At 38.1% G+C, this 55,968-nt stretch overlaps 1 protein-coding gene across 1 annotated transcript; it reads right to left on the reverse strand.

The window, feature by feature from the left end:
* Positions 1 to 1,370: 1,370 nt before the first annotated feature.
* Positions 1,371 to 45,245, reverse strand: LOC139150895 (F-box/LRR-repeat protein 16-like). The gene is made up of 3 exons (XM_070723342.1): positions 43,276 to 45,245; positions 3,833 to 3,981; positions 1,371 to 1,742 (listed from the first exon to the last, which is right to left on the reverse strand). Exons 1-3 carry the CDS (start codon positions 44,472 to 44,474, stop codon positions 1,594 to 1,596), a joined length of 1,497 nt encoding a protein of 498 aa, XP_070579443.1. The 5' UTR covers positions 44,475 to 45,245; the 3' UTR covers positions 1,371 to 1,593.
* Positions 45,246 to 55,968: the final 10,723 nt, after the last annotated feature.

Here is a 55,968-nt window from a genome sequence, read left to right on the forward strand (position 1 = left end):
GAAACTATTCCCTGCTGCTGAACAACAATGTCCATGACGTTATGTGACTAAGGTCATAGCAGACAATGAAAAATCTCTGAATCAAATATGAACTTCCCTTCTTGAAAGATCAAACACAGCGAAATAAATAGGGATAAGTCATACAGATAGATTCAATACGTAATTACATGCTATAAAAATCTTATGACGCATACATTAACACAGTTTCCTTTCCCAGGGAAAAACGGCGAACGTCTAAATTGTGTAATAAACAACCTATCAATTTCCACGTAAGTCGGTTTACTTACAACATTTCAGAATTTTCTACAATCATTTTGAAAAAATTAAATCGTCACATAAAAACGTCTCTATGAAAGATGCTCATCCACTCATAGCAGATAGGGTAGGATTTAGCCAAAGCAGATAGGGTAGGATTTAGCCAAAGCAGATAGGGTAGGATGTAGCCAAAGCAGATAGGGTAGGATGTAGCCAAAGCAGATAGGGTAGGATGTAGCCAAAGCAGATAGGGTAGGATGTAGCCAAGGCAGATAGGGTAGGATGTAGCCAAGGCAGATAGGGTAGGATGTAGCCAAAGCAGATAGGGTAGGATGTAGCCAAAGCAGATAGGGTAGGATGTAGCCAAGGCAGATAGGGTAGGATGTAGTCAAGGTAGATAGGGTAGGATGTAGCCAAGGCAGATAGGGTAGGATGTAGTCAAGGTAGATAGGGTAGGATGTAGCCGAGGCAGATAGGGTAGGATGTTGCCAAGGCAGATAGGGTAGGATGTAGCCAAAGCAGATAGGGTAGGATGTAGTCAAGGCAGATAGGGTAGGATGTAGCTAAAGCATAAATTTTTAAGAAAAAATTTTGTTGCCTCTGAACGTTAGGCATCAGTTTGTTTTAAAGCTTTTGTGCGACAGCACTCAACGTTTGTGTTCACAAAGACGATACACTTCAGGACTACGTGAGTTACCCATAACATGACACGACACAAGGCAGGGTCCCATATTTATAGAGGACTTCCTCAGACAGATTCAATATTTACAGAGTAATTTCTTTAAAGATTTTCTTCGACGATTTTAAGCCCGTTCTAAATAATATTATATATTGTCTTACTTTTTTCGATTCAAATGTTTCTTTTAGGTATGTTTACATTCCTTTCAAAGTGCGTAATCACTGACCAGAGACACAACATGAATGGGTCCTTGGTGACCTAATACTCGACGGAGGACGTATCAGTTTGTGGAGAACCCGTGTAATTTCAGTTCCAAATCTATTTGTCCGTTGTCCTGTATTCAAAGAGTACATTTGAAGCATTCTTCTGTGGAATTCTTGTTCAATGAAATCCCTGCATCACTTTTACGAATTCTATGGATGAGTTTCTTGTTTTTGATACGTGGCAGAGTATCTTGGAGGGCCCTTAATTTCCTATGAAAGTATAATTGTACACCGTGTCCACATGGCCATCATATGCTCCACTTGTTCCATAGAATGCAGGCACCCGATTGAAATTGTCTATTGTAGGGTCATATTGAAATTCTTCCTTATTCCTTTGTAAGCTGTTGTTCTGAAGCAGTGATTTCAAATGGAAGTTTATCAGCCTCGTTCTACGTCCTACTGTATAACCACACACTTTGATAGATGTACCGCGAAGTACTGTATCAGTTCAGGGGACGAGCCTGGGCAGTTGGTCAGCTCGAGTTCTTCTAGATTTCGAAGCTGCACAAGACCAGACAACCCTGCCGAGGTCAGCAACGGACAACCTGGAACAACAAAAAAGCGTCCAATTTAACACATGTGTAAAATGCACCAAACGTCCCTGAATGGTGTTTCAAAGTAACACCATCTGACATCCGTGCTGTGTCGACCTAAGGCCGACTGACTGCTCATACTGGCTGCGTTATGATTGAATGTATTAATCACAAAAGAAGACACTAAATTGGATTGTTTGATAATGTATCATAATCTATGTTTTACAGTGTCTATCTGTTAATTCTTAGGCAATCATAATATTGTTTTGCCGGGTTTAAACCATCTGGACAGGAGCGAAGAGCAAACCATTGGACTGAAAAAAATATGTGTAGTACATGTAATATATAAACGTCACGTTGTATTGTAAGCAGTGCTCATTGCGAGATGCGTATTTTGTTCACGTACTGATTTCGATGTGTACTAAATTAAATAAGACCATGCTTCAAACAGTGCTTTGAAATCCTTTAATGGGTAAGGAAACGCTAAGCTTGAATGAGCTCTCGTATTCAACTACTTTGCGACCTTGTGAAGTTATATTGTATTTTGTTCAAATTATAGATACACTGCCATCATGCCAGAGTTATTTTAATCATGCCTGGGTTATTTCAATATATCGTGAAAATTGATAACGATATTCTCAGGGAAACCTTTCCTTCATTTCATCGGTCTTGTGAGATGGGAGAATTGAAAGGATCAAAGCTTGCATTTGTATACAAACTGATTTTCATTTTTATCGATTAAAATGAAACAAATGGAATATCTATTTATGGATTAAAGGCATAAGAAGTCAAAGACAAAACCGACAAAAGCAAGTCCTGTTCGACCTTGCTGGTGTAATTGTTATTCTAGAAAGGATGTCTGTGGCATTGTAATCCAATTCATTTATTGTGCTACTCAATAGGATTTGGCTTCAGCTAAAACACCTGCTCCTAGCTAGATCCTGAACTATGCAGCCTTGTCGTGACGTCTATCAACCTTAATCATCATCGTCAAAGGAATAAGATTTAGTTTCCCGGTAGATTGGGTTCGGTGAAACCTTGTTCAGAGTTAGAGGTCAGGACATCTTAATGTCTATGGCGTTCAGTTCAGACACATGTACGAGAATGACCGGCCTATCATTTTGAAATTCGCCTTCATGTTTGATGTCTACTTATCATGTGTGTGGATGTATCTGTTTGTGAAAGATAGTTCAATAGATAAATGGATAAATAGATAGATAGATAGATAGATAGATAGATAGATAGATAGATAGATAGATAGATAGATAGATAGATAGACAGACCGCAGACAGACAGATAGACAGACAGATAGATAGATAGATAGATATAGATAGATAGATAGATAGATAGATAGATAGATAGATAGATAGATAGATAGACAGACAGACGGACAGATAGATAGACATAGATAGATAGATAGATAGATAGTAGATAGATAGATAGATAGATAGATAGATAGATAGATAGATAGATAGATAGATAGATAGATAGATAGATAGATAGATAGACAGACAGACGGACAGATAGATAGACATAGATAGATAGATAGATAGATAGATAGATAGATAGATAGATAGATAGATAGATAGATAGATAGATTATAAGCCTCGATTATAGCTATGTCATAAACATACATCATGTTCTTTCCGTGACCACACACAAATGGCGACAGTTGAAAATGTATCTAGCGTAATGATTCAAGCGCTCCCAGCGCTGAAAATATATTGACAAACCAATATTGCAGTTTCGCTAGTTTGTGGACAGACTGTGGACATAAACCATTGTTAAAAGACATTGAACTCAAGAAAGGCGAAATTTCAAATTTAAAAACATTAGCGGCCATTTTTCAAATGCAAGTAACATGAAAACAGACTAAGAGTGTTACACCGAAGGACATTTGTATATAACATAAAATACTGTATTAGCTACTGTCTCCATTAAAGTTATCTGATACAGAAAAGTTTGGCAAAAACCCCCTTATATTGTAACATAGATATATGATGTTCCCATCTCCCGTGTGCTATAATTCGGTCCTCTAATCTCCTGTGAATAAAATATGATCAACTAATTTCAGTCTTTGGCGGATAGTAAGTTCAACTCACCGGCTAGTGACAGTACTTGCAGTGTCCTCATACTGTATAGATGTTGAAGACCAAAGTCTTGAACCTGGCAACACCACCGTAGATACAGCGTCTTCATACAGCTCATTGTTGATAGGAAGCCCATGCCGGTGTCCGTAATACGAACACATCTACCGTAAGGAAAAGAAAGATGGAAATCTGAAGTTTAGAGCTACTTATTGACTCCCGTCACGAGACTTACACCCAGCATCAAAAGTGAAGACAGATCCATTATGCAAACAGTGTTCAAAACTGTTATGTATGTCCCCGTGGTGCGAAGTCGTCTTCTCTTGTGTTCAGAGCATCTTCGTCAACGGGAATCTGTGATCTTTAGCATATATGTTGGCATTGTACTTCCATATTTTATCGGTTCACTTCAGATACGATCGAATAATTAGGTAACGTTAATTCCCTCGAAGAAAAACGAAAATGACGCAATCGAATGACGGCCATTTTGAATTTCAAATATCGGTAAATGTTGGGTAATTTGCTTCTCCAATTCCAAACTGTGCACGGATCCCAGATATTTATTCATGATTTGGTAAGACAATGATTGAACGTTTCATTGAGGAAATATTACCAAAAGTTTAAGTCTTTCACTTTACTTGTAAATAGTTGTCTGTCTGTCTGTCTGTCTAACAGGTACTTTGTCGACATCAAATGACGAGAAACAGAGAATATTGTAAAGGTCAACTGAAACTGCCGCCAAGGTTGGATAGGAGAGAAATTTACTGCCGCGAGTCATTTGTATGGCATGTGTCTCGTTTACAATTAAATTATGGAAGAAATTGCAATATTAGTTCTCATACATGTTTTAACAATGAACTGCAGAGTAATTGAGATGGCCACGTGGACACTAACATGCACAGAATAGTGATCTACAGACAAAGTTGTCTTGCACTGTGCGTTAAGCCCAATTCATTGTACTATATTTTTCTGCAAGCATTAAATTGCTGTGACATGAAGCATATGAGTTAGCAACTGTACTAGCTTAAAACAACACTAACAATAAAACATCTCAACATTCAGATTTGATGTTTATAGATATCGCTTGGTGCCCTGTTTGATGACGCGAAGTACATTTTTACAAATGTCTCTGATATAATATTTTGTGATTTGTTTTACACTCTTAAAGTACTGTGAACTAAGCCTTTCTGCGGAGGCGTACGTTATGTTTTACTTCATGGGTCAGTTGTGCTGATATGCAGTCCAATATTGGACATGACCGTAAATATCTGCTAACAACCGCTGACATAACTTAATATTCATAGAAGATTCTTGTCTTAATATTAAAGACAGCGATGCAATCTTGCTTATCCGTCAATAGGGAAAAGTGTCTGCGGAGACTGTTATTTTTATGGCGTTATCTGATAAAAACGTTGAAGGGTAACAGTAATTAAAATGTCACATCTCAGTAAGTGGCCATAAACAACGCACAAGATGCTCTACATTCAGCTAGCTCTAAAACCCCCTTTAAAATATTATCATTGAAATTCAGGACTTGAATTATGGATGAAATCAGTTTTATAGACAATAATGTTTGCATACATCGAACGATCGAAGTGCTTCGGGCCATTTCGGCTGGCGACACAACTTTCATCTGAATTTCTGTCGCGAAGACGTGCAGGTCTTGATTGGTTACTCATCGCCGGGCCAACAGCCTCATGCACTTCAATTTCAGCGCCAATATAGTTTGTAGTCTGTCATAGATGACGAGCTATCACCAAAGCTTGGTGGAAACGAGTCTATTAAGACGAAAATGGTGTTACGTTTCTAATAGTGGGGCGCTTTCCAGACACGATGTCTCGCGTTCGGAACGGCTCCTGAAAGCAGGTCGACGTCGCATTCTAAAGTTTTAATATTTTTCTGTTTTCATCTGTCTAGTTTTGCTACGCAGCCTCAGGGTAAAACCCTTTCAGATCAGGGGGATGTCGTGCGGAAAATACTTGAGGGTATATTGAGAAAAAAACGAAAGTGATTCTCAGTGGACAAGTAACATATGAAGTCACCTCAGATCCGTATGGCATCAGATTTCGAGTGATAAGCCATTTTCATTCGACAAACGAATCTCAAGGTAAAGCAAAGTTGTTATGTTGGTAATGTTCAATTTACACAAAGAAAAAACTTACAGGTAGTTAAATGGAAGAAAGATTTCTTCATGTGCAATTGTATTTGATTTTAAAACGACCGGGAACTCAAATTTCATCGTCATAGGCAGCAAAACCAGTGACGTCAGTTGGTGGATGAGTCTGATTACGATTCGTGTACATTCTAAAGGGGGGGGGGGGTCAGTGCGCGACATTTCATCACAAAACACCGTAACAAACATCTTTCCATAGCTATGTGCCTCTCGGTTATGAGTCTCTATGAAGTAACACACGCAGTGACTGTCAAAGAAGAAAGTTGTTCAAAAGTATCCCTATTTGGCGTGAAAGATGTTTCCCTAACGGGATTTTAAGGAAACCCAGTCTCAGAAAAATACCTTGCGCAACGCAACAAACGAATTGTAATTGTGAAAAAGTGTCTTTACAGCAAGAAGCGAAGCAGCTACTTATTAAAATGGCGCGATCCGTTGTTCAATTATTCATAAACTTTTCCGTTCTGAACTGTGACTCTATAGTTTTAGCTATCATGTTTGCGCGTGGGCGATGATGTCGTAGCGGTGTCTATGTTTATATATGTCTAGAAGTGTTTTTCTGTTTATTGGCATAATATCTACACAACGGTTGACTGGATTAACATTAGATTTCATTAAAACATGGACTGTGGTAATGGACATGATGGTTAGAACCTGTCAGATATTGATATCTGTGATTTACGTGATAATGAACTTGTTGGAAGTGGAATGTTTGATAATAGTATCCTGTGGAGCAGATTTGTTATCTATGCATTGATTAATTGAACCAGACGTATACGGTCATATGTGGCGTATTCTAGTTATGTGTACCCTGTTATGAAAATATCCAATATGACCATCAGGCCGCCACTTTGTTTCAATCTTTTAGATCAAAAGTCATCATTCAGACTTGCCGTTACCGATTTCACAAGGCCAACGATACAATCCAGTGTTACGTGCAGAGGATACGAACAAAAGGGTGAACTCAGCAGTTTACGTTTAAACAAAATTTATTACAAAAATAAACTAATTGCTAAGTCAGGGATAAAATACAAGCTTTAAAAGTGTACAGACTACTTATCTCAGCTGGGACGGCAAAGCTCCAGTCTCAGAGTTGTAACAGTCAGTCGGATGAATGAACAGTCCTTTGGCTTGCAGGCTTGAAGCTGCACAAAGTCCACAGTATAAATCCAGCGTTGACAGTGAAGGTCTTGAAAAGTCTTGAGAATGACTACTGCTGGAGTTTAGTAACACACAAGAGACACGATCCCAAAAGTCTGACTGGAAGCTGTGCACGTCCCTTTTATAAAGGCATGTAAGAACAATCTAGAACTTTTATTGACATGCTAATTACTGTTCTAAAATTATCTCTCTTGCACAACTAATTAACTTTCCAGAACATTCCAAACATGACTAATTGAATTCAAGGTTGTGAGGTCATCAAGGGCAGTGACCTTGAGAATGTTCTAGACTAATTGAACTCAGGTCATGATGAGTGTGGGGGAAATGACCTACATAACACACCCCCTCTTCAAAAAAAGAAATGTAATCTTAAAAGTGTGAACAACAATAAACTCTAAATACGAGAGAGACAGTCTGCAATTAAGTTGTCTCTGCCTTTGAAATGTCTAATGTCAAGATTAAACTCCTGTAACATTAAACTCCATCTTAGCAATCTCTGATTTTTGCCTTTTAACAAATTTCTGCAGAAAAACAAGAGGGTTGTGATCAATATAAACAACTATTGGCTGATTTGAGGAAGTAACATAAACTTCAAAATGCTGTAAAGCTAATATCAAAGATAAACACTCTTTTTCAATTGTAGAGTAGTTTCTCTGGGATTTGTTAAATTTGTGTGAAAAGTAGCAAACAGGATGTCCCATGACTATCTTCCTGCAATTTGTTGTTGGAAAACTTGAAATGGCACTGAATTTGGCATAAAGTATGCACGGCAAGTCCGGTTATTTTTACTGAGTTCGATAAAGTCATTGTTCGGCAAATACTTGGCTTCCTCCTGGAGATATTCCGCTTCGCAGGATTCAGTCCGTCTGGATGTTGTTCCACTGGATTACTGTCGCAGACATCTTCGTTGTGGTGGATGATGTTTGTCCTCGTTGGAACATCTTGAAACAAATGTTCATGGATTGGTTTCTTTCAGCTGTTGTTGGTGTTCTGGCTGGAGGTGTGCCAACTTTGTAGACTCCAGCTTCTCCAGGATTTCTGAGTTCTGAAGCTTGACCGAGCCCAGCTTTGAGTTTAGAGTATTTTCACTCAAGTCAGTTTCAGTATCACTATCTTCATAATGGTTTGAACTGACTGCACTGACAGGCTGAGTTTATAGTAGGATTATCCCTATCCAAATATGGCTTAAGCATATTTATGTGACATAGCTGTTTTTGTTTTCGCCTGTCAGGTGTTATTATGATGTAATTTAAATCACTTAATTTCTTATCAATTAGATATGGCCCAAAGTAACGAGCATGGAGTGGTTTGCCAGGAATTGGAAGTAGAACAAGAACTTTTTGACCTGGTTCAAACTTCCGTTTTGAGGTGCTTTTATCATATTTGGTTTTCATTGACTGCTGAGATGACTCAAGATTTTCTCTGGCTAATTCACATGCTTTAGAGAGTTTTGTACGAAAATCTGACACATATTGCAAAATATTCAGACAATCATCATCGTCTGATAGGAATTTCTCTTTAACGAGCTTAAGTGGGCCACGGACTGTATGTCCAAATACAAGCTCAAATGGGCTAAAACCAAGAGACTCCTGAATTGACTCTCTAACAGCAAAGAGCAAAAAATGAATTCCTTCATCCCACTGCTTCTCTGTGTCAAAACAGTAGGTCCTAATCATGTTTTTCAAAGTTTGATGAAATCGCTCAAGAGCACCCTGACTTTCTGGATGATAGGCGGATGACCTATACTGTTTAATGCCTAGCTGATCCATTACTTGTTGAAAAATACCAGACATAAAGTTGGAGCCTTGATCGGACTGGACACATTTAGGGAGGCCAAATAAAGTGAAAAATTTGACTAAAGCTCTCACTATAGTCTTTGTCTTTATGTTTCTCAGTGGTATGGCTTCTGGGAACCGAGTTGATGTACACATAATTGTCAACATGTACTCATTTCCTGATCTTGTTTTTGGTAGGGGCCCAACACAGTCTATTAGTATCTACTAAATGGTTCTTGAAATGCAGGAATTGGCTGTAAAGGGGCCTTTGGAATGGTCTGATTTGGCTTTCCTACCATTTGACATGTGTGACAAGTTTTACAGAAATGTGCTACATCCTGCCTGAGATTAGGCCAATAAAAGTGACTGAGAATTTTATGATAAGTTTTCCTTACTCCCAAATGACCAGCCCAGGGCGTTTCATGGGCCAGGCGCAATATTTCAGCACGATAGGGCTTTGGAACCACAATTTGATGTTTTATAGCCCAATCGTCATCAACCAAAACGTCTGGAGGTCTCCATTTACGCATGAGAATACCAGATTTTGTATAATAGGAAACAGAGCTATCTGAAGTTTTACCTTCATCATCTACCCTGTCAAACAAAGACAAAATATCTGGGTCTTTGTGTTGTTCTGCAATGAGATTTGATCTAGAAAATGTCTGACTTTGGTCAGCAGTTTTACTGGAAGTTTCAAATCCACGAGGGATAACGGAATGATCCGTGTCAAACACCTGACTGAGAAAGGTGTCATTTAAGTCAACATCTGTGACATTATTCTTGAGAGTATTTGATTCTCGGAAGTTTTCTTTGACATGGCTCGAGTAATTGCACACGAAGGAAATAAATCGGGTATCTCTTGTTCAATTGGCTCTGGATCCTGATCTAAACTAGGATTATCAGTCACAAGTGGATTAGTAATGACCTTGTCCCAGCAAGGTCGTTTCCAAGAAGAAGGTGAATCCCTTCAAAAGGCAAAAAAGGCCTAATACCTAAAGTCACAGGTCCAGAAACAAAGTCCGAAGACAAATAGACATTATGGAGAGGAACAGGAATGTAGTCATTACAATCTACCCCCTTAATAAGAACTTTAGAACCTGAAAATGACTTTTCAGAAAACGGCAGGGTATCTGCCAACAAAAGAGACTGGGAAGCCCCGGTATCTCTTAAATTTTGACAGGGGTAGCGGAAGAAAAATCACTAGAAAGTGATATAAAACCATCGTGAATAAATGGTTCGAAAATACCCATAATGCTATCTTGAGAAGAATTGACCTTGACCTCATTAATTGGGGATAAGAGGGGTTTAACCTCAGAAAATGTGTTACACACATTATTAGACTCTAATTGAGTTGATGAAGAAATAAAGCCGGTGGGCTTAGATCCACTTTGACCACTTTGACCTTCACGTTTTCTTTTCAACTTGAAACACTCTGACATTAAATGGCCGTCTTTCTTGCAATAATTACAAGAACGTGTACCGAACTGTTTGTCAGAAGGAGATTGAGACTTGGGATCTGATGATGTGGAAGTGTTACTTGAATTTGTGAACTGTTGTCATTTGATTTCCTACTGTCCTTTGAAAAATTCTTGGATGAAAAGGAGGAGTTAAATTTACCTGCATTGTTTCTGTATGAAAAGGACTGGGATGGTTTGCTGAGAAATGAAGATTTGTGGGTCAATGAATAATCATCGGCCAAACGTGCAGCAACCTCCAATGTATCTGCCTTTGTTCATTGATAAATGTCTTGATGTCACTCCGAATGCACCTCTTAAATTCCTCAATCAAAACAAGCTGTCGTAATTTGTCATAATTCTGACTGACCTTTTCAGAAGAACACCAACGATCAAACAGTTGTTCTTTTGTTCGAGCAAATTCAACATAAGTTTGATCCTTCACCTTCTCACAATCCCTAAATTTCTGACGGTAAGCTTCAGGCACAACTCATAGCCCTTGAGAATTAATTCCTTCACAGAATCATAATTTGAAGCCTGCTCTACTGACAACTGAATGTAAATTTCTCTGGCTTTACCCACCAAAGCACTCTGCAAAAGCATAGACCAGGACTCCTTAGGCCAGTTCAGACTCTGAGCAATTTTCTCAAAATGAAGGAAATATTTATCAACATCCTTTTCTTGGAAAGGGGGAACTAACCTGAAATGCTTAGTGATGTCAAACTTGTCTGAAGGGAAGAATTTTCCTGACTGTCCAAGCTCTAAACGTCTCATTTCTAACTGCAGTCGGTGTTCTGCTAATTCTCTTTCCTTTTCTTTTTCCTCTCTTTCTTTCTCCTTTGTCTTTCTTCCATTTGCAATTCTTTTTCTTTCATTTCCAATTCCCTCTCTTTCTGTCTTTCTTCCATTTCTAACTGCATTTGTATTTTTTCTTTTCTAATGCCTGTCTCTCCTTTTCCATTTGTAATTCTTTTTCTTTCATTTGTAATTCTTTTTCTTTTTCTAATGCCAATTTTTTAGCTCGAAATCTGCCTGTATTTCTAATTCCAATTTTTTGAGTTCGAAGGAAGACTCAGGCTCATAATCTTTTAAGGCAGACTCCTCAAAATGGCCAGAATTAACTAAATGTTTTGCAATCTTGAACTGTATTTCTCGCTTGCGCATAGATCTTTTGACATCTACTTTAAGGAAATTGGCCAGTGCTATGAGGTTGTCTTTTCTGAGGGAATTAAATGTGTCCTGATCAAGGTCATCCATAAATTCGTCTGGCTTGAATTCCGCCATGATTGAATTTCGCTGAGTTCACAGTATACAGTAGTTTTGAAAAGGTAGGCAAAATGTTGTCAAACGGCTCAAAATATTCGTCTCCCGGACGAGCCCCCAATTTTGTTACGTGCAGAGGATACGAACAAAAGGGTGAACTCAGCAGTTTACGTTTAAACAAAATTTATTACAAAAATAAAACTAATTGCTAAGTCAGGGATAAAATACAAGCTTTAAAAGTGTACAGACTACTTATCTCAGCTGGGACGGCAAAGCTCCAGTCTCAGAGTTGTAACAGTCAGTCGGATGAATGAACAGTCCTTTGGCTTGCAGGCTTGAAGCTGCACAAAGTCCACAGTATAAATCCAGCGTTGACAGTGAAGGTCTTGAAAAGTCTTGAGAATGACTACTGCTGGAGTTTAGTAACACACAAGAGACACGATCCCAAAAGTCTGACTGGAAGCTGTGCACGTCCCTTTTATAAAGGCATGTAAGAACAATCTAGAACTTTTATTGACATGCTAATTACTGTTCTAAAATTATCTCCCTTACACAACTAATCAACTTTCCAGAACATTCCAAACATGACTAATTGAATTCAAGGTTGTGAGGTCATCAAGGGCAGTGACCTTGAGAATGTTCTAGACTAATTGAACTCAGGTCATGATGAGTGTGGGGTAAATGACCTACATAACACCAGGTAGGCATGTTGTTACAATTATGTTCACTTTTGTTGCAATTACTGTGACATGCTTCATCAAAGTGTTTCATGCTCTGACAAAAACCTGTTAAATATGAAATACTCTTGAATATCAATGTTCTTGATGGTACGACTTTAATTCTGAGAGAGGTAATTATAAGATATGTGTCCACAGTTGATACAATGACAATGCACCAGAATAATGACAAACTTACGCCATATTATTCACGTCAATTTGTTTTTCGATATGATCCAATAAGGCTGCTGAGTGGTCATTTGGTTAATGTGTTATCAAGTCTTGAGCCATCATGAAATATACTTCAACAAATTAATTCAAATTGGCTTAAAGTCAGTATACTGCGACATATGATGGAAAACTGAAGATAGTGATGAATCCGGTTCATTTTCCTCCGACATCAAACATGCTTGCATATCCGGCTTTTTTAAATGGCTTCGTTTGTACTAAGTGTCGAACAGAATGTTTCACCGATAAAACTCCACAATAACCACGTTACTGCCGCTACTATTCAAGGTCAATGTATCACCACAGAAATGCGTACGACTGCGAGATTCGTGATGATCATAATTAGCACTAACTATTGAAAGTTTTCAATTTTCGTTAATCTGCTTCTATCAGACCAATATTTATTGCAGCATTATGCAGTAGGCATAAAAACCGCCACGTTCATTTTATTTGAAGCAACGTCTTAGGCATGGTCGATTGTAAATATCAGCGAGAGGGTAATTAAATTCTAGGGAACAAAAAATGGGCAGACATCGAGATTGCATGGTGATCGCCTAGCAACTAGATGTAAACACAGTTAAGCTGGATCAACCTGCACAGACGTATTACTATTACCAGTAAGTGTAAGTAGTTAGAGTTTCTGGGAGTAAAGGGGCCTGATACCAAATGGGGAAATGCTTGAAAGTATTATAATGTCAAAATTCTCACTGTAAGTTAAGTTGAACGTCACTGAAATACCTGATTTATGCTCATCAATTCTGGATTTTACCATTCGAATCGAATGAAAAGTGAATTGAAAAGTGCTGAGTCACTTAACTTTAAGACTACGAGCGTAGCATATTGCTTCTGTTCAGACGACAAAAATGACCTGAACATAGAAATTGAAAAAAGTTACCCTTCACTCTGTTTATGACAGTATTAATTAAATACGATTTGAAAGATTTTTTGTTTACTCCAGATTCGACACAGAATTCTGCTATCTATAAAGTTTTTCGGGAGATAATTAAGAATCGTCACTTGCAAGTTTATAATGAGACGATCGTTAAAACAATTTTCCTTAAAGGAAGTCTAGGTCGTCTGTAACTTTTAACTTGATGTCCTTGGTACATGGTGGCAATTATGGAAAAAGGAAATTTAAGGCTCTCCGCCCTTGGTTTAGGCCAACTAAAAGGGGATACATTAACCCTATCAAGACACTGGTAGGATAGAATGGCATGATCTATAAACGGAAACATCTTTGGCTCTATGGATCACGCTTTAAATGCAAAACACAGTTTTATCATTCTGAGATGGCGTGTTACTTATATTTAAACGCTTTCACTGGGAGTTCTAGGATGGCAAGTGCGTGCGTAGAGTAATGAAGTTTTTGCCGTTACTCCTTTGTTTAATTTCTGAGACAATTTCTTCAGTTTTGAAAATATTCTTTCCTTATAAAGCCCACATCATTATTCAAACTCTATCAGTGTTTTCAACCCTTCAATTTTATGAAGATTTTCTTTTGCATTACGAATGTTCATTATAAACTGATATATTTTCTACCTATGGTATCCCAGATTGCGAACTCCATCGTATAGCATATCCAGCGTGTGTTGGAACAAAGGCTTTGCTTCTGTTTGCGTGCAAGGCAACTTGTTTCACCAAAGAACACCGAACGCGTGTGAAATCATTAAAGACCGATCTAAATCCGAACTCGAATTAGTAGGATTATTTACCCTGATAGAAGGGCATTGCCAAATTAAAGGTTCAGATATGTAAGCTGTAGCACGAGCGATATTCAGATAATATTATGTGTTAACTATAGAAGGCGAAGAGATGAAGAAAGATGACGTCAGAGAGACAAGAGAGAAATAAAGGTATGGGATTAATCGGTTTCTGACTGGTTTCAAAAAAAAATCCGTGACGATTTTCGCACTGCCTTGGCTTTTTGATTACCAGGCATTAACAAAAACGGCGAAAATCTTGAATGGTTTCAGACAAGGAATCAGAAAGACAAAATAAAGAGTAATTTCTAGAAGGAACATCAGCACTAAGAAATCACGTAGAGATAACACACTGGGCATACGTGTTTGTTCTCACTAGCCGACTTTGATGATCCGGTTAAACATATTAGGGAGCGTTCATTTATTACGGCCGGGGGTAGGCTGGTAAAATCCAGGGGGTCATCCTGAATTTGAAAACTGCAAAGGAGATGTTATGTATTTTTTTATAGCACAGAGGGTCGGGGAGGAGGGTCACTTGATTTGCATAAGTATCCATCCCGTTCAAAATACAGATAGTGACAGTGACATATCGGATTCAGAGCTTTTCGACTAGGAAGAGGATGATGATGTTGAAATCAATGAAAGTGGCAGTAGCCCTTGTGATGAATAAGATTTTGAAGCTTCCGAGACACAATATACAGTGTATACAAGTTCTGGAAGAAGAGCAAGATCTTGGAAAAATCTCTTTTTTACTGATGTTTTTTACCTATGCACCGGTAATGGCCAGTGATATCATTCAAAATTGGATCAATACTTACTCAAGCAATGGGGGTGGGTGGGTCATGAAATTCTTGTCATCTTAAAAGTGGGGGTTGGGTCACCAATTTTGGGCGTAAAGAGTACGGGGGGTTCACTTAATATTTTGATTGATGCACAGGTAGAATTTCCCGGTCCATCCCCGTCCACAATAACTGAACGCTCCCTTAGCCTAATCAGCTGACGTCGTCGTGTGATGTGACGTACCATTCGTCGCTATGGTTACCGGAAAATGTAGCCCTAAATTTCGCATCTTTTGTTTTTTACGTTTCACTGATTTTAATCCGAATCGCCAGGTTTGCGTGGCGTGTGCGAATCTTAAGATGGCAAGGTGTCAGGCTTCCGATGCAACCCGATTCCTTTCTTTGACAGCGCATGCTCTATTAGACTGTTTTCTATCCCATACATAACCTCCCCCGCAGTACTCAGGCATTTTCGTTGTTAATTGGTTTAGGCTTCCGCCAGTGCATCATTCATCCATACACTCTTACATAGTCGTGACAATAATCCCTTTAAACAGTCATATTTTTGAGTTAGCAACTCCCAAAATAGTTTGAGAATGTTTACTACGTAAACTGTAGTTTGTAGATTAACTTCATGTTGCCGTGTGGCATTTATCATTCAACGCATAAAGTAGTCGTTCCTTATACGTGTATCGTATAAGGTTTGGTTACTTGCACATGATGCTCATCGCGCCATTTCCGTGTTTTGCCTGACCTGCACATATTTCATCACATAATACCTTGGCCATCTGTCTTAAAATCCGCGAACTTATAAAACACTTTCGGAAGAAAAGAAACTCGTCCGACACCTTGGACATCTTGGTGAGGATGAAAATAATGCCGTCACGAAAACAAATTCTATCTCATGAACGTGACCTAGGAACCTGAATAAATATAGCAACTGGCAACTGCACACAATCTCCGTGCCGCCTGGGCGAATTACCTTATGCTTTGAGGACAGACACATCGGCTGTCTGATACATTTCAGGTTACTTTGCTAGTGAGCATGTAATCACCTCTCAACCTGTTCCATTATGCAATGGGATTTTTATTTGAACGTGCCGTACCCTGACCTCATTTGAAAATTCATTTTCAATAAATCATCACCTATCTACCCTCTGTGAGCAACATTACTAAGTCAACGACTCCATAAATTTGAAGAGATCAGCAAAACGGCCCGTAGTTTTCAGATATTGAAAAAAAAATGTGCTGTTCTAGGGTCATATTTTCTGACCTAAAACGACGCCCTCGGGCACCCTAAGATATAGCTTGCCGATTTATTTGTTATGTACTGCCTGAAAGCGACACTATGACCAAGGATTTAGGCGCAGGTGATAATATGAATTGTGGATGGAATTTGAAACAGCTACAAGATTCACAAGGTATGCGAAGAATATGCTTCAGAGCCTGGGGTATCATTTACTTCAAAGTTTGGGGTGTTAAGTGCTTCAAAGCCTGGGGTATTATGCGCTTCAAAGTCTGGGGTATGATGTGCTTCAACCAGGGGTATTATGTGCATCAAGGCCAGGGGTATTATGTGCATCAAAATCTGGGATATTATATGCTTCAAGGCCAGGTGTTATGTGCTTCAAAACCTCTTCAAAGCCTGGGGTATCATTTACTTCAAAGTTTGGGGTGTTAAGTGCTTCAAAGCCTGGGGTATTATGCGCTTCAAAGTCTGGGGTATTATGTGCTTCAAAGCCAGGGGTATTATGTGCTTCAAAGCCTGGGGTATTATGTGCTTCACAGCCCGGGGTATTATGTGCATCAAAGCCTGGGATATTATGTGCTTCAAAGTCCGGGGCAATATGTGCATCAAAATATGAGATATTATGTGCTTCTAGGCTTGGTGTTATGTGCTTGAAAACCTGGGGTATTATGTGCTTGAAAACCTGGGGTATTATGTGCTTCATAGCCTGGAGTGTTATGAGCTTAAAAACCCGGGATATTACAACTGTAGTTATTAGAATGTGGGCTCAAGCAATTAGAACTATGCCAACGTCTGAAACAACATAACGTTAACGGAAGAAGTCATTCAGATGTTTTAAGATAAATTGAGTAGCGTTATCAACCATTATCGATATCCGCCATTCGATAATTAACAAGTCTTATGACAGTTATTTTTCGACCGAATATTCGAGCAATTGCGAATTACGGAAGTTGGTTGCATGATAATAAGGCTGTCTATAAGGACGGAGAATCTCGTATTAGGGAAATATTCCCTTGTAGAATATGCTGACGAAGCTGCCTTTCTAGCGGTAGAAATGAGATTGAGTAACTTGAGATAACGAGAAACATTTCTTAAAAATTCAAGCCTCTTTGCGTGACAAATGTCGTCCAAAATCAATGTTTGGTCGATGTTAAATGCGTCGCTGAAATGGCTATGCAGAGGACGGATGTCTCCATCACGGGATATCAGAGTACTAATATATTATGTTTATGCGAGAGAGCGATGACATTTTAATTCCATTTATTTACTTCTAGGATTTGATTTAAACACCGAGAGAGAGAGAGAGAGAGAGAGAGAGAGAGAGAGAGAGAGAGAGAGAGAGAGAGAGAGAGAACTAATATATTCAAATTATGCTTTTTGCATTGATTACGTAAGAGATTCTTCACTTCACAGCCTCAAGTGCCCGAAGTACATAAATGCTATGTCATTGGCATTACTACCGTGTGACACCAGCGCTGTAAACTATAATTCCAATACATCCATTTCCAATACATCTTAGTGCGCTGTTTATGGTGCATATACTTAAAATATGAAGATATTTTGAATGCCGTCATTGCCACACAAGTGTGCCATTAGGTCTAACTGTCCATATAAAGCCGTATTAATATGAGATACTGGCAAACACTTGAATTCATGGAGGTAATAGCTGCTACCTCCATACTGTATTTGAATGCAAGGTTAAGGCCAGTGTAAACATCTTGTTTTCGATGTGAAAGTAAAATTATCGCCAGTCTTCATTCATAAATATTAAATCTCAGTCGGAGCGTTCTTTGAGCTTTTGACATGCTCGGCAATCGCCGTAAACATTACAAACAAATGACCGAATAAACATAATAAAGTTCTCAAGTAATATGAGACGGTTAAATACACTTGACATGCACATGGGGGTCGAGAAGTAATGTCACATGATTCCAAGGGTATTAGCCAACCCTAAACTCACACATGACATGCGCCCTCGATTTTTCAGTCGTAGAAAGAGGTAAGATTAATATGGTCTTTAAACATTTTCATCAATAATCTACGATATAAAGTTTTATCTTAGATATCTGTGACATTTATTTCATTAATATTTAATATGCAGAAAGCAATATTTCTCAAGGAAATAGTATTGCATAAAGAGATGGGAGATTTCGATTCTTTAGAAATAACGCCTCGTTATGTAATTTGTCAAATATCAATTAGCGTTCACAGTGCAGCCTTGTAATTAGCACAGAAACAAAAATATACAAGTAACTCGCAAAATATAACGATGTGACGAAGGAAAACTTCTGATATATTGTTCACGCAAGTTGGGTGACATTAACTTGAATTATTCTTGCCTTCCCAGTTATCCACAAATGTTACTGGTCGTATAAACGATTCACTATTTCTTAAATTTATGTCGCTCAATTTCGCTGTACCATGAAATGTTGCATCAGACTTTCCGCGAGGAAAAACTCATTTGTGCGATGTATTGCAAGTGATACGTAAAATACGGTTTGGAAGTTTAAGCGGTGTTAGACACCGAAGCAGAAAACATTGTAAGATGACAAAAACTTGCAGTCATAAAGATATGAGACAGAGGCAATCGTGTTAGTATTGATAATGACATATAATACATATTGAATAACAAAAATACATTTCATGAGGAATAATAACCTTGCATCGGAAGTAATGCTTGCATAATTATTTCAACGGGCTACTTTGATGATTATTAGATTGCATATTCTGGAGCCGATAAATACACAAGCGAGGTGTTTAATTTGCATATTGCGGAGACGGTTACACCTTTGATATTATCCTTATGCAGTTTCCCACGACACCGAACACTGCTGCTCTCAGGGCAATTTATATCACGGACGGTGCCACAACCAAAACAAATAATATTTATAATTATTTATTTATTTATTTATTTATTTATTTATTTATTTATTTATTTATTTATTTATTTATGAACATCCCAACCATATAAATGAGATTGAAAACCTGAGGAAAATTTAGTTCAGTTTGTCTGAGGATTGCATGATGCATGAAATGCAATATACAATGTAAAGTACAAACGTTACTACAAGATGCAACCTGTGCTTACAATGGGAAATTTTTACTCATCTGCCATCAAGAAACAGGCTCTCTCAGTAACAGAAATGAATTAGTTTCCACCTGTAGACATCGAAGGAAATTTCTATTGTGCAAACAGTGAGAGAAACAGCTATAACCATGACATTATCACTATCAGTCTAATATATGCAAACTTCCATTGAAACTGCAGTAAGTGTCAAAAGCGTTAATGCATTTCCCAAGACAACATATACAAGCTCGTACCTAGAATTCATCTCTCTGATACAACCATCCGTCGAGTGTTGCCAGCCTTTGCTGACTATACGAAACAAATTTGTAGTGGGAAAATAATAATTTATCCAGCTCTGCTTCGGTATCGAGCACTCTACTCCACGTGATCTTAAAACCCATATATATATATGTATATATATACATATATATTAATATATATATATATATATATATATATATATATATAATATATATTATAATAAATATGAATGTGTGTACTGAAGATATTTATTTCGACAAGCTGCAAAATAACACACCCCGATCTTAACTGAGAATCAGCTCGTCTGTATACATAACATTTCATAAGTTTTCATCTAGCCTTTGCAGTTTTTGGTCCCGTAGGTTTATGACGATCTTACCCTAATTTGAAACACGTGACACCACAATCATTTAGCGGTGGCTAAAAACGAGCATGTGGTAGTTATGATTGTTTATATATTAGATATATGAAGATTTAGAAATATTGATGTTAATGGACACGTAACAATTGTGGGAATGAATTCCGATGGAAATGATCTTTTCCATCGATGCAGGAAAGAAAGAGAGGGTTGAGAATTGACTTTGACACTTGATAACAGAGGACTGGCCCCCAAGGATCCAAGCAATGCTGAGTCTCATAAATGCATATGAGCCTAGGGTGATCTTGACGTCGAGCAAGGCATGTACGTGACCAGAAATATACATGTTTGGGTTTCACGATTGAATCTAGTGCAGGGCACAGTCAGGCAGCACTTTATCAACCGTAACATCTGCAAATTCTCAGAACATACGTACCACAAATGGCGTGGAAATGTGGTTGTGTTTAGATAATACCGAAGAAATTTCTCTTCACTGTCACTACAACAGATATGGATCTATTGAAAGGTTAATATCTCCATAACAGACACAATGGCGTATATATGATCGTATTTATAGACGAAGCACGAGTATCTACATAACGAAGACAAATTTTGAGCGCGTTTTTTTTCCTACAGAATATGAGCAGTATCTTATTTGAACTTGCTAGCCTGCAAGTTTGCAGCGTCTCAGTTTGTTGCAAGCACAACGTCCAATTTTCAAACGTACGTTTGCTTATTATTGTCAGCTATATGTCTGTCAAAGAGAGATGTTATTGAATGCACGACCTTGATTATAAAGAACAGATTCGTATCACTTGCTGTAAGCCTTGACCGCTGAAGTGTAAGCTTATTAAAACCATCGGTTTAATGTCTGTCGTGCAAACCGTTTTATCCCGCACAAGGTTTTGCGCATGTTTCGTTTTCAGTTTTCGCTGTTTTGTTTCGTTCAGTGGTTATCGATTAGAAGTACGTCATACAAGCAGTATTATTACACAAGCAATGCATAAGTTTTCTTTAATTCTGAGGAATTTGCTTGAGCATTACTGTTTGTCAAAAAATGACCTTCCTTCAACAAAGGGTTAATGGTAATAGATTCAGACTAAAGATCGAAGTTAAAAGATTGCTTTTGCATGCTGCTATCATCCATTAGAGTGTGTTTTATACTCATATAATTATTTTTTTAATCAGTTGATTATCTTGCGTCTGGCGCTAGTATCGCCCTGCATCCGAATTATCATCGACAACTACCTAATAATTTGCATACTGGGTTACTAACTATTCGTATCAGCCCTGTAGAATGTCAATATCATGGCGCGAACTAGTCCATGTTGAACAAGCCATCACAAACCAGAATTTCATTAAATATGCTTCCACATTGAAGCTGTCTCCATGTAAGTCAGCTGGCGTGACGTTACCTAGACGAGACAGCAGCTATCTCAGAGTCATATCTTATTCACCTAGTGCTGCAATTATTCTGTAAATTATTGAATATGAAATGCTCAAGCTTGTGGCCATTAAAATAGGCTTTATGGGAATGAAAAATTTGCTATTATAGTTCTTGTCCACACAGAGGAAATGTATGGCTTCAACGTAATAGATGTTAAAACACACATATGTAAACAGACGTCACCTGCTTCTAATGCCCTTTCCCCGCCTTCCCACTACCGCTATGTCACGACACAGCCTGATACGCTTTCTAACTAATACGACGAAAATACTAGCGGGTTTCTGGATCCCGACAGCCAAAGGATCCCTCCCTATTTATCCTTGAGATGGCACTTTAAACTCCCGACACGAAAGACGAACAACTTGTACACTGTGGAACCCTGCAGTTATTGATGCGCACACGGATGCAAACAATGGTTTGGAAGTCCGTGAACACAGATCATCCTTAGATAATCGCAAAATCACAGTTTCTATATACATCATCCACTTGCTGAATTTTGGACGGGTCGTGTCTGCCAGTGCGGCTGGCATAATGTGTTCTGTGAACTATTAAATGAGTGTTTTGTGGCTTTGCACTCAGATCAATGCCCATTTCATTGAACTCTCCTTGAAAATCACCATCACAGCAAAGGAAATTAAATCGTCCTACATCTGAGAAAGATTTCGATCGATAATGGAAAATGCTTTCCGTTCAGTGTAGATACGTAATTTATGTTAATTTTAATATGTGAGGTCATTGGATTTCAGCATACATGTAGGTGTGAGGGATGGTTCGTTCAATTTCAACAGCACATATTCATAGTTTTCCTTGAACGTTCCCCGCCGCAAACAGGTTTGATGTACGTGTCAGTTTCGCGCCTTGACGGAACAGCGACTGTTTTAATCCTTTGAGTGCCAAAATTTTTCCCACCAAAATTTTAGTACGACATTTTACCAGTTTTTGAGAATTTTTTTGTAATCTTTTTGATACTTGTGGACCAAATAGACATCAATATTCCATTTGCTACTGTTCTTTACCAAAATTTAAGCAAAAATCTGAAAAAAATGAACTAGAGTATATTTTATGAAGGTGACAAAAATTGACTTTGGCGCTCAAAAAGTTAAACCACGTCACAGTATTTCTATCATGTTTGTTGCAGAAAACATGGCGTTTTATACCACCATTTCTTCTCAATGAAGTATTGTGAAATACAAAGTATTTGTGTTTCATAACCGAGCACTGTGTGTAATGCGTTGTTGCTCACAAATGAATTCTAGTCAGTTGGAAAAGTCGGTTGTCAGTAATAACATATAGGATAATAAATCCATACCGGCTATTAATAAATCCATACCGGCTGTGTTGACAAGTTCAACACAGGACATTTGGTTAAACTGTTACCTAGAACACTATCACTGCAGTATCGGTGGTTGCGTCGCTGAGCGCTGTAGGGAAGGCGGCGTAAATGCCTTCTCGGTGGCCCTGGGTTGACAATTAAACTTATAGACGAAGAACGGGATGGCTAATCCAATCACATTCAATGCATAACAGAATATCATGCCTCATGCTTCACACACCAATGAAAACAGCATTTGCGTCAAAAAGGCACGAAATCACCTTATAGGAAATGCATTTTGCGATTGCACGTCATACATACGTCATACTCGACATAAAAGCCATTACTTTCATAACAGATTTAATATCGCATTCTATTTCATCGTTACACTCCGGGTGACTCCTTTTCTTCATTCTTACGTGGCATTTGGATGACTGGAAAAAAATAAAAAACGTAGCTTATCTGATTTTCTGAAGAGTTTTTGCAGGTAATGATGAGAATTTTTGCACAGTAATGCATTCGTGAGCGTTGACGACGATAGCGATGGGGAAAATCAGAACACTGAAATCGTATTGTAAGTGGTGTCAATCACGGCTGGTTAACGTAGACTGGCGCACGTAAGGCTAATTCCAGCATTGAATGAGAAATTGAAAGGGTTTTGTGGATGTCAAAGAAGTGTAAGGCCTCCTAAATGATTGGATGCTTCTAGCAAACAGGGTTACAAAGTTCCATTAAAAGTAGAATTTCACATTCACAAAGATTGAATATATACATGTACGCCTACATCTGCCTGTTTGTTCACGCCGGAATGACAACATTGCGGATCAGGAAATCAGTGTCTATGGTCTAACCGGAGGCACGATGGGTTGTTATCGCCATGCGAAGGAGGAAAAAAAACCTTTCATTTTGGAAAGTACAGCTGCCATGATTTATCATGAATGTTTAATTATCCTCACGTCCATCCGCTTTATCGATGAGGTAAACGATGACTAAGAATGTGCTAGATCGTGCACTTGTACATGTGATTAAAAATTGTAACGGGCTTTTCTGATGAAATATCTTTTCTTCAAGGAACACATTCGCACACAGCATTGCTGTACATACATACATACCTACATACATATCTATATATACACAGACACAGACAGACACAAACAGACACACAGACACACACAGACACACACATATATATACATGTATATATTTGTATGTGTATGTGTGTGTACATAGACACAAACAGACACACACACGCATATATATATATATATATATATATATATATATATATATATATATATATATATATATATATATATATATATATATATATATTTGTGCGTGTGTGTATGGATGGATGGGTGGATGGATGGATGTGTACTGTATACCGAACAGTATACGGACATCGTTACTTTGCACTATGAATTAATTGTGTACACAACGCTCTTAACTTTCGCATGGGGCGCTTTATTTCCCTGAGAAGACACTCCAACTTCAGTAAACCACATATCGATTGGCATAGATATATAGATATGCAACTGTATGTAAATGTCGTGTGTAAGAGGTCGGAATCATTGTTCAAATGGTGAGTAAACATGAACAAAACTAACAAATCTATACGTCGAAAACTTTACGTTGACACACAGCGAAAAAACCCACCCAAAAACTGGAATTATTGTAAGGAATCCCGTAACAATAAATACGGGAATAAGTCATTCTAGAAGCCAGACTCTAGCTTGTTGCACGCTTTTTACTGATTTTGCGTCATGATGTTGAGCCATTAAAAAACAGTAGGTGTCGTTATGGCGACAGAATGGTTATTGCAGCGCTAAAAGCGAATGCAAATTAAAATATAACGCTTATTAAGCCGGAAGAAATACATGCAAGGGCTTTACCCGTGATGGGACGATACTATTTGCGAAGTTATTAACCTTTCTCGAGTAAAGATTTTGTTGAACACCGTAAAAACATGTCTCTCGTAGGAGACAGAAATAACCGGGGCAAGGAATCATTTACTCTTGGTATTGAAGCTAGTGTTGAGAATGTTTTGATAGAAAGGCTATTGATTTGGAATAAAGCATTCTATTCATAAATTGGTAAGTTTGCTGATGACGCGCTGGTCGTCTGGTCATTATCACTGGGGACAAGATTTCTTCTCAATGGGGTATTTTTTTCTGAGAGGGCAAATCAGCAACTTCTTGACGATGCGCGTACGCGTTTTTGGGTGAAACTCATGCGTATATAGACGGAAACAGAAAGACCCGCAGATAGAGTCAGTCAGATAGGCAAAATTTGCAACCATTAATGCTATTTATATTACACAACGCATACAAATGTCAGGTACACTAAATCGCTTTGGTTTAATCTGAAGGCGTGTATCCGTTATAAAAATGTGAAAGAAGTGACTCTCGATTTCCGACTCCTTGTTTAATACGTTGAGAACAATTCATTAGGGTTTTTTTTTTTGCCATACGTATGGTAAATGTGGTCTTTAACTTTTGTCTTCCCGCCCTCCCACAACGTATGTTATGTCGTACCAACTGTGAAAACGACGGGATGCAATCGAAGTTTTCAATCGAAGATCATTGCAAATCACACAAGACGTTTGATGCAATAACTCAGTCATTGCAATACAGGTGGATGGGCGTTTCTTTGCAGCAGGTAAACACAAGGCATGGACAGATAGAAGACAGACAGGTTTACATTCATGTGAACTGACAAACTTAGAAAAACCTAGACACAGAAAAAGTTACAGGAAATTCCACTGATGTACAAAGACGTGACTGAGCCATTGTACCCGTAGCTTATCATATCCGTCTATCATTTGAGTGACGACATCACAGTAGACCTTTGATTGTTACATTTTACCTAGCATCTAATCAATATTTCATTGCCCTGGGCGTATTGATCTAGCTCGCCATAAGTTTACATCGCTGTCGCCGAACGAGACAGACTGCCAATAGCAGAAATTCAAAGAAGTTTATGTCTGTTGGAATTCTCTATGTTTTTCAATCAATATCATGTCCGCACGTCATACCACGAAAAGTGAAATTCCGACACCCCTCCTGCGCAACGAAATCCCGTTTTGTGCTTTAGCTATTTCAAACATAGGTCACCCCAGGAGTTATTCATTGTTTCGTTTTCCGAGGGATGGAGACATGTAGACCTGCGATTTTCAAACAATACACGCCGGGTGAAGCATGACGCAAACGTCGCTGATCTGGTTAACTGTTTGGTGTGTATCAGCGGGGTTTCTTTGACTAATTTCAACGCCATGCATAGGAATTTGATAAACCTACTATTTGTAACATGGAAGATGAATTTAGGAACATTACGTTCGCGTTGCGTTACATTTAAAATCCAAATAGCTGCGAATTTGATAAACCGATCTAAAAATATCTTCAGATCTCCAAGAGTTTTCTTTGAATAAGACCTATTAAAGACTGAAAAAGAGTAAAACACTGCCCATAAGTGTCGAAATCGGCGATCTAAATTCAAACGCTATAACATCATTTAAAATTTCCCGCCATTTTCAAAAAATTAAGATTACAACAAAAAAGTGTTGGCCATCGTGTGTTGTCGATTCAAGTAAATGGCATCATGCTTGTTTCTGGTGTGATCACGATGTGTAAGTACAGTAATATTGTGTTTTTTGTACTTTTCCGTGGGGCGCCATTTTATGAGTGCGGCACCCGTTTATTATCCAGCCTGTTAAAACGTGCGGGCATGGTCCAAATCAGCGAGCAGTGATACTTCTATACATGTCTTTCAGTTAGCAAATTTATACGAACTAACTTTGGTTGGAAAAATAAAATCATAAAAATAATGCATAAAATTCGCAGCTATTGGGGCTTTAATGTGACATAGCTATATTTCTGATAAATGACAGTAAACTCTGTTCTTTACATTCCATGACACAAAATAAACATCCTGGTAAAATTTAGAATTAGACGGTTGCGTCTGAGCGTACTATCGATGAAATTCTAGCTGTAAAAATGGCGTTCAACTGGCTACTTTACTTGACACAAAGTTTCCACACAGAGGACCGTGCTTTTTCAATGCTCGACGTATCTCGACGACCAATTTTTAGCACTTAAGACTTTTCTGCAAGACTACAGACGCCGTCAATTCAGCGCTCGGACGTGCGTCATCAGGTGAACGGGGGCTGCCATAGCAACCAATTACTGCCCCCTTCTTTCACTTGCCTCTCTCTTCAACCAGCTTCTACCGTCATTACTGTGGTTTTCATCTCACCTTGCAGAGAACAAATACACCAACGACGTCAACAGAACTACCTGACATCAACATTGAACACAGATGACTGAGAGGGCCATTCAATAATATATGTACCGCCGTTCAACTTCTAAAGAAAACGTGCAAGGTGACCGTTTTAAGTCTGATTCAGTGTGCAAAAGCCAACTTGATATGCCATGCCATGCTCAACTATCAGACAAGGCAAATCTGTAGTGTTTTGTGATGACAGAGCACGCCCTATTACAATTACGAAATAATTCAGTGTTTGAATACATTGGCCAAAAGTTCAGTCAAGGCACAGAAATTGATAGGGTATGCCAAAATTATATTCTAGATATTTGTGTTGTGTTGTTACGTTTTGCGTGTTGCGAAACGGCGTACATGTATCACACGACTAGAGTACACCTACATGTATCGTTTATAGTTTGAGAGATAACAATCGGCTCCCTGCTCATAAATCCATCCGCAGTTCAAAGTCAATCGTCAAAATACGGCATTAATAAAAAACATATGCATTTTCTAGTTGCTGGACGAGTCGCAACTTCCGCCATCAAACTTACAGTCACGATGGAAATAAACTGAGAGAGAGAGAGAGAGAGAGAGAGAGAGAGAGAGGAGAGAGAGAGAGAGAGAGAGAGAGAGAGAGAGAGAGAGAGAGAGAGAGAGAGAGAGAGAGAGAGACAGACAGACAGACAGACAGACAGACAGACAGACAGACAGAGACAGAGACAGAGACAGACAGAGAGAGACGAGAGAGGGGGGGCTAAGACGAAACAAAAATGCATTTTACGCGTTTTGCGTTTTCAGTAAAATGTCATCGTACAGAACTGACCTTATTTTCGGTAGGTCGTCAGAGCAAAGAGAAAATACATAAATAGTAAAGTGACCTAATAATGCGGCAAAAACACTAAGTTTATTGATTTGAGATATCTACTTATGATCAGGGTTATTTTTTACGTTCGAAACAATAAAATGAGAACCTCAAAGATTTAATTGAAAGAAATGAAAATTGTAATTGAAGCATTCCTTTCAACATTCTTCTGTATATGGTGAAGCCCTTTCAACCAGAAGACAGAAATGCCGATCGTCGATGTTCGAAATTTGACTGGAAATGTATTTCGGACTTTCTGCTCCCGACATTTTAAGTTTTGACTGCGAGTAAAACACATTTCAGTGTAATTATTAGCTCTTATCCAGGGACCAATATTGATCGTTGCTGATTTAACTCGCATAGAAAAGCTTAATTATAAAAAGAATGAGAACAAGATACAAGTGAATGTTTCATATACCTACTTCATTTTTGAAGTTTAGAAGAACAATTCTCAAGTGAAGAACTCACGGAGAAATTCTTCTGTAGGCGAGAAATTATTTGCATGGCCTTACCGGTATATTGTCTTATTTTAAACGACAACCGTCATCTTGGGATTTGGTGCTCAATCATCGCCTAGACGATCGATAAACTCTCATTAAAATTATTCTGCTTTAAACGTCAATATATTTACTTTTGAGACAAAGCGGCTCATTCTTACCTGGGACTAATTAATATGAACAAAAATAAATCAAGACTAATTTTACGTTTCTTTTTTGAGGAGAGGGTTATTGATAAAAGGGTTATTGATTGAGGCAAAATCTATCTTGAACACGATTGGAACTAATTTGGGATAATTGGATGATGAAGTAAGGTCGTTTTAACCTAAGTTTCACGCTTGTTTTTATGAGTAATTTGTATTATTGCAACATTCAGCTATAAGGCACCTAAGACTTTTAAGATATTTAAAAAATATGAAGATCCAATTATCCCAAATTAGTTCCAATCGTGTTCTTGTGGAAAGGCTTGCCTAGGATTTTGTAAATATGAGAAAAAATAGTAGCGCTCACGCGGACACCGACGGCAATGTTGGTATTTTTCTTCGCAAAACAATTGGAACAGACGGTTTGTTTCCATTGGAAATAGAACTCTCTTCCCTCAGTGTGTTTGTGTCATACGTGAAAAAGGGTGACGAGATGAAAAGTTTAGTTTGCTTTTTTGCAACGTTTGAGCGACTGTGACTGTCACGGATAATATTAACCTGTTATGACTCGTACTGACGATGTTGACCCGTCGTGACTGACTCTTACGGACGATACTGACCTGCTGTGAGTGTAGCGGATGATATTCACCTGCATGCTGTGACTTTATGTATGATATTGACCCACGAGGACTGTTACGGATGATATTAAAGCTTATGTAGGATGCATCATTTCACAGTGTATTTCAATTTGGTATCTGACCAAGATTATTACTGTTTCTGCTTGTTATTAATCTTAACAGCCCCTAAGCTATGTCTCTTCATAAGTACATTTGCATGAAATTATTGTAGTTTGAAGGTATACATTCATAAAAAATAATACAAGTTACAGCTGATTAGCCTTTAAAGCTAGAAGAAAGCTATAAGTAAATTAAAAAGGATAGATAATTTAGTTTGATGTCCCTTTCAATGTGGTCGCCACTGTACAGTTTCATTGGTATTCTCGATATTATGTGCATGCTCAGTGAATCAAAACATATGAAATAAAACAAGAATTATCATAAACTGACTCTTGTGAATTCACTAATAACGGGAGGTTTCTCGTTTTTAAAAGTCCTTAGGCATAACAAAATCATTGTAGTTTTCGGAAATGGATTTGAGATAGTGCAGGTAAAGGGATATTTTATCAACACAGATACAGCCAATATACTTTTAGGTGAGTAATTTAAAGGTAGTGAAGCTATAATGGGATAATTGTTTTAAAGAAAATACAACACCACTAAGCTTTCGCGGGTTTAACACGATGTACTCTGAATATACGAGTCAAACATTTCTTTTCACTATGACTTTGGTGTGTTCATCTCTGACATCAACTGTTTGTAAGAATGTTTAACATGGCCATGTTTGCAGAAAAATATTCTTATACAGACATAGAGGGATTTGGTTCAACCGACACTGATGACCTTTAGGATGTTGCATGACTATTGCTCTGCGGTCTTAGAGAGAGACATCGATTTGCCAAAGTATCAGCGCTGCCCACACATGAAACGTGTTTATTACTATGATTAAAATTTGTTTATGTGGCAAACAGTATGAACGGTACGTGCTTCCATTTTACAGCAGATGACGAGTTCTCCCGTACCTTGTAAAGACTAATATAACATCAGGGTGGATATAACTGTATGATAAAGCAATACGTTTGTAGATATTAGACGTACGATTTCACCACACAAGTCAACAAAATTGAAAAGGAGGCTGACTCCTGCCCAGTAACCGCCAGGCGTTTAGTGCCTTGGCAAACCATTTACTAATTGTGTTTCAAGCATATTCTTCAAAAATAAAGTTACTGACAGTGTAATCTACCTTTGCATGAAATAGAATCAACGCTCATATAAAATCTAAATATGCTATTATCTTCTGAACGCGACTGGTATGTAATGTGTTTTATTGTGTGCTGAAAAATATTGCACCTTTAGGAAAATATCTAATACACACATTCAGGGCGTACGCTGAGCAAATGGAAATTGATGAGTTTCTGCCTTATTCTACACACACCGTTATTACTATTGCACAGTAGTTTATTTTGCCGTAAATTCTTTTTACTTTGATAAACCTTTCTGTCAGTTTCGAATATTACGATAAAAGGTGGCATCACAACCATTAGACACAACAACAAACTTCAATAATTAAGTTAGAAAAGAAACCTTCATAAAGGTCAGACCATTCCTCGCCGCTGGCAAAGAGCCAAATTGTATGAATGAATTTACATCGAACTCCACTCAATGCATGGATCTCAGACTAACTTGCGCCGTTGCCATGGAAATTGGAACATCGTGGTAGATTCAAGCTGACGAACATTAAGTGTTGCCCCCCCCCCCCCCTTACCAATAAGCACTTGCAATGGGTTTCGCTGATCTATATGCTACCATACCGTACATGTTAGTCACGGACGTTGGATATTTAAGAATTACGATGTTAACGATATACTGTCCAGTGAGTGTTTCGGCACTTAACGTTTATTTTCATTTACTTCAAATGCCGTGACTACATAAAGCCATCTGAAATTTTGCTGTGGTTTTTCGATTTCCACTGTAAACAAAATATCTCCATTTAACGTTCTATAACTGTCATTCAATAGTCCTTGACGCATACCGCTTCAAATGTGCGGCCACAGAGAGTCAACACAGTCAAAGTTGGTGGGCGATGTTGATAATCATATTGCCTGGCAGCCTGAAGGGGAATTTCGATGATATCCGGTGACAAACCAAAACATTCTTTCATAACTTGATGGCGGGGAAAATAAAAATAATCTGGCATGACAATTGTACCACTGAGCTTCGGCTTGTTTGCCAGACCACCTAGCCATCCATATTATGAATGACGTTGCGAGTGATGTGTAAAAGTTACGTAATATCTGAGATGTTGTCTTTATATGACCATCAAAGGAAGTTTTAGAGTCTGATAATCTATAAGTCGCCTTTCCGCCAGAACTAAGCGAGGTCATCTCAACACTGAACTCTTACAAACATGGCAATTTCATCTACGTTAGCAATCCTAAGTACCAGGTCAGACTACCACTACCAATCAGACAATTGGTCGCATTTAATAAATATCAACCGAACGTCATATTATAGGTAAACTCTTCAATGTGGTTTTTGTCCAACTGTAATCAAGTTTAAGGGCGAATTAGGAAGGCTGAGGAAACGGACGAAAAGAACAGCTATACTGAAATTCTTCAGCGGTGTCTTTATGGCAGAACGTTGCCAGCAGCAGTCAAAAGATCACATAACAGGTGATAGGTTCAGTCTATAGTTTAAGTGCTTTTACATATAATGGTAATCCAATCTATACAGGAATAGACCATGCCAGGAAATGTGTTCGAGGTAGTATTATCGACTTATCACAAACCGTGGCTATAGCATAATATGTGATGGGGTGTTGAGACTTTGTAAAGTGAAAAAGTTCAAAATCCACCAGTGAGCGGCAAGATGATGTTTCGGCTGTAGAATTTTAGCCTGATGTTTTCAAACCGTAGCGCATTCCAACGGACACGATCAGCTGATGACCTACCCGTCAAAGTGTTACACAAAAACATTCGCTCTCCGGAAACTCCGGATACAAGGACCCACTGCCATCGGTGAATGCTATACAGCGCCATACCTTCAGGCACGTGCAGTGTTAAACTGTCCGAACAGAGGTGAACTCCGATGTGTGTGTGTGTGTGTGTGTGTGTGTGTGTGTGTGTGTGTGTGTGTGTGTGTGTGTGTGTGTGTGTGTGTATTATATATATAAACACGAGATTAATAGCGCCGATAAAAATGTATTGTCTCAGGAAAGCTGTGCGCTGCAGGTCAGTTGATTGGGTCAGTTGATTTGCATCGTCAGTTGATGGAATTCATTGCTCCACTGGATTGTTGATATTGACGTTTTGAACATAGTTATATCCCAGTTGGATACCTCAAACGCAAAATTTAGATAGTCGACCTCTATGAAATGCCTTGCTGAGTAAAACCTCGTCGAATATATCTCGAAATGTTCTGTCAACAGTCGAGGGGATGTTGAAAAGCGAGTTGATTATTTAATTCACATCTTAGAACACATCCCGGCGTGACATACATGAAGACGAGCTGAGAAGCAGCATTCTGCTTGTTTGAGGTTATTCACCGTCATGGTGAATAAATGTAAGAGAAGCGGCACAGTACTTGACAGCGAATTTAAAGATGCAAATTTCCATCCAAAGGATGAAGTCTGCCCATATTTCGGTTGCTATGATTTAACCTATGCAAATTACCTAGCAACATCGCACGAATCTCTGTTTTGCCTGTAAGTTCTGATAACCTGATTGAAATGTTTTTCCCTCAACTTAAATTGTAGTTAATCAGATCACCCGGCCACCAACGTTTGCTTGTATCTTCTTAATAATAATTTTAATAGAAAAAAAGTTGCCATAACCCCTATCACCGGAAACATAACCCGGGTGATCGATCTGCCCAATTTTAAAGGAACAAAGGCGACTAAAAACAGCAAATAGGGATTACTGGCTAGCAGCTAAATGTTTTGAATTTCCGACTTGAAATTTCACTGAGCGTGAGTGAAAGGACAGCCACCAGAGATGGGAAGAATTGTGATATTGAACTCTCTTGTCATATGAATCTTCCAAAGTGTGTTTGTGATTTTTGTTTTAGGCTCTAGCATAACGTGACAATTATTTTACCGAAAACTGATCCCTGGTCTAACATCTTTCAAAGTATGTAACATAAAAAGTAGGATAGATTAAAAAATCCTAGACACAGTTTGGAAGATTAACACGACACCTTTGATCATGCTAATTTCGACCGAAAATACTGCAGCGTTAGTGCAGGGAAATGTAAAAGCCAATTTTTAAGAAGTTATTCAAAACTATGTCACGTAGTCCTTATGCAAACAATTGCCAAATAATGCAAAACACATTATTTGCAAATATCTTATCTAGACTTTCAGAAAATATATACTTTGGTGGGGTTACGATCTTAATTTTATACTGAGCGTTCATTAATTGGAAGGCTTTAATACTTGTCTTGGAACCTTAAGCTGCTTCTTTCAAAGCATATCTCCGAACTGTACTCATCGTGACGAGACTCACTGAGTGCAGTGTTTCGTGAAATGTCTGGGCATCGCCGCGTGAAATACACTAGCTCCAAAATATTTGATTACAAAATGAGTATTTGCCCCAGCTGCCCAAGGTTACAATTTCTTGGCGCCGACGTAGTTTTTGATGATTCAACGTTGAAGAAATTCGCAACGTGATTAACAGCATTGTATGCATGTGTCATATCACAACGATGACACGAGCGAAGCTTGATAATCAAAATGACACGGATTCTTTAATTGATTTTGCGTAATCTCCCCTGTTTACGTCACAATAACAGTCTATTTCTCTACTCTTATGCATACATCACCGTCATTTCTCAATACTTGTAGAGGGAGAAACAAACCTTAGTCTGGCTTAATTAAAAGTCAAGTATTTGGACTCCACAAACAGTACCCAGGGAAACATGAGTAATCTGCGAAAAGACACAACTTTCGCACTGCAACCTACCATTAAAGCATTCGGCGCTCTTGCAATCAAACCCGATTAGACTCGTCATAATTCCTCCATTTCGTGGAGGGACGGTGATCTCGTGTGCAGCTCTCCAGTACGAGTCTTTGTAGGGTTGCTGGCACACGCTAAGCTTACCCGTTCAGTTTTCATCTCATTTCATACCAAAGGGTCGGATGGGAATAATCCTCATTTATTGTTGGCTTTTCCGTGTCTTAAATCGCATGTCGATTTTTTCTATGTCCCGTTCTCTGCGTTCTCAGGGACTTGCGTCAGGAGTAAAACTGCGTATTATTTCAGTTGTACTTAAAGACAAACCACAAATATTTCTCGGCATATCCGACACATTGACAAAAGCATAAAAGGTGACAAAAGGTCAGATATGCCTCCTCACAGATGGTAGCGACAATAACATAAATAGTTTCTGTTGTAAAGTATACGCGGTGAAAGTAATGTACACTGTCCTCATTGTAAAGATATCGTAAAGGCCGCGAGAACGTCCGTTTTATTTATAAGCGTTAAACCGCACAATGCGACGGAATACCTCTCGATTTTGACCAGTTCATGATATATGTGCACGAGCGATAGCAAGTGCATATATGGAGTGAATGGTCAAAGTCGAGAGATATACCGTTGCTTAGATGGTTTATTGCTATTATATCATAATATTAAATTGAAATTCTGGCATGAAACGTCAAAAAGGGAATTTTTCTCTAGCTGAGAGCTCGTGCCTGTTCCAACCGTGCTATATTGCCAATATAGCACGGTTATTTTCACGTCTCGACCAATCAGATCGCAGTATTTGCGCCGTCAATATACTGGTATGAGATATTGAGTATTATATCATACCAGTATACTGATGGCGCAAATACAGCGATCCATTTGTCGAAACATGAGCATATCGGTGTTGTGTTTGCGATGTAGCACGGTTTGAACACGCGCGAACTCTTTGCTAAATAAAAAATCTTTGACGTTTCACGCCAGAATTTTATATACTGTTTTGATATAACAATCAATCAGCTCAGCAATGGGTATATCATTCGATTTTGAGCTGTCCATGTTAGCACTCGCTATCGCTTCTGCATATATGTCGTTGAACTAGTCAAAATCTCGTGGTATACCGCTGTCTTGGCTAAAGTCAGATTCAAGGGATTGTGGAATAAACGTTAAATAAGGGAAGCCTCGGTCACAGGACGACCTTGAACTCTTGATGTCAAGCACTCATTAGGGTATGCACTGCCGGAACTTCGTGACGGCGAGATGTGGAAGCATCAGACAAAGTTACCGATCTATCTACTGATACAGTTGTGCAACCTCTGTCCATCACGGGCACTTAAAATCTATCATGTGTTCCTATAGCATTGGCTTTGGGGTTTACTATATTTCAGATTATTTGGTAAAGTCGTTGTAACTTATTTCTGATGTACATGTCAAATTTATTGCTTACTTTGGTATTCTTGAGGAATATCTGGAGGTTTAATGATTTAAAGACCGCGATCCCTTACGCCCAGTTATTAATCATGTCAGTCGGAAAAGGGTTGGATTTCACTTAAAATAACCCCGTGACCTCATTGGTATACGATCGCCAGCTTGAGTCTCATAATTAGATTGACCGGTCGCCTCGCGTAACGGATTAATCGGTGACCGAAGGCACTTACGCTGTCTAAATTTAGCTTTGAAAGTTCTTAAAGTTTTAAGATACGTATAAGAGCTGGACATGGCATACAAAACGTGGAAAGGTTTGTAATTCCGCGACTTCACGAGAAAGAGTCGTTATCTTATCGCAATATTTGGTTACTTTCTCACGAAATCAAATTCGGAATCAGAGGTGAATTGGCACTTCTGCGCATGCTTGGCTGAGAAATGTTGAGTTGTCCGTCGATAGTGCAAATACAACATCCTGCTTATAAAACTTGCATGATTAGTGCATCATTAATGAATAAACAAGAACGATAGCGACGTTATTAGCGTTCCTAATAGCCTTGTATTTTCAGGCAAGACAAGATGTTCCCGACGCTCCGGACGTAAATTTACAGTGATGTGATGAGAGACAAGTCGAGTGCAACCTTAGACACAAAAAAACTGTCACGTGTTATTGGTCGATATGACATCTCCGATCTTTGAAAAAAAATCACAAAATTAATACTTGTCTTGGTTAAACTGTATTCTAGCATCGTAGATTGTGAAAAGCGCTGTCTTGATTTATTTCTGATTAAAGTAGAAAACATCAAAATGTTCTGGTAATTAAATTGACGACCGATGATGACGACATATTAAGCCAAAGCTGTTTGGCATGCAGGCATTGTAGAGTAATCTGATATTAACCGCCTTCTGTTTGATTGAAAAGTTGGTCTATTGATGCGGCAGAAATGACTCGAAGAATACCGGTAGGCACTGTTATCACTGTAAACGTGCAACGCTCGAATTCAAAGGACAAATCACGATCTGTCTACAAACGAAGACAATTATAGTTGGCGGTAACAGGTGACATCATGTTGTTGTCATTGCAAAAGATATTTCCTTCTCATCGTAACTTAACACTGACCTGGTGTTGTCAAATGCACTGTCATTACCAACGATTGAAAGTCTGCCGCCATATTTGAATCGACAAGTAGACAAAAACAATAAAGGTATTACAAACCAACTCGTTTTAGATTGACGGACAAGTTTGGAAACTGTTTTATTTAGGCTGTTCGTGATTCAAGGGAACGGTAACACAACATACCTCGTTATTTCACTCGTCGAGAAAATAACCCAAAGATCCATCCTTATTTTCACCATGACATCAATTTACCATGGCAACTGGGGGATATCGTATATAGTTACAGCCATTGCCGCTGTTGAGTTATAAATGTAGACTATCCAGTGACAAATTAGGACTACTGTACCTTCAAAGGTGTAAACGCATTACAATGTCGATAGAACCAACCTCCATTGGTCATCATTTCGCCTACGATTTGTTACTCAGGCCATTCACTTGGACGTCAACTTTGCTATTATTACGTAATACCTATACATGTTACCTTTCGCCTAGAGACCAATATGTCAGAGAAATCATGAACAAAACCATACAACGATGATGATATTGACGCAGCAGAGTGGGAGGGTCCGATCACGCACTATATCCACGTGTACAAAGGATGATATGATGAGTTTATATTTGACTTGTATGTAAACAACCACTGTATATAAGAGGTATATGTTTACGAATACCAGAGAAGAAGGGACAAAACCTGGCAATATGTAACATCCTATGAGAAATTGACGGCGTTATCTTTGAAGACTCTGAACCACTACTCTGTTTCTATATCCAAATGTCCTAGCTTTTCCCCAAAGGGAGACGGTCAGCAGAAATAAATTGACAAAACATCACTAAATTGTTACAGTACTTCTATTTTCTGGGGTACTGTGCATCTATAACGAGAAAACCAACAAGCCGTGCATATACTTTGCTATAAACTTTGACCCAATGCTGTTTGAAATTCATCAGACAAAGACGTGGAGGCACGGCACATTTTAACAAGAAAAACGATGGCGTCATTATGATTTGCATAATTAAAAATAAGTCATCAAAAGTATCAAGCAAGTTTCAAAATATGAAGGGAGGAAAATTGACGATATTCACGTCAACGAGATGGTTTAAAAAAACTTTTCAATCTCCTTTTCTGTCAAACGGACGTAAACTACACCAGCGCACCCTAATGTACATAATGGCAAACTATGGGCATTGCAAATGAATTACTTACTTACTTAATGCTTACTTCTCGAATAGCGGCAATTTTTAAATTAAAAATATCGGTAAAACTTAGGTAATTTGTTTTTCTATTCCGGAAATTTACTTGTTCGCTTATTCTTGATTTTGAAAGAGAATGGCTTTAAGTTTCCTTGAATAAAGTTTGGGCATAAATTCAAAACTTTTGGTTTTGAGGTGCATAAAAAGAGAGTTGCGCAATACATACGCTGTAGGTTGTTCTTGTATGTCTATAAGAATACACCCCCTAAAGGTTTCTTGTGTTCTGAAGAACCTCCATGAATCGTTTACCACATTGGTGTATACTACTACTACATGATTTGGAAATACAATCTACTTTATTTAATCATTTTTCACATTGAGATGGCGTCGCAAGAAAAAATATATGCATTCACTACGTCTACATTAAGAGTATCAACACAAGTTGACCTGAAACACAACATCACCATACATTCATCATCACGCATTGCATTCATTATCATTATTATGCATTGCATACTTGTTTCGGCGGGAAAATTTCCGGACTAACCAAGTAAGATCCACATTTGCAACCTTTACTCACGTTTCCGCTAACGTGTGATCTTTCAATAAAGTCTCACGAGACGGAAATCTATGCTTTGTCAGAGGAGTGAAATATTTTAGAGCTACTCTCATGATACAGCGGCGGTATGGTTATTGAGGACGACCCTCTGTCTTTCTTTCTTCCAAGGCCGACAAACGAGTGACACACAACGAAGCAATTTGAATAACTTATTATTGTACGAGAAAACGATAAGCTGAGGTAAAACAACTGGAAGAGTCCAATGCTATTGCGAATTGTCAAATTGCAATCTAGCAACCTGACAATGCCAAAAAGTGCCCCCTGAGGACAGTGACGTTAGGAGCGAGTCACTAGTTTTCTTTTCATTGTATACCAACGCCAGGGGACTCAATACTCAACAACGCCGACGGACTCAATAGTGTCGTTACCAAGGAGAATATGGCTCGCAATTGTCCCGGCAATTTGCATTCAAGATTCATCAATAAGCATCGCATTTTAGTGAAAGTATGGTGGAATTAGAAAACACAGAGGAACACTGTATGTATACTCTTCTGTACGGTATGCGCTATCATCTCACTGCCCAGAGGAAATAGCATAAATATTGCAATATTCCATGATAAAACGACCTGAAAATAATCGTAATTCTTGTAGAAATAATGGGATTGTTTCTTAACAATATTTGTGCAACGTTTTCTGTAATTTGCAGTTGTAAAGCCTCATTTCGCGGCTCGTCTCAAGATGTGGTGAAAAGAAACCAAAATGTGTGGATTCGATTTATCATTGATAGAATTGTATAATTCTAGTCGATATGATCGTGATGTCTATGTCTGGACCAATGAACTTCATATACGACAAGGAAAGAAGAGTTCGATATTTCAGTTCGCTGGTTTTGTTCGAGGTACACCAAGGTACAAAAAAGGGCGATCGATGCACTACTTTTCCCGCGCTTTCAGGTGGGAACGATATTAGGTAAGCAAACACTCCAGATTGGATTTGTCAGTCTTGCCTTTTAAACTGAGTAAATGAAGATTGCCGGTAATACTATTAAATCTGTAAATCCTAAACTATCGGTACATGTTTTATCAATTAATGTCAACTTCTATCAAGCAATTACCTTACAAAACGCAGATCACAAACAACACAACAATATAGACGACTACTTATAATGAAAAACGTCGGTGGCTGCGATGTCTCGTCCATAAACTGACAAGTGGCATGTTATATTGAGAACAAGGGGCATAACATTAACATATGAGCAAATAAGCGACAAATATGTAAATTTATTATCGATGAATATTCACGTTTACCGTGTATCTAGGCTGAGCGTGATTATATCGTTTTTAGTGACTCATCTGTTATAACTTTATTCAATTTAAAGCTCCTTACTTTATACATGTTGTTGACACATGTCAAAATAAAAAGTCCAAAGATGACGTCACGAGTATTTTCTCGATTCGTAGTTGTGAACGCTGCAACAAACCATTTTTCACTGTCTTCAAATAAAATTTTAAAATCATAAATAGGTAAAGTAATTATTTTCTGATAAATGTGACAATAGGGATTGTAGCCTGACCTTCGCTAGTTCCCATGGAAACATTCAATCCTTTCGATGAATACGTGTCTCAGTCGAGGCTCGACTTTAATTTAAGACTTACCATCTACTGACCTCAAAACTGTATTTTCAAATATTGGCCGATCCACGCAGAAATATTCCAACAACAGAGTAACGTGATCTTATTTTATGATTTTTATGATGGAATCGCATTTACATTAAAGATTTTCAGCTTTAAGGTAGTATGTGCCTCGAAAGCGAAAGACTTAAACTTTTGCCCAAAATTTGCTCGAGGAATATTACAACCATTCTCTTTCGAAATCAAAAATAAAAATCGGGGTCCACCACCATACAAATCTTCACTACATATAGCTTCATGTGCCTCCGGGACAGATATTCGGACTGTCAAACTGTTACAATTCTTTTCTGATCTACCAATATATATATATATATATATATATATATATATATATATATATATATATATATATATATATATATATATATATATATATATCACACACACACACACACACATATATATATATAAAAAGAGATATAGATATATATATATATATATATATATATCTATATATATATATAAAAAGATATATATATATATATATATATATTATATATCACATCATCATCATCACTTGTTACTCTTTCGACGGAAGTACTAGAGCTTTCTTAGGTGTAGCTACAAATGTTAAGTCTAAAAGTCAAAGGGAAAATGTAAGTGTCCTCGGGTTGCTGACGTCATAGGTGACTCTGATTGTGCGTTAATCCTTTACATGTCTTCAGGTGAGATCAGTTCAGTCTATAGTCACTGTATTACGTCATGAGGAGTGATTCAACGTTAACCAATCCAGTGTATGAATGACCTCATCGGTCGGAGTCAGAACTTGCATTTCTCGGACGGTCGTCGCTGGCATCTGCTATGATGTTGCAATGTACGCGCAATGTGCTGATTCAGTGTTGAGAATAGTTCAAAGTTCAACACCTATCATGGAATCGTTCCTTGACGTTTAGAGGTCACAAGCTTCAGATTTTAATTATAGGTATGGCACGCTTGTGTTGTTAATCAATGTATCACGCTGCCAATTCAAATAAATTAGCGTCAAGTTAGGCAATCAAAGGGCTGGAAATTACTTTAACGACATCAAACACGACCACGTGATTCTAAATAGCCAACTGTTATTGATTAATAATTACCTCTCGAATCGATTTCCATCAAATATGCAAATCATGCGTGCTAACAATGTACTCCAAGGTACATCCGCTGTTATTATTACCTCAAGATTGCGCCACGTCGATAAAATACAATTAATCATAGCATGGAAATTTAAGACATAGACCTTCCGTCAACGTATGTCGTCGTCTTTACCTTTACCTGCAGTACGAAACACTTACGTTTCAACTCTGGCTATATCTGCTTACATGTTGAGACAAAACATAATTAATATACATATGGATCGATACCACTCACTTGTTAAAATGGATTAATAATATGCGTTATACTGATGACATTTTGTGTAGTTAGATATAAATACAGACCGATTGATGAATTCATCGATCAATTCCGTCATATCACAACTTTCATGAAAAGACTCCATCATGCACCCGATGACCTAGTTCACATCGGCCATTTCTGAGCGGGCACATACACAGTGAAAGAGTTTGCAATTTTGCAGCCTAAGAGAAAACGATGAATTCCTATCCTGGGTGATGTTACAGCTCATCACATTTCACCGCTATAACAAATGCATTCATATCAGCTCGTAATGTAATAACCCATGGGAGAAATCCCATTGAATAATGCACTAAATATTATATTGCGCTGTAAGTCTACGCGGACAATAAACCCTTGGCAAGTTCATCCAGTTGTAGTACATTTCTCAAACAGTTTTTAAAAAATACTGCTAGACTTAGCTCACACTCTGTCAAAGTCTGCAACAGTTTTCATTTTACAGTATCGCTCAAACGATGTCTGCGTTGGATAGAAATTGACCCGTCTGTTATAATTCCACAACAGAATCTGTCTTTGGGTGGTCGGTCACACAGTATCTCCAACTCTTTTCGAGTTCGAACAATCAAATTATTACATACACCTCACTACGAAACATTACATTACATTACATTACTTGCATTGCATTACATTATATTACATTACATTACATTGCATTCCATTACATTATATTACATTACATTACATTGCATTCCATTGCATTACATTACATTACATTACATTACATTACATTACATTACATTACATTACATTACATTACATTACATTACATTACATTACATTACATTACATTACATTACATTAAATTGCATTGCATTACATTATATTATGAGATGACATCATGGAACGTGATGTGTTTGGTGATATTCGGAATATTGTGTTGTTCTATCTAGCACGCCATCGTGGACAGATACAAAACGCTGTACATGTTTATTTCACCTGGTTTGAAATTTCTATCGAATCACAGTGAGCGTTACAACGTGCATCCTGGGGAGGCCTTCCTTGGGCAAGTATTGAGTCCTTAGATGTCTAAATGAGCTTCAAGATGAAGCTGTGCAGCGAACAGCTACTCAAATTCCATTCAGCGTCCACAATAATGTCTCTGCTATGGTTATTAAGGGGCATCAACCGCCCTTGATATCTTTCACTTCTCGTCACGTCATTACGGGTTTGTGAAAGCTGTAGCTTTCCGAATTCACTATCCACGCTCAAGGGCACAGCCCCCAGGTGAAAAATTTGCAACGGGGCTTCTAGAAATCACGTCATAATACTAGTTAATAGTTTCATTTTCATGTATTATCATTACTTTTATTGGAATGTTGATTTATTCCGTTGCCTAGTTACCTTATGGCGACATGTTCTATCCGGCAGCGCTTTAGATATTTCAATTTTCCCTGTATGAAATTTGTCGCACGTTGAAAATATTTCACTCGCCGGACAGACATAGACGCATGCGCAGTGACGCTGTCTTTCCTCATCATAATCCTCACAATATCATACCAGATGTACGAATTGTGTTTTTTCCCTTTTCAATTACGTGAAATTTGGACAGTTTGGGCCTTTTTCTCGTCTATCATTCTGTGAGGCCTAAACTAGACAATTCTGACAACCGCTAAGCGTAACGCCGATCATGCACTCACACACACACCTACTACATGATGGAAAATAGAGTTTGTGAGTGACTCGAGTACAATATGGACACACCAAATATGACACATAATACCGTTCTACAAACCGTGTAGTACGTCTCGTTTGTAACGAAAAATATTTGCACATGAACACAAATAAAGGTAATGACAATTAACTCACCTGTCTAGAATTAATTCCTCCAATTTCGGCAGATCACATGCGATGTATTCCAAAGATGCGTCCGTAATTCGGGGGCACCATGATAGGTCGAGCGATTTCAGTATATGCATGTTTTCAGCGATGAGTTCGACGCCGTCGTCGGTGATTTTGCTGCAACCGGATAGACTGAGTGTGTGGAGGTGGGGGAGGGTGTGCACAATGTTTAGGATGGCGTGGTTCGTGATCTCCCAGCACGACCGTAAGCGCAGTACGGCCATGCTACAGCTCTGTTTAGACGTGAAGTACGACATGACATTGTCCGTTACATGATAGGCCTGCAGGTTCAGTTCATGCAGACATGGGAGTCTCTGGGCGATCGCGGCAACGCTGTCGTCGCCTACGTTTATACAATCGCTGATGCCAAGGGAAGTTATCCTTGGGTTGAGGCTTGACCACAGACCTGCCTCTGTGAAATCATTACACCCGCTCAGCTCAAGCCGATTGACGGCCGACAGTTGTTCCAACATGACCTCTAGTCCTGCGTCGGTGACGGTCGACCGCTTCAGGCTGATCGCGTGTGTGCATTTCTTGGATTGAGGAAAATTATCAATGAATTCACAGATATCCAGATCTGACACGCTCACCAAACAAACGCTTTCAATTCCCTTTAGGTGAAAACTAGCCAGATCTGTGAATTTTTTCTCCTCGCCACCCGCTTTTGTATCGTACAGATCCCTTCGATGCAGTATTGGCGTGAAATCTTTCCAAAATATCGGTTGATACAAAACTCTTTTCCATGTGCTACAAACCTGGGCAAGTAGACACCTTTCACACGGCCAAAAATAAAAAAACAAGCGGTTGAGAAATTTTTCTTCCAGAAGAAGCTCCTTCCAAGTCTTTGACGAGTATAATCTAGGTTGTAAATTCTCATGAATGGCCTGCAAACGCTCCTCTCGAAGGAACATCACACCGTTCTCCATCGGTTTCGAATCACTCAACATCTCCTGACTTACCAGGTCCTCGTTACTCGCCCGTCGTGGTGACGACGAAACGCACATCGCCGTTGCATCGTCTGCGGTCAAATGAATTCCATTGACTCCGTTTATAGGACTCTTTCTATTCGCCGTCGTCGTCGTCGCCGTCGTCGCCGCCGCCGCCATGTCGTCAGGAGGCGATTTTTCATTCGCGATCAGCGAGGTCGAATGTAGCGCCGCTGACATATATCCAAGCCTATCCCACTTTTTGCTGGGTAATGCGCTGAAATATCCAGTCAGGTTTTCACAGGCTCATTAACGGATGCTGTTCACGTTTGCTCCGTCGTCAGAATGCCTGCATTGCTAAATTGATGGATATCGAGCAGGACGTTCGGAGCACGACCGCTTTGGCTGTGATTACAAAGTAGCATTGCTATGCCAAGTACCAACGTTCACCGTTCGACGCTCCTGCACTCCACAGAGATATCAGAATTACGAGCTACAGAGTGAATTCATCCAACATTCAAATATCCGCGATCAAGCTGGTGAAGATTGGCAAACACAGTGTTAGTTTTGATTTGTTGTCCGAAGCTGGCATATGCACATTAGCCACTATCGCTGTGACACGGGCAACTGCCTGAGAGAGTGACTGTGCATGGAATTAACTCATTCATACAGCGGCAAGGTTTGGTTTTCCCGGAAACCTATTTTTCCCAGTCTGCTTTTCGGTCGATGCAACCATTTCGGCAATATATACGTCATAGAGCCTGGCTCTTCAGGGCTTTTTCGATGGAAAGTTCGGACAGAGGCGAGCGACAGCGGAGGTTGTCATGCATAAAGGGGAGGGGGTGTTAAACTACCGAAAGTGCTTAATATAAATCCCATAAACAGATAACTAAACAGCAGTAACTTATAAACTGCCTACATCATTTTTTTTCAACTATCAGACGTGCAAGCTTGTGTTTCTGAGGAATGTAGTATGGTGTGTCTAATGGAATAAAATGCAATAAAAGGAATAAGATTTTACAGCCTGTGAATTGTGTCTTTCTAGGACAACTTTTGTTTGGGAGGCCTTGAGGTATAGTTTGCACATTGGTGCTACCGTGCAATATGTTAAATAGTGATGTGTCTCTCGCTACTTGGATGACAATATATTCAGGTTGACGTTACGTTACTTCTGACGAACAAGTAAATGTTGGCGATGCTTAAATATTTCCTTTTCATCCTTTCGTTTACCAGTGACAATACAATCGGCGTCGTCTCAACGATAATCTAGCAATTACAGTATTACGAATGACGGTACGTCAGCATGTTAGAAAATGCACCAACGTTAGGCCTCGCACATTTCATTGGATCAATCCATTTATCAGATATGCATGGGGAGAGGCAGGTAACCATCGATATTATTAATATATCGAAGTGCTATTTATTTTCTATGCGTAAGCCATATGTGGGCTGGATTATTGAAGGTTCACTTCGCCGATCCATGCCAATCGAATCGTTTCACATTACATGGACTCTCCGATGAAGTTACCTATCGTTATGTTCTGTACGTCCTTTGTAATTCTATCTCTTGTCTGTGATAATCACTGTCGCGGACGTAAACGAAAAGGTGCATTGTCGTAACAACGTAATTTGTATCAATACTACAGTACTCATAATGTACTCATAATGTACTCATGATGTAGTCATGATGTAGTCATGTAAAATACTATGCAAGAATACTAAAAGTGGCATCAGCGCTTGCAAATTTGGATATCCCATTTTTATCAGAGACACCGGTCGTTTATATTTTTATCAAGATTACTCGCATTCCAGAGCTCGTCACTGAGTGATGTATGGACGATCGTCCCCTTTACGCCAATGGTTTCCTCCAGCCATTCAATATTTGAAACGAAAGTCATTAATATTTGCACAGTGGCTGCGTTTTTCCACGATGCATCAATGAAACCACCTCCCTCAAGTATTGATAACGCGACACACAGATAAAATATGAACTGCGGAAACACGAGCCGACTGTCAGTCGTTTGTATGTAGGCCAAACGCGTTGGCAGATTATCCACATTTGAAGTCGCAGTACACGTCATTATATTGGAAGTTGGAACCAGAAGGCGCGGTTCAGGGACCGCGGCTACATAGACATTAAATGTAAAGGAAATCGCCAATCGTTGGCACCAGAATTAATTATTTATCAACTTCGCTGGTCGGCAGGGACCCTCCCTCAAAGTATACTACGCTGAGCTAAACCAAATCGTGCGGAATGGACGATGGTATCTATCGATGTGGTGCAGCTGAGTCAAAACGATTTCGCTGTTTTTGATCTGGCAAGATATCGGGTGACTACATGAAACGTCTATAATCCCCCATACAATCTGCTGCATCTTTCTATTATTCGAGTAATTTTGTTCTGTATATTGAATAAATATTTCATCTTGTTCTTTCCCCAACATCATGTCGAAATGCCTTGTTTTTAACTGATCGACACTGCCTGTTATATAATATGTGTGAGTGTGCTATGCTATTGATGAAAACCGAATTGAAGTCTGGACTGGAAGTAATTTGCTAATTCACATGTGTAAAACTCGTGAATATGCTTAGTAGGCATTGCTGATACTTTACATGTTACAACACTTCAGGGAGAAGAAAGAGAAATGGCATTCGTAGAATGAATTGATAGAATTTAAAAACTTAAAATACTAACAAAAGTTACACCGAACCCCATCGTCGAGTTATTAAACTGCAAAGTGATGACGACGCAGAGCTGGTTTGCATTCCGAATTTTTATTTGAAATGTAAATGTATTAAAACAAGTTACAAAGCCCCGTAAGCTGTGTCTTTTTGAATTTTTCCCGATAAGATGGTTTGGAATATATTAGCAACGTATGTAAAATTGCCTACCGCAAAGTGACCACGGAATGCGTTCTCAGACATTGGCGACGAACGTACAACGTACAATAAATAATTTTCGATTTGCAAGTCATATACGGCAGCGAGTACACAAAAACAATGAACAATTGTTCGAATCCATCGCCAAAGAATAAATTAAAGACATTTCCAAAGACAATACGAATTTTCAACTGGAATGAAAAACTTTTCTTCGAAGTATTTTTTGATAAACAAAATACAAAAAGATGTAGCTATGAGTCTGTGAGGGCAAGAGAACGAATCCAAAATACCTATATATAGTACTTTTAATTTTCTCTCCAATCTCCGATTTGTTTCATCAGCACATCCTTTAAGTGCGTAAGCTTATTTAGGAAATCAAACTTTCAACCACTCGTTGAGAGGACGAGCTCACTACAACATTCAATTCAAGATTCCCCTTCCCCACCTCCTGTTTTCTTTAATACTATTATTATTATTATTTTTATTAATATTGTTATATTGCTATGGACGAGTGATAACAAAAACGAGGCAAAACGTGCTTTTCACAACTCGCAAATATATATTGTAAGTCTAATACACAATGACGTCAAGCGTCAAACAGTGTGTAAATCTAGGATGTTGTACACAATTGAAGTACAAGTCATACAGCTTCTGTGTATCTTACACAACTTCACTAATTCTGCTATTATTCAAGCTTTCGGTAGTACAGTACAGTCGTAAGAAGTTGTCTTCGGTCTTCGCCAAAGTGACGTCATTTGGTCTTTCCGGGACATCATTTTCGGTAAAAAGACTAGAATGTAGGTGTTTTGCATTCTTCCTTTACAGGCTGGCACAGTCACACTACAGCTGCAAATCCGATCACGTGATTTCATGTGGAGAGTGCGACGCAGGAAATATTCATGTCTTTTTCATATTTACCCGTCACTTCGATTAATGTTGTTATTTATTTGATTCCGCGCGTGTTAGTGTGCCCCAGACTTCTAAAACTTTCTAAACCTACGGAGGTGAAGTGTGGTCTCTTGGATGTTTATCGACAACGTCAGTGAAATGGCTAATAAGTCGTGGCGCCCTCGGGCGGCGATCTGTTCAAGAGGACGTCCGAATACGGGTGAAACAAACACCAAAATTGCAACTTCTTCCTCGTTAGTTGTGTCCTTTTGTATTTTACTCATTTAAAATACCATCCAATCTTGAGATGTTTTGGATTCCAATTATTTAGCCACTGTGTCTTTGAAAATGTCACATTTTCAATCCTTGGTGATGCATTTGGTCCATTAAATTCAGCCTGAGCTGCTTATGGGCAGTTGCGGTTGCTATACATTAAATTGCGATTGGAAAATTATTTTGTTGTAAATCTAAGTCGTGCGTAAACATATTTACATAAGTCGCATTTGATTTCAAACCGTCTTTTCGAAAAAATGCAAAAAGATATAGCCAAGAGATGTCACCATGGTAATGCGGCTGACTCGCAGCGTGTTTGCAAGGTTATATCTGATTGGTCGATTGTCACTATTCACAGCAACTTAGGGAGTTTTTTTGTATTATTTAATTGTTACGGTAGATTCTGCCAACCAATTAGATAACAGCTTCGAAATCGCTGCAAGTCGCCCCTTGTAATGACGGTAAGATGTCACATGATCGGTGTAAGAGCCAATGATTGGATTGTCGACATGAAAGGAAATCATCTTCCAGCCATTCCTTTATACGAACATCGCTGGAAGGTCGCGACATTAATGCAGTTGATTTTTACAAGGCACACATATTAATTAACACATACGTAGTTAATTACACATATGTACTTAGTGAAACGTAAATTTCTCAATTATAAGTTCTGAACGCAGAACCAAACATGATCAAATACAATCATCCTGCTAAATGGTAAAGATAAATAGAATTATCACAGTAGAGAAATTTTTTCTGGCTTTTTTACGTCAAATGATATTCCCCGAGGTGTGTGACAGTTTTTTCAGGATAGCCCAATGTTTATTATTTAGGAATAAAGGGCGACAAACTGACCATGGACGTTTATTAATATGCAAGGACAATTAAAAGGAAAGACAAAATTAAATCTAGGCAGAGCCAAACACATTGATTTTGATTTTCTCTCGCCTGAGGCCCCCCGGGGAGGGCAGTCACACCCGCATAGGGTATATGGTGTACCACAGACAGTTTGAACTACAAAGCACATCTCTACTATTAAATCTGGTGTAAAAGGTCTACCGTTTGGCCAAAATGCTGACGTCAAGGTCTGCATTTTCTGCAAAACGATAAGTCAAAATCGTGCTTTAAGGCAAAACAGTTACAAAGTCTACATTTTCTCAACATTTCCTCGGTCGAAAATCTACATTAGGTAGCCTTTTACATTTAATATAATACCAACAAATTTCTACGAATATACGTTTGGCCTGGACAAGCAGTCGTACAATAGTCATATTAAACAGAGGAACGAATGACGCGTTCGCCCCTCCAGTGTGTGCGAGAATGATGCTGTAAGTCAAACTCTAAACCTTTCACGTAGGTTTTCTCTTGATTTGTACAGGTAAGTAGCCAATGAAACACCGATATCTCTCTTAAATTGTTAAAATTAAATATAAACAACTTGCTCGATGATAAAGATAATGTACAATGAAGTCCTTACGATGATGAGAGCGGATTATTCGCTGCAGTACAGAGTTACTGTTCACAGCAAAAAAAGCTTGTATGTGCTCATTCCTCTACTGCTGTCTTTTTGGAGACCCAGGACTTTTCAGAAAGCGCAATTTCAAACGACAAAAATTGGCTCAAATATTACATACTGTCCGCGAAGATTACATTAGTAAGTTTATGCATTTTGATCTTGTTCTGCAAATAATCGTGAATATCTGTTTTATCACTCAAGCATTTACAGACTTGCAAACGTTTTGTAGTTGACAGCTAGTAAACAACATATTTGATGAGAGAAATCGATACTACCAAACTTGTTCTTGAGATAGTTGGAATAACAACATGTACAAGTCGATTTTATGATCATAGACACTGGAGCGGGAAAACTTATAATTTTAGGCAGTGCATGCGACCTTACGACAAAATTAAGTCGGTTAAGACTTGAGTATAAACATTCCCTTTCAACAAAGGTTTCTTCACGCATATTGAAAATGGATCAGTGAAAGTGCTTCATGATCGTTGACGCGTGTAACCTCCACAAATGTAATAATCTCCATAAATGTAATATCAACCATAATTGTAATAAAGTGCACCCATAAATGTAATATCACCCATATATGTAACAAAAATGAACCATGAATGTAATAAAAACACAAAATCAACCACAATTGTAATAAATGGTAACCATAAATGTAATAAAAAATCACCCATAAATGTAATACTTGTCAACCATAAATGTAATAAATCTGTTTTGTCGTTGCAATTGAGGAATTAGCCCTTAATTATTTATCTATGTAATAGGGAAAGCAACTACACATATTATTCATATCTTGATTGTTTGTGTTTTAGTGTGTTTTGTATATTTGAAAGTGTATTTTATTTTTCGCTGTTTTGTGTAGTACTGCTTGGCCACGGCGAGACACAGCTGCAATCTGAATGTCAGTGCAGTCTCTACTCCAGAGTGGAGGAGACTGCATAACACAACGATCCTTTAACGCCGTTTTTTTTCGAAATTTGCGGTAATTTCTTTATCAGTCGCCCCAAATTCGTCTTAACTTCAGGGGATAAATTGTGTGGAATAATCGATAGATTGTCTGTATTCCTATGTTGTTCCACTTGAAGTTTGTTCCTTCACTGGAGATGTTAGGATGTCTAATTTTGTTCTACTGTGTTCAAGGTAGTGTTCGTATTGTTTTTACTAGATTGAGATGTAATATATGTTCTCGTCAACATGTTTTGTGTCGTAAGTTTCTGTTTTAAGTTTCTGTTTTAAGGTTGTATATTTCTCTGTTATTTGTTCTGAGTCGTCTGTCATAAACTTTATGCGGTATCACTGGTTGACGAGTTATTTTGACGCTTCCTTATTATGTAATTATCAGTGTCTTAATGCGTTTAACTTCCATTATCTAACCTTTGATCGGTACCTCGCCGTCTTCTGATAGTGTTCTCAAAGTATTCTATTCTATGTTTCGGAAAGGAAACCTAGCTTCAGGAAAGTATGCATTAACTTTACACTAGTCTTATTAAAGTTATAATTTACTCAGGGCATTGATAAACAAATGATCACATATAGAAGTTCAAGTTTATTACATTTATGGTTGAGTTTGTTACATTTATGGTTAATTTGTTTATTACATTTGTGGTTGCGGGTTGTTACAGTAATGGTTGACTGTTTTATTACATTTGTGGTTGATTTTATTACAATTGTGGTTGATATTACATTTGTGGAGATTATTACATTTACAGACGCGTGCAGCATGGTATATACTTAATGGTTTTCACACAGTCACAGGCGATGTAACCAATAACATACCAAGATGGCTGCTTCTACAAAAGTAATATTTTATAAAAAAAGTGGCGGATATACATAGCCCACGTATACGTACGTCACAAAGCAATTTTGCAGTGTATGTTAGTAACATCGGCAGTTCTTTTATTTAATACTGGCTGCAGCATCCTTTTTATATATAAATCAATTTAAGAAAAAAACACCAATTTAAGAGTTTTATGCCATTACCGTCAACATCATCCTTTTACTGATTGACTGAGGTCACTAAAGAATATACCGTCAATAGCCGTCAATGCTTTCAACAGCATCCTTACAGTGTTAGGTGTCTCCAGAAGAGACTGGGTTAATACTTGCAGTCACTTGTGTTTGTACTGTCAGTGACATCCCTTTAGTATATGATGTCACAAGAAGAAATACCATCAATAGCAGTCATTTTGTGTCAATAGTGTCAAGAGTATTCCTTTCGGCATTTGGTGTTTCTAGGTTAAATACCGTCAATATTAGTCAATTCATGTCACTACTGCCATTAGCATCCCTGCTGTGTTTGATGTCATTAGAAGTGCGGTCATTAGCAGTCACTGCAGGTCACTGTCAAAAACCATCCTTTCAGTATTTACATGTATTGTGACTGAGTCTAAGGTGTTACTATAGTGCTTATACTGTCAATAGCATAACTGATATAACTAAAGGAAATTCTATCAGTGGTTGTCAATTCATATCTATTGCATTCTTACCGTATTTCATGTCATTTAAAGATGTACCGTCAATAGCCGTCACTTCATTCAATGCCTTTAATGCATAGCATCCTTTCAGTTTTTGTTGTGAATACAGTAGTGTCATGTACCAACAAAAAATGCTGTCAATAGCAGTCAATACATGTCAATCATTTCAAAAGAATCCCTACAGCATTTCGTGTACTTAGACGATTACCATCGACAGCTGTCAATATACCATGGTATCCTCTCAGTGTTCAGTGTGAGAAGACAATTATAATTGGCATCACCCCGCCACTCCGTGTCATTTCAAGAATACGATGGGTTCTGAGTTTGGCTGTACCACATGTACATTTGCAACCTTTAAACCATCACTGTTGTCGAAACTATACCAACTTATAACTGTGTAGTCTCTCTCACAGCCTCAAATTTTGCTTCGCTGACGAAATAGATCTGTGCATGCTGTTGCTGAGCTTGGCACGGCTGATGAAAACCACATGTACAGCGCCGCAGAGCTACAATATCACTTACACTGGTACCGCTCACCATGCACCGCTAATCCTACTTGGAAGAGAAAGGGGATTTTTTTTGGGGGGGGGGGGGGGGTGCCATCTGTGCATTTATTATTCAGCTGATTCGTATGTTCAAAATTCGGTATTTAGTCAGTTTTTAACTAAACCTAACATTTTTATAAATATTCAAATTCGAATGATTTCCTCGTATATAACGCACATACTATTAAATTATTCACAAATATAGAAAGATACTAATTTACATATAAGCAAATGAAAAACTGCACAGATTTTCGCCGTAATACAAGTCCCCTAGTATTATCAAGCACTCTTGCACATAAGTGGCATACTTTAATAAAGAAGTACTTGTTTGCAAATAATTTACAATAAAGTTTTTTTTAATTTTCAATATATAATATGTGTCACCGTCGATTATTTACATTCAGTGGTTTATTTCATCATACTATATAACAATTCAAATATGCACACGGATGATATGTATCACTTATACATATAAAATTTACAAGTGACATACATACTCCTTATCTTTAAATAAGTACTTGGTTGCAATTAAATTGTAAAGAAATGTTTATGAACGTGTAATTCCAGCAATGTAAATTATATGTGTAAAATGAACTATTAACACAAAAAATACATTTACAAGCTGGTATAAAGAACATTAATTATACATAATGAAGTATTTACACTTAAAACAAGGTGAGTACAAATTGTATGTACATAGGTGACAATGTAGCATTCTGAACATACCGAGCCTATTGCTTTGTGGGAATTAGATAAATATAAGTTGAATAGTGTAATTGTATACATATAATTAATTATTTACATTGAATGTTTGGTGGTTATCCATTGCAAGTATGTATATGACAATGCACCATTCTTTACATGTCAGGCACTTTGGTTCACGGGAATTATGTCTATAGAATTCAAAGTTGACAGAATTATTTATGAACCATTATTGCAAGCAGTGAAAGTCAAGGAAATCCATGGTTTGCAAATGATAATATTAATTTTACCATTTACTTCAGATTAAAAACCACTGTTTGCTAAATAATGAAAACAGGAAATTAAATAAGTGTGCCAAGTGTGTAAAAATTATCTAACAAAATCATTTAACAGAATCCGCCTAAAGCGGACCGTGAGAAAATGATCCCACTAAAATGATCACTTTAAGTCCGATATCTAAAATAGTTAATGACAATTAAGCTTCCTCTTAATCGTTTCTGTGTTCAACGATTGAACGCATGTCTTTTTACATGGTTTACAGTGATTGGTCGGAATATAATCCCTTATTTACATAAATAGAATTATTAGTATAAAGTCATAATATAATTAATAAAAGCTATATCTATTCAAACAAAAAAAATCAAGCAATTTCTGGTTGTGATTAGAACTGTTGCAAGATAATATCAGTTCTAATCTTTTTTGGATTGTGTTATTGTAAGATATTAAAAAGACGTGACGTTGAAACCTGTTTTGAGTATGCCGTTTTTTCCGTTTTATAAACGTATCAAATGTTCACATAGTCTATAGGTTAGCCTTTTATTCAGTGTAATTGCTCCAAACATGTTGTCATGTAGTAGCGAGTAGGAATTTAGAAAAGGCATGCATATTTGATTCACAGATGCACCCATGATACAAGAAACCACGGTCTTTCCAAGTACGGTTGGAATAACTGTGACCTAACAGTACGCGTCTCTGACCTCAACAACCAGGTGAAATTCAACTTCGAACGAAAACCTTACTTTAAATCTTGCATACACGGCCTGGGTTTTGTATGAAGATATAATTTATACCTTTTCAATTTGGATGAAAGGAACCGTCTTCATTGTCACGCGCCGTACAAACTACCGGGGGGGGGGGGGGGGGGTGTTACTCCTGATATTTTCATTGAAGGGTGTGCCTCCCAAGTTAAAACATCGACCCATGGATATTCAAAAAATATGACCCACTGTTAGGGATTTGCTTGACAAATTTGGGGAATTTTCACCTTTATTCTGTTCATGTTATTTTTTTTGTGAAGGTTTCCTGTTAGGGACTGGTCAGTTTCTTCGGCCTGGGGGGGGCCGGTGGATTCATGGGGGGGGGGGGGGGTCACCCTGTTTTTGACTTTGGTGATGGGGGGGTCACCATGTTTTTGAAATGCCCAATAGGGGGGGTCAGTGTGTTTTTGAATTTCGACACAGGCTCATCATTGCCTAAAATGCATTGTGTCAGCCACAAATTTCATCCAGTTGCATTTTTCGGCGCGCCCTTCGGGCGCGTAACTTTAATAATCAGACATATTTTTCAGCACGCCCAACTTTAACATATCAGGCATACATATATCAGAGATATATGTATGTTCATTATTTTTCAGCATGCTCTTCAAGCGCATTACTTAAATATATCAGACATTTTTCAGCACGCCCTTCCTGTACATTACTTTTAATATACAAGACATATATATCAGAGATATCAGGATGTTTCATATTTTTCTCCGCGCCCTTCGGGCGCCATACTTTAATAAATCAGAGATATATGCCAGAGATATCTTGATGTTTGCTATTAAAGAGAAAGTGTACCATTATGAAATCTGCATTTCATATGAAAAGTATGACAAATTCCTGATACTTTTCTGTTTTCTCTATGAGAATTCAGTATGAGAAAGCAACATGCACAAATATCAATTTTACAAGAAAAGGTCATCTCAGACTGCACACATCAGATTTGGCTAAAATGCCTCTCTATTGTTCCTCAGGAGATTTAATTGGATGGCTGGCAAGTCTTAACACCCATCAAAGTTTTTGATTTACTGCTTTTTCCTGTTTGATATTAATGATTGACATCCATTTCTGTACAACAGTTCAGGACATCTGGTTAATTGCATAGAAAGTGTGAAATACATTCACAGCTTATTCAAAATGTACTGTATTCAAACTTTAAGATTGACACTTTGAAATTCCTATCTTACAACTGACATGGCAACAATTTCATTAAAACACAGAATGATTTAAAATATAAATGTATGTAAAATATAACATATATATATATATATATATATATATATATATATATATATATATATATATATATATATATATAGCCTATATATATATATATATATATATATATATATATTATATATTATATATATATATATTACAGTATTATATTGTTACATATTACAGTTGTCGCGT

This window comes from Ptychodera flava, chromosome 15 (assembly GCF_041260155.1).
Source record: "Ptychodera flava strain L36383 chromosome 15, AS_Pfla_20210202, whole genome shotgun sequence".
In the NCBI taxonomy this organism is placed as follows: Eukaryota; Metazoa; Hemichordata; class Enteropneusta; family Ptychoderidae; genus Ptychodera; species Ptychodera flava.

Bases quoted from the DNA above. Each gene is read 5' to 3' on its own strand.
- LOC139150895 (XM_070723342.1), bottom strand. From the start codon at position 44,474: ATGTCAGCGGCGCTACATTCGACCTCGCTGATCGCGAATGAAAAATCG. The intron at 3,982-43,275 runs GTGAGTTAATTG...TCCTTACGGTAG, and splicing joins GAGGAATTAATTCTAGACAG to ATGTGTTCGTATTACGGACA. The intron at 1,743-3,832 runs GTGAGTTGAACT...TTGTTGTTCCAG, and splicing joins GCAAGTACTGTCACTAGCCG to GTTGTCCGTTGCTGACCTCG.